This window comes from Sarcophilus harrisii, chromosome 3, assembly GCF_902635505.1.
Source record: "Sarcophilus harrisii chromosome 3, mSarHar1.11, whole genome shotgun sequence".
NCBI lineage: Eukaryota > Metazoa > Chordata > Mammalia > Dasyuromorphia > Dasyuridae > Sarcophilus > Sarcophilus harrisii.
The window spans coordinates 45569700-45641788 of NC_045428.1; positions in this window are offsets into that span (position 1 = coordinate 45569700).

Below are 72089 nucleotides of genomic sequence, written 5' to 3' on the forward strand. Positions count from 1 at the left end.
CACTAATGTGTTATGTTTACAAATTTACAAAATTTATGAGACAATTCCTGCAGTTTGGACTTGCCGTCTATTGTGACATATGGGACAATTAAGATATAAACAGAAGAAAATACAGAAAGAAGATTGATACCTTGTGATCGGTGCATGCAATTTGCATTCAGCTTCTCATATCTGTATTTTATTTAGCGGCACCTACTCCATATTCATGCGTACCTTCTTCCTGAAGTCAGAATGAATTGGGTGTAATTATCTGTGAGCTGCATCTGACTTTCTGTGCCTAGGCGTCGAGTTGCACGTCTGACCAGCACTCACTTATTAGGTAGATCGCACTCACACCAATTTTGAAGTGAACTTAATAGGAGCATAGAGGTCATGCTGCACTCATAGGGGATTAACTGGTCCAGAATGGGTTTTCCAAAGTGCTCATCAACGGCATATTCTCCTCATAATGATGCTAATAAGTTTTCTTTCTTTCATCTATTCAAGACTAACATCCTTATTGAATCCAAGCAATCCGCACTGCCCCTCACAATTTCCTTTCCTATTTTAGCTTCGGCTACCTCATTATGGTACAGTTAAGCCATTCAGACTGAATGCTTTAAAGGAATTTTAGATTTTTTCCCCCCTTCAAATCAAAACACCACATAGCTTTTGTGCTCTTCTGTGATGACTATAGCTAATAAAGGCCTACATAAAAATAACAAGAGCAAAGCATTCTGTTGCACAGTTCTGTGGCCCTGAAAAGGATATTACGTTATTTTAACAAAAGGCAAAGAAATGCTCATGAATATGAGCCACATAACAATATGAGATGTGCAAATGCAGTCGGATCTCAACTAGCCAGGCTAATAGAAGAGACCATTGTTAGGGACAATCCAGAATAGAGGGGGACTCAAAAACCATTTCTATTTGATTTGAGAATGAAGTTTAATACATTAAAACATAACTAATTCAGCATCACGGGAGGGGGGCAGTCTTGCATTTATCTTAAAATATTCTTTAATTCATTTTATTGCTTTCAAGTACATATAATAACTCAAACTAGGCCTAGTAGAGATTCTTAGAAGATATGCTTGCATGAACAGATAAGAATGAGCTGTGATCGGCATATGGATTGGATGTAAATGAGTGTTCTGCAAGTGCTCGAAAGTATTAGGAAAGCATTAGTTCTTTTAAAGAGTATAGTGTAATAATTCCCTTTATGATCTAGTTTACATTATTTATTTCTTTAGTGAATTTTTACTTAATAGGAAGTGCTGAGGTAAACTTTAATTTTACCCTTATCCTAATTACCATCAGTTCTGAAAGACTAATTTTTTTTCCCTTTTTTATTGAACTGGAAGGAACACTATATGTGATTTTATGAGTATAGAAAATCTTTAATGAGGAAATCTCTCTACCAATGGTACCTGCTCTGTGTTTTAGGATCACAAATTCAGAAGTGAAAAGAACCTCAGAATATAGCTACATTAGATGAGGATAATTTTTACAAATGAGGAAACTGAGGCTGACAGACCCAATTTTTATAGTCTTAAGAGCTGTCTAGTCATTTAAAGACTAGATTCATTCAGAAGTGAGAATTAAACCTAGATCTTCTTGGCTCTGAGACACTTGACCTCACCATATCTCCTTTATAAAGGAAAAAAAAATTAAATGAATCAAGAAGGTAGGATTTTAGAATATTTTCAAAGAATGAAGTTATACTAGGAAGTCTTGGCAACTTCCTCATTCCTATCTTCTCTTCTTGAATCATGAGGTCTCATATGGATAATACTACTTCTAGGACTGATATTCAAATGTTTAGCTACACTACCATCCTCCCCTTTTCCAACATTTCCTGGCTTATGTCATAAATAAAATTCCATCATGACTAGAAAAAGAAAATTAATGTTTTTGAGGAACCAAATTAATATTTGAGTCCTTCTAACTCTCCACTAATAGAATTCACCATTGCTTGAATGTTAAGTGGGTAGTACTCTGTTATAGTCATCCAAAGGATCGTTTACAACTGAAAGTACATATTTAAAAGTATCCTTTAAGAAATAACACTACTGATTGATATAAACTATGGAATTTATCAACTTCTGAGATCTTGGGAAACACACACAAATGGATTTCTCAACCTGGCAAAGGCCTCCATACTTTTCCCTTTTTCTTCCAATTCTTCACCAGGTTCTGGCATTACTTCAACTCTTGGTTGGCCCATTTGTTCTTGAATTTAGAGAATTCCCCGCAGACTAGGGTATAGAGGTACAGGGGAGAGGAATTTAGAGTCATTTAATGGTTGGAGTAGAGGTTGAATCAGTGCTCTGGAGTGAATTTTTTTTCTAGTTGCTAGGAGGCAGAAAATTTCTTTCATACTGTTTTGCTTTCATCTTATGACTCTAGTAATATTTGATCAACTGTAGAACGACCTCTAAAATGTCTTCTCAGATTTGTGAAAAGTTCCCAGGAATAAATTTTGAGAAGAGATTTCAGAGGGAGAAATTTTGTCTTTTTTTTTTTTTTTCAATTCCAAAGATTCGTATTTGGCTGATAGTTATCCTTATTAGCATGAGACAGGGAAGCATAGATTGACCTTTTGTCCATTCTAGTTATGAATCTAGAATTGAGGATCTTGAGTTTCAAGTTGAGTTTCTCCTCTTCTAAATGGGATCATGAATTTTGATTTTTTTACACTACACATTGAGGAAGGAACTATCTGGCAAAAAAAAAAATATTTGAAAAAACACGTATTTCATTTTCTTAGATGGTAGAAATGCATGTCAGTATCTAATTGTCACATAATAATGGTATGGCAGAAATTGTTACCTAAGTTTTACATAAATGTTTTCCAAATACTGTGCAGATGTCTTTACAAAATCTGGTTACTGTGTACACCTTGATACCCATCTGTAAACTAATTTTCAAAGACAAAATCACATCAGTCAAATTTTTGACCCAGGCAGGGTCTTCCAGATGTTTTGGTATGCCCTTTGGGATCTAACGCATTTCAAGGTCTATATACTAGAAACAAATTGTGCATTTACACAGCTAAAGACTAAGTTAATTCCCCTAAGTACATTCAAAGGTTTTTATGTTTGACCAAACTCTGTTCTGCTACTTTGGAAACAAGGTATTAACAATGACATATAATAGGAAAGGAGCCATACCTTTGCCATATGGGTTCTACAACTTAGAAATTTTTTCCTTTGGCCAAATTTAAAAAGCTCTATCTTAAGGAGATGCTAAATGAGATCAAGCTGAACTGGTCTTCCACCATATCATGGATTAAACCGTTTATTTCAGCTGGATTGGCATCTTATTTTGGAAGTGTGCTAAGAAGAAGCTATTTGGTTTATCTATCAATAGTGAACCTGAAATTCATGAAATCCTGCCAATGTACCAAACAGATTTTGATTTATAAACACCACAGAGGTTAGCATCACATTCTAAGGACAATAACAAGTATTTCTAGCATTTACTAAAACTTTCGCTGAAGGCTAACAATTGGAAATGGATCCATGATTGGAAATAATTTTTCTAAGATTTATATAATGGCTTTTCTTAAAGAACTCAAGGGGACCATGGGAGAACATTCAAACAAACAAAATCTTTCCCAATGTTCTTACCCTACAGGGAGGGGAAAGTGCTAAGAATTAGAAAGATAAACAGAAGAGAGGAAAGAAGTAGAAGGGGAAGAGGGTCAGAAAAATTTCATAATGACCACTGCATCCATCCTTTCTCAGAAAAGGATGAATGAAACATTTGTGGGGAGGAACGGTTGATTTCATTCAAAATGCTTACTTGGAAAATATTAACTGGTGGTCAGTTAGATTGAATTAGAACTTCTTTTAACAATTTTTTCATCTAGTTATTAAAGAAAACATAGTTTGTGTATATAGACACAGATTTTAACAATGTGTTCATTCTATTCCCCAAATAATTTAAAAGAAAGTCATAATTTTTCTAAGGTACCCCTCTTGCTAGGGGTGCATACAGTTTTACTGTAGTAAAGAGAAAAAGCCTTTCACTTATAATTGCCATTACTGCTTACTATGTTCTCAGATTTAGTGCTAGAAGGAATTTAGCAAATATCTCATTCAAAACATTTAAGTACCTACTAGGTTGTAGACACTATGGACATTGAGGACAGAAAGACAAAAAAACATTGACAGCATTGCTTCTTTTGAAGAACTTATTCTTTTGTAAAAGATATTATATATGCACATGCAAGTTTATAGAGAATAAATTTTGCAGAATAAACCCCTCAAAAAGGTACTTAAGAATAGAAGACACTAATAGTTGAGTGGGTGAGGGTGAGGGAGGCTGGGATGAGGAAAGGCTTTGTCTGTAAGGTGCTGCTTGAAATGAGTCTTGAAGAAAGTGAGAGATTCTGGGAGGTAGAATTAAGAACAGACTATATTTTAAACATGGGGGTGTTGCCTGAGCAAAAGTACAGAAACAGGATATGGAGTGGTATATGTGAGAGATGAAACAGAAGGTATCATCTCCACGCGCAGATATACACCCACAAACATACATATCTATGTATGTATAATGAGAAAGTATATTACTCACTATAAATTACTATTTCTAGCTAATCCCAAAACATCTTTAAATCATTTCCAGTCAACCATCAGAATACTAGAACACAGCCAGAACAGCTATCTTGTTACGACTTGTATCTTCCCCCTACCCATTTCTATTTGATATTCTCATTACTAATGAAAAAGATGATCTATTGCTCTCTGGCTCTATGCACAATTTCTCTGACTCTTCAGTCTGAAACTCCCTTCACTGGTCAACATTTTATTTTATATGTTGTGTCCTCCAGAAGAGTGTAAACTTCTTACTAATATGAACTGATTTACTTTGATATTTGTATCTCTGACACAGCATAATTTCTGGTACAAAGTACTTAAATACTTTCTGATTGATTAATTAAGATGGTAAGATAGTACTATCTTAGAGTCAAGAAAGTTTCATTTCATAGCCTGACTGATAAGTGCTCCAGGTAAGTTGCCATTATACCTCAGTAGAGGGTAGTTTTCACACCAAGAGTTCCTCACATTGAGGAAATTACAATAGACCTTCTCACTTCCAAATGATAAGCTTAGTTATTTAGCACATTAAGGTTTAGAAAGAACTTTCCTTATAATAAATCCTATAAAGTAGAATATGTAAACATTTTATAAAAAGTTTTAAGACTATGAGACTGGATTACATAATGGATAATGTCAGGTATTTAGAGTTATTAAGACCTGATTTCAAATCCTGTCTGATATTTGCTAGCTTTGTGGCCTCGGGTTCTTGAGTGAACTTTTATGAAATTCAACTATCTTTCTAAAGACATCTACCAAGTGATATGTAGGTGAAGCATATAATGTTGATGTTGATGGAGCTTTTTTTTTGATGGAAGTATTTCACCCAGTAAAGAAGTAAGAGATCCTTGATGGGGGAAACTGGCAATCTGAGAGGTGACATTGCTTATCCATATCATCCAGCTGATATATTTTAGAGCTAGTACCCAAACTCAGGTGCTCTGATTGCAACACATTGCTCTGTGATAACATTGCCTTTCACCCCACGAAACACATACTATACACATACCCATGTGTATGTACAGGTATATACGATCTGCTATAGTATATATAACATGATATTCATGAATATACATACATGTGTGTACATCTATATGAAGAAATATAGATATGTTTATGTATATATATATATGTGTGTATTTGTGATCATTCATGACTTATGAGGTCTTTTCTGATCATGAAATCTCAAAATCCTTTAATTCTATAGTACTGAATTTCCGAATATTTAAATGTAAAAAGTGTTTCTGTTGGGAGTGGAGTAGAAATATTTACTATTAATAATGCCCCACAGTTTGAACTCAAGTCTGAGATGAATTATAAATGAGGAGCCATAAATTACTCTAGCTAAACAATGTCAAATGGTTCTTGTTGTAGTAATCAAGCTTACCTTAAAGAGTCAGCTCTCAAAGCACCTTGAGAGATGATATTCAACAAACTATTCTTAAGTGTAAACTTTATCAGGAAAAGCTTCTTTGTGATGAATATAATAATTCAGTTCAATAGTAATTTACTAATAATGGTGTGACATTTTAATAATAACTCATAATGGCTTTGCAAATTGAAGAATCCATACTTATTTGACCTACTTCTTATTTTTCTCTTTTTCCCCATGCTGTTTGTACAATATACTCAGTATACAAATGTCTCCAACTAGAACATTTCCACAATTACCTGGTTGCTATTGTTTTGGGGTGTGAATTTTTCAGGTGATTGCTTCAACCTGTATGCCTACTCTGACTAGAGAACTCATGCATTAGACTCTCTAGTTTTGCATACAAATCTCCTAAACTATGTGGGAGGCTAACTATATAACCAAGACGGGTAATTCAAGGTCTCGAATCAAATTCTCTGTATGTAACAATAAACCTCCTTAAGGCTCAGACTCTATCTGAAAAAGTGAAGATGGTAGAATGATAGCCTATAAGAATGCTCAAGAATTGAGCTCACAGCAGTTAGTTAAATGGAGAGAAAGCCTACAATAGAAAGTTTCTTTGGCATTTCCCTATGTGGATAGAGGGAGAGGAGGGAAGGAAGGAAGAAAAAAGGAAGAAGAAAAGAAGGGAGAGAGGAAGAAAGGGAGGGAGGAATGGAGGGAGGAACAGAGAAAGGGAAAAGGAAGGAAGAGAGAAGGAAGGCAGGAAAGAAGGAAGAAAGGAAGGGAAGAAGGAAGAAAGGGAGGGAGAAAAGAAGGAAGGAAGAAAAAAGGAAAGAAGAGATGAAGGCAAAAAGGCAAGAATGAAAGGAAAAAGGAAGGAGGAAAGCAGTCAGGAAGGCAGGAAGGTAAGAAGGAAAGAAAGAAGGAAAGAAGAAAGAAAGGAAGAAAGATGTCCAACTAGAATTGCTCAGTTGGATCCCCACTGGGGCAGCTACTACTACTTATAGGTTGTCTTTCATTCTTGAAGAGAACCTTGACATCAGAAAAGAGATGTCATGACTTGCAAGTGAGTTGGATTTAAATGAGGGAGAGCTATACAAAGTCACCAGCTTCATTCTCTCTCCTCCTGAGTCATCTGTGTCCACTGACAAGATATAGATTAGGATGACTGGAGATGGTCCAGATGCAGTGGGAGGTCTTGGCTTTTTTGTGCTAACATTTTTCACAGGTTTCAGTTTTTCTGAAACAATGCCCATTTGGTGATTAAAGGTTAGATAAAAATAAATTAGAGTGATCTCTTTTACCTAATCAAAAAAAGAAAGAAAAAAAGACAGACAGACAGACAGAAAGAAAGAAAGAAAGAAAGAATGAGAAGGTAAAGAGTTCTTTGGATCATAAGCTGAGCCAATTTAATAAAATCAAACACTTCTTTGTTAAAGTCATTTGTAGAAATTGATGTTTTTGTATATCATCCTTTTAAGCACTTTGTTAAAGATAATCTTAAAGTGAAAGATCGCAGCTTGGGGGGTCACATACTTTCAATTTAAAGAGTCTATGAACTTAGATGAGAAAGGCCCCTCCCATTCAGTATATCTTTATTTTCTTATACCTCTAACCAAAATGTAACAGTTCCTTCAACTGTGAATGTAGGAAACATTTTTTTTCTGGAAAAGACTATTTTATTGTGAGCTCTTTGAGGACAGGGATAGTCTCTTTCTTGCCTTTCCTTGTATCCCCAGCAGTTATTACAATGCCTGGCACATAGCAGGTACTAATATGTGTTTATTGACTGAATGTCTGACTGGTTGGACTGAAGGTTGGACCTTCTCATCAAATGGTGAAAATGAATCTGTGGCTCTCAAAGGCAAATTACTTGTCTGGCTCATAAGGTCCTTATATATAGAAACATTTCAGAAGCTTAAGATATTCTGATATTGTTCTAAAATTATGTCAGAACAGAACTGGTTGGACTATAAAAGGGATTCATGATGCATGAAGGTTAAGAAGCCCTGCTTCAAAGGTTCAGCCCTCAAGATATGTAAAAATCAACAAAGATTAAGTACCAGTTATCCATAAAACACTGGTAATATTGGGGATACAAAGAAAACCATGGAATAGTCCATGCCCCCAAGATATTTTGAGGGTCAAATGTGTCTAAGATTTAATCTCACACAAAGTAAATAATACAAGGTTGCACAAGCGTAAATGAGTGATAGAAATATCTTCTATAGCAACCCCAAAGAAAGAGGAATTACTATGAGTTGAGGGGAAAAAACTCATAGAGAAGGTAGATGTGATAGACTTCGTAGAATATACAGAAATTGGGCATTAAAAAATCCTCACATATGGCTCTGTGACCTCAACTTATTTTATTTTTTTCTTTGAAAGTAAAAGGTAATAATTCATTACAAATCTTGCCAACAAGCACATTTTTAAGCACTTACTGTATGCCAGGCACTGTGCTAAGTCTTGAGAATACAAATACAAACATAAAAAAACCAAAGATAGTTAAGGTTTTATAGTCTAACATAGAAGTTAAAAAGGGAGTTGAAAAGTCCAAATGAGTGCTTCCCTTCTCCCAATACCCTCCAATGTGGCCTTGTACAAGTCATTTATCCCTGTTTTCCTCTGTTTTTCCATTTGTAAAATGATCTGGAGAAGGAAATGGCAAAACACACCAGTATCTTTGCCCAAAAAACCCCAAATGAAGTCACAAAGCATTAGACAAACTGAAAAATGCCTGAACAACAATAACAATAAGATCCATTCTAACTCTGAGGATCTTATTCTATGAAGAACCTGCTATTTTAAAAAATACTGCTATAGGGCAGTGGGCAGGTCAACATGATGGATTCTGTGCACAAAGACCTTATAAATGAGAATAATTTTTAATATAACATTTTTCTGTTTATAAAGGGTTTTCCTTACAATAGCCCAATGAGGTTGGTATGGTAAGTATTTAATAAATGCTATTTGATTGACTGACTGTTTGTGATGGTGCACTACTTTAAATAAAATAAATTATTTGACTTTTTTTTGTTCTTACTTCATTGTCATTTCCCCTTTTCCCAGCTCATATGAAGGAGTAAATGACTTTAACTAAGAACATATTTTAGAGCCAGAACTTGAAAATAGGTCTTCTGAGCCCACATTGAGCTTTCCCTTCTAACAAATAAAAAAAGAAACAATTAAGAAAACAATTAGCATATGGGTTGAGCTTCTGCATAAATCATTCAGCACATAAATTTTATCCTAGCTGTTTACTCTTCAAAGGAATATGTGCTTTACCATCACTCCTTGAGATTGAGATTGTCCATTCAATTACTTGGATGTCAACAAGAGTACAGGATGTACTCTTCCTGTCAATTATTAAATCACTGTAGTCATTTTTCTACTGGTTGTGCTAATTTTTTTTCCTCTACAAGTTTATAGAGAGACTGCATAGTACAATATAGAGAGCTATTTTAGAACCAGGAAGAACCAATTCAAATCTTTCCTCTGATATATAATGACTGCATGATCATATTTGAGTCACAAAACTCTCAGGTGCAAAAACCTACTCATGGAAATAGAAAGTTTCCTCAATCAGGAATTATCTATAGCAAAGAAATTATAGATCTAGTTTCTTTCTCAATAAATCCATACTAATGATAATGAAATCATTCATATTTTTTTGGATTTGTTGCATCTTATATCAAGATTGTATAGTACTATTTGTTTTAGCCATTCCTCAATTAATGGGTACACACTTTAATTGTAATTTATCTGCTACTGTAAAATTTGTTATAGAAAATATTTTGGTACACATGGGGCTTGCATTTCTGATTTTTATCACTTTTTATGACATATGCCCCAGGGAGTGGTTAACTGAGTGAAAGTGTATCAACAGTTTAGCTTGGTTTTCTTGCAGTGTCTTGATGAGGATAAGAATTATATTCAAGCCCTAGCCTTTAACTTACTTTGAGTCTTATTTAGTACTGAAAGTGGAAGTATTCTTATATAGTAATTGAATTTGGGTAGCCCTTAGTAATTATAATCTTGGGATTTTACCCAGAGGATAGAAAAACAGAAAGAATTCTAATACGGAGTGAAAAAAGAAACCCTCACTGAGCCTGGATAGTGTTTTTTAATATTATTTTTGGGTTTTTATTAGAAATAACTCTTGGCCCACACTGGGTATTTATTGGGAAATCATTTGATTAATGTCCATAGGTGCACCTGCTAAGCAAATTGTGCCTGAAGGAGAGGGTCTCATCTCATGTATCTGAGTGTACACAGTTGGAATAAGCAGTACAGAACCAGGCACTTGTCAATAGGATTGGTCACAAAGACAATTGTATAGAGCCACTGGCTGGATCTATGCAAACCAATGAACTGAAATGAGAGACAGATGGGTCCTATTTTAATACATACATATCTATATACACATGTATGTTAAAATTAATATATGGATATATAATATATGTAACAATAATATATGAATACATATGTGTATTAAAATTAATTCTTATGTTCTTCCTCATTTAAAGAATTATTTAACCTGTAAGTCTATCAGCAATTAATGCAAAAACTTGGGAGATAGATTTATCTTCAGATGAAGCAGCAATTTGGCAAAATAATTATTGTCAAATGTCAAAAACCATTGAATGAGCCCAATCTTCTGAACATGATAAAGAGTGCCATGCAGTGATTCATTCTAACACGTGCTTCCATCCATAATAAGATTAGAATCAATTAAGATTTTAAGGTTTAGCTCTTGAAATCCAAAGGTGCTATGGAATAATACTTTGAATTTTTAATATACAACCCATTTGAAGTCACTTCAGTACATAAATACTAATCAGGAAGAGAGAGCAAGTGAGTAAGAGATGTTCTCATTTTTTCTCCACCCATCTGTATTTCCCTTTTGGAAACTTGCTTGCATCCCAGGATTCTCCATGGTCCATTGATATTTCTTGATGGATCCTGCTACATTTGCCTCTCAAAAAGCTTAAAATGCTTCACAGATAATAATTATTCATCCCCATGACATTCCCTCTTCGATACATAAGACATGCATGTACCTTTGTGATGCATCATCACAATATGATGCGAAATGCTGTGTATATTCTAAATTATTATATAAACAGCACGTGTAGTATTTAACCTTTTTCAAGGATTTTGAAGGCATGCATAATGATTCTCACAACATTTCAAAAAGATGAGGTATATTTCCACATATTACCCTTTTAAAGGTATGACAATAAATTGATTAAAAAAAAACTAATAGAATTTTTATAACTTTCGAAATGATGATTTTAGGAGGATTAACATCTATTCTAGTAATATTGCCTTTGTTATCTTTCTATTAAAATATGACTTTAGAGCAAGCCATAGTATATGCCAAAAAATTCCATTTCAAAGCTTTTTTTCCCCCTCAAAGATTTTCTTATAAGTTATTTTCTTATAAGATTATTTTAAAAGGCTAGGTCCTTCAACACAATTAAACAATAGCTAGATCCTGATTAATGCAAAATGGATATATAAAGTGGTCCCATGTCTTCATATTTTTATTATTTAAAGTTATAATTATATAAAAATGGTAAATGGTTCTAGCCTAATGGAAATATTCAGTATGAATTTAAATAATAGTATCACTTCATGGATTTCATAGTCTGCACTAATTGGGATCTAGTGTCCATACTTTCCCTTTCTTCCAAAGAACTTCTCTGCAAAAGAAACTTACCTACTATCGAGGTGTTATATATTTTTGTGACTCCAAAAAAAAATTCAAATTTACAAGTGTTGTTTGAATTATCATATTATTTGTGCTTGAGGTCAGCTAGGTAGTTCAGTAGGAAAACCTGAGTTCACTTCTACACTAGGATGCTCACTAGCTGTGTGACCCTGAGCAACTCATTTAACATTGTGTACCTCAATTTCCTCATCTGTAAAAAAAATAACTGGAGAAGGAAATACAAACCACTCCAGTGTCTTTGCCAAGAGAATCTCAAAAGGGGTCTCAGAGTCAGACATGACTGGAAAATGACTAAACAACAAAGATATGGATTAAGGGGAAACATGACTATCTACTGTTGGGGGGTGGGCCAGTTGGAATTAGGAAGACATGGATGGAAATACTACCCTTAACAAATATTAGCTATGTGATCATGAGCAAATAGGTGTTCTTGATTGACAAACATATTTAGAAAAATAAAGATCTATGTATATATGTATTATAATCATTTGTGAAACACTTGAGTTGTATAATGAAGGAGAAAGGGGTCAAAGATTAATTTACTTTTCAAGTATCTAAGACATTTTAGACATTTAGACACTATTTTCCACTCCTCACTTTTTCTTACTTAACTCATTTCATTAAAATTTCTCATCTCTTTTCCCCAAACAGAGAAATAATAAGAAGAAAACCTCAACTGGTGTTTATTTCATGAGTCTCAGAGAAGCCACTTTTCTACTCGGCTGACAGCCAGCATATCTATTTTACTCATTTATTGAAGTAATATCATAGCATGGATTCTACACTGAAAATAAAAAAAAGCAAAAGAAAATGCAGAATAAACCCAAACCAGGCCAATTCAAAAAGAGAGAGAACTTATTAACAAATAATTAAAATCCTGTCTTTTTTTATTAACAATATTCAGCTGAATTTAGCATATTGAACCTATTTATCTTTCTCTAAGAATTTTTACTAAAAAATATCCCAGAGGCAGCAGAGAAAGACTTGGGAATGTTCAAATAAATTTAAGTAAGTTTGTTCTATTTTGTTAAGACCGAATTTATCTCATTGAAACAAACTCTAATCTGATAGTAAAAATACCGCCCCCCTGAACATATTCATGCCAACTTCCACGGCCTGACTATTTTGATATCAATACACATCAACAACAAAGCCCAGCTTTTATAAATGGAAATTTAAAGTGGAGGACTCAGTGTGGAAGGGAACAAAGGCTAAAGCTATATTAATAATGGGCCAATCCTATGGTGAGCCCGGGTGAGCAAACTGCTCTCTGGAAGTAGACTGTTCACTCATGTGAAGTGAATTAACTCTTCCTGGGCACCAGGGTACTATTAGGTGCATCGAAACAGCTTATTTCCTAATGGGTATCCTGGTGCCCTTGAACACCCTGCATCACCATATGAGCCGGCCTAATGAAATCATAAGATGCCAGGAAGATAGGTCTTGCAAATTTTAGCCAGTAACCAAATGAAGTGGTGGGGGCTCGTGGTAGTTAAACCAGCTGGGGGGCACTGTTCTGTCTGGAGCTGAGCTTCCATTCTCCATCTCAGTAAGGTGCTGAAACAGGAGCCAAGCTAATCATCGCAGTTGACAAGTCAACCAAGCCTTCCTTGTTACACATTATTATGTTATCTTGCCGACTAGCTTCTCAACTACAGAAAAAAAAAGTCTCGATTGTTTCTGTTCCCAAAGCAAAGAAGCCGCTCTGGAGGTTCTGTTAGCAACGGAGTCAGCTCAGGAATAGTGTTCATCATGTTTGCCAACTTATTTCAAGAGCATCTTGGGTGACAAGATCGGTAGAATCCACGTGTTTTGTCATAGAAGGGGTTAAAGGTGAACTGATGCAGTACTAAGCATAAAGCTTCAAGAAAGCTCCACCCCAGACACTCAAAATTACCTGCAATATGCTTTCCTTAGCCAAGCCAAATGAAGGAGAGAGTGAATGTAGATGTCTCTCTGCATTTTTATGTAGGGCTCACTTAGCAAAAGAGTAGAATAATTATTAAGGACTGAGATGAGAAGATAGATATTAAAGCTTTCTTTTATTTTTTAATGAGTATCAACTTTAATCAGGGAAGGATTCTTTTTTTTTTGATTCTGGTTTCTGGTAGTTTACATCAAAGTTTCTTAAATTGTGAGTTGTGATACCATATAGGGTTGGGTAACTGAATGTGGGTATTGCAAAATTATGATTTATTAATAATAAATGTTTGATTTGTATATCGATTTTACACACACACACACACACACACACACACACACACACACACAGGGTTATATACAAATTTCTCAGGTGAAAAGGAGTCACAAGTAGAAAAAGTTTAAGGAGCCCTGGTTTACATTACATCTCCTCGGCTATCCAATTCAACTCAGAATCCAAGCCTGTCATGGACACTGACCATAGAGACGGATCTCTTTTTCCAATTTAGAATGCAACTTCAAGGGAAGAAGAACACTTCAGTCTTGTCCCAAGCAGAAGTGTGGCCACAAAGGCAATAAATAATCGATACAATGATGGATTTAGAATAAAGTTAAAGTTTCAACTCTGTTAATTAATACCTGGGTGACACTTCTCTCATCCTCAGTTTCCTTATTTTTAAAATGAGGGGGCTGGGGGGCTGGGGTAACCCTTAAGTCAGGAGGACCTGAGTTCAAATCTGACCTCAGACACTTAACATTTCCTGGCTGTGTGATCCTGGGCAAGTCACTTGACCCCAGTTGCCTCAGGGAAAAAATGAGGAGGCCATTAATTTTTTTTCCAGTTCTAAATCTATACTCTTATGCCAAAATTGTTCAGCTTGAGTTTGTATCATTAAAACAGTTTTTCATCATTCTACTTAACCCGATGGCTCATGTCTAGCACATACAATGCTTTAGAAACACAACTGTCACCGATGTCAGGCTTATATCCCAAACCAAAAGAGTAACAAAATCCACTTCATCCTCAAATTATTCCTCTTTGAAGTAGGAAAGCATATTCATTTATTCTACTCATCTCTGAAAAGAGTTTGAAGCCAAATTGTTATAAAATTATGTTGGCTGTAATGCAAAATGAACATGTCGGGTTCTTTAAAACTGGAAAGTGTTAAGAGCAATCATCTTGATTTTCTGCTAAGCGCTAGTCATGCTAATTCCTACCAACAACAAATTTGATTAAATTCAAAGAGGGTAAACATTTTTTTTCTAAGTTGCAACATTCTTACTATTTAGGAAACAGAATATTTTTCACTCTGAGAATGATTTTTCAAAGCTTGCCTTTGAATATCTGAAATTCAAAGTATAACACTCAGCCCCTCCTAAAACAAATAATCGACAACCCTTTTATTAGAGACCACTAATTTAGTTGCTCTGGTTTTCCTCTTCTTTATGGATTAAGCCAATTCAAGTTTGTCATTGTTTTTGTTGTAGTGTTTTTGTTTGTCCCTAAACTAGTGTAGTTTAAAACTCTACCAAACCTTTCTCATCCTTGCTCACCTAGCTCATTTTTAGACTACCATACAGTGTCCATATATGTGGCCAATGGAGTAAAAAATTCATTCAATATGGATGCTTGGAAAGTTCGAATGTATAGATGAAACATCCAGCTGATTAGTTTTTTTAACCAAATTGGCTGAATATTTTAACGTCCTGTAGCCATGGTTTCAATGTAGTTTAATTGTTACTTAAAATACAAAGAAAATAAAACACTAAAACTTTAATTTGGAAAATAATGTGCATGTATGTATCTTGGTTCAAATATATAGCACCTAGGTGACAAAAAGCATAGCACATTGGACCTGGAGTCAGGAAGGCCTACAGACAAATCCCATCTCTGATACTTTTCCTATCCCTTCCTTTTATGGTTGCTGTGAGGATAAAATGAGATACCATTTGTAGAGAACTTTGCAAACTAAAATGCTATATAGACACTAACTATTGTTATCCATTGCTATTCACTAAGATGTTCCCCAAGAAAAATTTACTTATATACAATTTTGGAGACTGGTTGAAGAAGATGGATTTTAAGACTTAACCTAATGTTTTAAGATCTCTCTGAAAAATCCTAGAATCAGAGAAAAGGAATTGCTTAGAGGAACCTTTCTAATTAGGAGAAGGACAAGACCTTCTTGCGTTCCATTCAAATTTATCAGTGACACAAATAACAACTGTCGACCTTACACTTGGCATAGATCAAAATGGACAAAAATTGTTTGTTAAACTCAGAGCAAAAGACAACAAAAATTACATTTTTAAATCCACCTAGGGAAATTAATATTGAGGTAATTTTCTAGCTAGGATTGAAAACAGAGTACTTTGTCATTTTAGAATCAACACCAAAAGCAGATGCCACAATCTCATAAAATAAACATGCAGTGAAAGGGTAACACACACATTAGCAGCAAACTGAGGCAGTAGCCAATACAGTATGATGAGAAAGAATACTCAGTATGGTGTGATGTGCACTAGAAGCCATTAGCCATATGGTGCAGTATGAAGAGGGCCTCTGTGACTGAGAAACAGTTGTATGTTATGTGGTTTATAAAATAATTATGCAATGGCAAGCAACACTTTTATAATTATTGGCTGTTTTAAAATATTTTTGTTAATTTAGCAGCATTTACTGAATTGAAGAATGTTGATTCAGTTATACCTCCATGTTTAGTTTTTGCTTTCTTATGTGAACTGGGCTGCCATATTGAAGATGTGAAATGCATTTCTGGTATGATGCTTTTTTAAAAAAAATGTATGTAGCATTTAGAAATCCAGGGGCATGTTCCTTTTAGACTTGTCTTCCCACCTGCCACCTGTCAAGACAGGCTCTGTATACAGAATAGGAAATATACCATTTTCAGGCTTTTTCCAAAGTATGAGATAGGGATACATTAAGAGTGTGTCTATGTATTGCCAAAATATCCAGATGAAAAGAAAAAAAATTCAGGTAATTATCCGGATGTTTTTCTTCACAATGCCAGACATCCTGATGTTTGGATACATTCTCTTCAAATTGGCAGGGCAGCCATATCGCAGATCCATTTGTGAGAAGGATTTATCCTTCCCTCCCTTCTTCTTTTCAGAACCTTTAGAATAATAAAGCACTTTTTCTAACATACTAATTATAACCATACTGAATAGTTCTGTCAAATGACTTAAAGATTATTAACTATATTGTTCTCATATATTCCAGATATCTGATTAAATACTCCAAGATCAGTTTTGCAATATGGGAGTACCCAATGACTGCAGTATCTCAGTTAAATCAGTGAAATGCCTGAGTTGTGATATGTTTGCCATGTGACTGCAGTACAGCCGAGCCTGCTGCTAAGAGATATGCAGAGGCACAATGAAATATGTTAGAGAAATAGTCTACCTTTGCTAGCATAATTTCTCTCTTCCCATTAATGGTGATGGGGCCTCTTTTTAAAATGGGTTGTGTTTTCATGCATGGTTTTTCTAAAGACATCTTAGATTGAATTTTTGAAAATTAATTTAGCGTTTATGAAAGGCATTGGGTTAATAGCACTGAAAAATGAAGTTATCACTTCATCTATGATATTGAACTGGCCTTGGAAATAATAGCCACGGTTCTCATACACAAGTATCCCTACAGATATATTCTTGTGTTTGAAACAGAATTATTCAAGCTAAATTGTCTTCTCTGTTAAAAGAATTATCTGTCCCTCCCTCCCTTCCTTCTTTTCCTTCCTTCCTTCCTTCCTTCCTTCCTTCCTTCCTTCCTTCCTTCCTTCCTTCCTTCTTTCCTTCCTTCCTTCCTTCCTTCTTTCCTTCCTTCCTTCCTTCCTTCTTTTCTTCCTCCCTTCCTTCCTTCCTTTCTTCCTTCCCCCTCCCTCCCTCCATCTTTCTTCTTCTTCCCTACCTCCATCTTTCTTCCTTCCTATTATTTAATAGATGATACTTCTTTATATTTAACAAAATTAGTAATGTAAGTCTGTCAAAACAGAGAAGTAGATGGATAGTACTTTTTTTCTGCTTTGTTCACAAATACTTTCCTTGTTCATCCCATTACTGATTAATGCACATTAGACTGGATTTTCTTTTTACCAGCATTCTTTTATCTATAATATATTGTTTGAAGAAGGAATAGCTAGCATTAGTATAGTGCTTTGTGGTTTGCAATGTGCTTTGTAAAGTATTTTGTTTGAACCTCCCAATAGTCCTTGGAGTAGGTGATATTATTATCTTCATTTTCCATGCTGGTGTTCTCTTTGTCCTTATTCTTTCCTCTGCCTCTAATACTGGCTATAACTTGAATGGAGATCTTTATTATCACATACACTGAGATCTCTAGAATTGGGTTCCAGCATGGAATACTTCAAATCTAGCTTTGTCACTTAATGTTGTCATGTTTAATATCAAGTAAATACTTGAAATATTCAATAATTCAGTCTAGAAGTTCTTAAGTGCCAACTATGTGCCCTGTACTAAGTGCTAGAGAAGGAGGAAAGGGCATTTTGAATTAAAAGTTCAAGCCTTACTGTGCCAATGAAGAATATTGCTTCTCTAGATCTTCTGGTAGGAGGGGAATGATACCACTCTGGCAGTATTATCTTTTTTGGCATACTCTCTAAGCTCATGCCAAGTCTTCTGAGTTTGTTTTTCCCATTTTTATCAGTTAGAATGGTATTTCAAATATTAATGTCTAACTATAGTATCTAATAAACTTTTAACACTATGTATTGAGAAGGAAACTCTGCAGCAAAAGCAGTTGTTAATAATAGTAGAAGTAAGGCTTTCATGGTTTCATATGTTCTACCACCCTACATTTTTTTGCTTTTAATATTATTTTGTTAAAGAACAAATTACTTTATTTCCCTTCAATATCTTTCCCCCACTGGAAAACAAAGAGGAAAAATTAAATACTTGCAACAAATATGCATGGTCAAGGAAAACAAATTTGCACATTATCCACTGCCAAAAAAATACATATTTCCTTTTTCTTCCCGAGTCTATCATCTCTTGTCAGTAGGTGGGTACCATGCTTCATCACTGGATGAACCTGTGCCTCTGACACATATGGAGTCATGATTTGTTATTGCATTAATCCAAGATCTTGTCTTTAAAGTTGTCTGTTTTTGCAATATTGTTTTTCTTGTTTGAATTATTATTCTGAATCTGCTCACTTCACTTAACATCAGTTCATCCAAGCATAGACTCCGTCATATAAGCATACATTTTGTATGCAAATTCCCACAGGTTTTCCTGAAACTATTCTTTTCATCATTTCTTATCACATAAGAGCATTCCATTCCATTTAGATACTGTAATTTGTTGAGCCATTCCAACTACTGGGAAACCCTCTTAGTTTCTATTTATTTGCCCTTGCAAAAGGAGCTACTATAAATAGTTTGGTGTATATAAGTGCTCTTTGGGTAATTGAACTGCCCGAAATTACAGACAGTGATAGAACCAGGAGGGTCCCTGAGCTTCCTTGAATCCCATTTCTTGCCCTCTCCTTTATTACATTTCTGATTTGTCATAGCCTAACCATATTCTGACTCTTCATGTTTATTTTTAAGTATTTGGAACAGGGATTTTTTACTTCTCTGAGGTCATGAACCCTTTTGTCAGTTCAGTGGAACCTATGAATCTCTTTTCAGAATAATGTTTTGATATGAAGCAACATGGATAGGTCTTGGCAAAGGTTAAAGTACTATACTAAACCTAAATGTGTGACAAAATACACAGGAATTACAAAGAAAACTAATTATATCGAATACAATCTTCAAAATAGTTTTAAAAAGTAAATTTATAGGCAGCAGGCTCTAATTTAGGACTTTGTTGTGTTGTCGCTTGCTCATTTCCCTGATGTATGCTTGTGTTTGGAAATGTGCAATACATTTTAATGCTATGTGTTACTAGCCATTTCTTGACTATTAATGGTTTTACTTCTTTGACATTTCTTTTTATTGTGATCTGGGTCATGCAAAATTCAAATCAATAGTGATTACGGATTAAAAAAGAAACATTATCTCCTACCTTCATCTTATTCTAAGTATTAAAAAAAGCTCACTAAAATATAATAGTTTAATATTTATTTTTATGGAAGTATATAAATAAAAATGAATGGGTAGGATAGTGATAAGGCATGAAATGTAATCAGATACATAGTTAGACCTGTGGTTCCTTCTCTATAGAGAACTCCCAGTGTCAAAACTCCTTCCACCAATGCAGATTTGTAACTTTCCTCTTATGATCTTACAGAGTTGCCTAGGGGTTACTGGAAGATTAAGTGACTTAGCAGCTGATAAATAGCTAATATGTGTCACAGGCACAGGTTCCTCCTGGAGCCAAGACAGGCTTTCTATTCTCTATGCTGAGTTGCATCCTGCTAGGTACCTTAGGGCAATACAATAAGAAGACATTACATCATTGCATTTATTTTTCTAAAGATCTTATCTGTGCTTTCTTGAAGTAAAGGATTGCAAATAGTCAGCATGGCAGATAAGTCAAGAACTATTTCACCATTACATATATCTATGAGAATCAGCATCACTAAATACAACTTCAACTGAAGAATAATTACAAGAGAAGGTCCAAAGAAACTCCATGATAGAGAGGATATTTATGCTTTAAGCGCTGCCTTCTCTAGCCTGATTTCCATCCCTGGTAGCAGCTGGCACAGGCTGCTGAAGCAGGGATTTTCTTTTCTTTTTTTTCTTTTTCCAGCATAGGAACAGAGATAGCACTTTCAATGCTTCAGTATTTGTAGTGTAAATGAGGAGCAACCTATTGTAAAATAATACCGAGAAGATCAAAGACAGCAGCAATGAGTGGGCCAGGATGCTTTTATTTTTTAATACTTAATGATATAATCAGGCAATGGCCAGCTCCTTCTTGGACTTCTTGCCGGTCAGATGCTCACATTATACTGGGCAGGTATTTTATCTGTTCAGCAGTGAAAAGACAAAAAAAAAGTTGTTGTCCCAGGATAAAAAATTAGAGACCAATGACCATATTTCAACTCGCTACCTTGTTTGAATAAGAGACCTGAGACAAAATAATGTTACAGCTAAGAACTGTTTTTTGAGAGGGAAAGACTGGAATGGGGGTCTGTGGGAAAGGATCCAAAAGGACATTTTTAGCATCTTTGATTTCATTCTTTAAAGACCAATTACTCTTCTATCCCCTGTGAGAAGGGGAGGGGGAAAACATTCTTCTTAATAGCAGATTCATTCTAAGACTTCTTTGATTCATTTTATATTTAGCAGATTACAGTTTTAGAGTCATCAGTAGGAGAGAACCCAGCAAACTGACAGACCTGAAATCATGTCCTTTGATTGTAATTGACAGGAAAAGCATTTAAGGTAAAGAAAAAAAATATTTTATTCATCTTTGATTACACTGTGATGTGATTTGGTGACATAATACAGCTGTGAACTGAGGCAAGAAAGGCAATAATTCCTACTTGAAGCTTTGACATGATGTAGCCTTTTAGTCGTCTTCATACCAACGCCTCCAGCTACAATAGTCCCCTTGATGGGGTCTAGACAAATAGATATACAGAGCGTTAGAATTTAAAAGGCAAACAGCTTTAAAATAACATTTCTCAAGGCCATGTATTTCAATGCTAAATGCCTGACAGCTACACATTTGACTGGACCTAAAATTAAATCTATTCAATTTAAAAATTTTATGGAGCAAAAACACCCCCAATTTAAGCAATACTTTCTTAAAATAATGGAAAATAAATGGTTTGCACACAATAGTCCTCAGAGCCCTCTAAAGAGATGCATGTCAATTTTTTTGGACACCAATAAACAGAAGGATAGATTTCAATCCATCCACATACAATGAAGTTTTTATTTCCACATTTTTTAATTGTTCTTCCCATATTATTTAGGTTCCTGAATGGCAGGGCTTCCTTCATGCTCTGGACATTTTCACAAAAGAAGAAAATGTAAACTTGTCAGCAAGGTAGTATCAGGTAGTTGGAATAGGAACTGCATCTATGCTCATGCTAGGGGTATGGGATAAGAAGGGAATAAATGCTTTTTAAAAAGAAACAAATACACATTTTGAAAAAATGACCATCAGTATTAATAATGTCAAATATTTGCTTTCCACTGTATATACTTTTATGTTCTAGTCTGCTTAATGTTAATACTCATGTTTTGTAAATTCCACCACCTAATCTAATAAAAATAATGACATTTCCTATTTTAGGAAAAAAAATCTACAGAACAAATTATCCATTGCTCTAAAAAAATCATCTTTGAATGAAACTACAGATTCAAAGATTTTATGGTTATTTTATAAATTATCATAAAAGGATGCATTTCCCCACCCCTTGTTCCACATATTCTTGCAATTAAGGGAAAAGGAATGCCAGTTATAATGTGCATACCACTCTTCCATAAGAAGAATTAAATGCAAATTTACTAAATTTAGATAAGAATGTATAGGGAATCATAGAAATGAAATGTTCATGAGTATACATGTATACATGTATTTATATGCATATATGTATATGTATATGTGTACATATATATAATATATATGCACACAAAGTAATCACATATATATATATTTTATATATATATATATAGACACAGAGAGAGAGAGAAAGTTAACTTTTTCCATATACAATAATTTTTTGGCTTATATAATATATATGCACACAAAGTAATCACATATATATATATATTTTATATATATATATATATATATATATATAGACACACAGAGAGAGAGAAAGTTAACTTTTTCCACATACAATAATTTTTTGGCTTATATTATTATTGTTTGTATACACATTTCTTTGCTACTATATTATAATTAAGTTCAAGTTATCAAAAGGCTTTCATCACATATACATAATGTGGAAGATATAGTAAGAGAGAAGATACAGATTTCTGGGGATGCAATAACAAAAATGGAGCATCTCAAGGGGAAGTGACTGCATGTAACTCAATTCTTTATTTGAAAGATGAGAAAAGTGGGAAGTTTAATAGTAAACTTTTCTCAAGTCACAAAATTCCAAAATGGGACCTTGAATTCCTGTCATATGGCCTTGCCATCCTATAAATGCACCAGGATAATACATCACTAAGTCTTTAGAAATATTCACAAATATCATACATTTGTGAATTATGAACTCTTATCTGTCTAATGCCAATGGACCAATGGAAAATTAAAAATTGCTTTTAACTGAATGTTGTATTATGTGATACTCAAAACTGAATTTTGAAATAATCAATTAATTAGTTTCCCTCCACTATTTTATTTGAGCTAACCTAATATTTAAATCTTGCCTAGGTAATCCCTTAGTTGGATGGTAACAGGATAGTCAACTTCAGTAGTTCAGTTTCCATGGAGAGACCTTGCAACATTCTTTCATTCCATATTTAATGGGACATATATTTATTGACAAATAAAAACTAAACCTGTATTAAACACCCATCATGCTCAGAGTATTGCATTGTGTGCCAGGACAGATACTAAGGTCAGATAAGAAAGACACTTTCACCAAGAAGTTTACAATTTTGTGGCAGAATAATCCAATGTCATAGATAGCTGCACATCATAATATTACAGCATGAATGATTTAGTTATAAACCAAAGTTTACTTTGAGATTTGAAAGAGAAGATGATAACCAATAAAGGCAATCAGGAAAGGCTTCCTAAAGCCTTTATTACGTGGACAAAACTTGAGAGACTCGCCTCCTTAGGATAACGTAAGTTCTCTAATGGCTGGGACTAGAACATTTGCTTTGCAGTCTCAAGACCTAACATAATGTTTTGTGCAAATTTATTGAGCTGAATAGATGAAGAAAAGAGGATAAAGTCATTCCAAATACATCTATGGTGGTGTGAAAGTTCAGTACAACTTTGGGGAGAAACTAAAGCTTTTGAGTAGAGATTTGACATGACTGTCTTTCAGGTGTATATGCAATGTGTGTATATATACATGTGTGAATATAAATGAGGCATTCATTTTTCCTTAATTGTAAAAATACACAGGTTACATTTTGGGAATAGGGTTTTGGGTTTTCTCTCACCCTGTCTTCTCATTCTGTCTCCATATCTACATTGAGCTCTCAAATGTCCAACTTTTCCACACTGAAAACATCGACGAGTTTCTCTAGAATTCCTTTGCCAAGAAGGACCCTGTCTTTCCATGTTAATCATAGTTTGTGCGTAATAAGCATTTGTGCCCAGTGTGGCACAGCATCTTATGATCTCCTCTGAAGGAACATCTTTGTCTAGTCCCCATATAATTCTTTTGCAAATCTCATTGGCATTTTCCTTAGCCAGATGTCTCGTCATTATTTCTGTAGCAGCATTATCTCCAATGGTTCTGATTACAGCTGTTTGCAAACGTCCCACAAAATCTGCAAAAGGTTCATTGGGACCTTGCTCTATTTTTATGAAAGCTTCCTTCCTCTCGATCTTTTTGTCCTGGGAGGGAACACCAAGCTTTTATTGCAGCCTTAGAAATCTGCTCATACACTGTTATAGGATAATAAATCTGTTCTGAATTCTCTGCATACTGACCTTCACCAGCTAGTTGGTCAAAAGTGATTTGTCCAATAGTTCCTGTTTGCCTATTGTGTTGGGCTTGAATCCTACATAATTCATGATACTCTGAAAGCCACAACAAATTTTGTCCCGGTTCTAAGCATGTTTTCGCTATGGATTTCCAATCATTCGGGGTTAAGATTTCATAAGACAAATTATCTAGCAACATCTTCACATAAGATGATGTAGCCCCATAAAGAGTGCAACCCTTTGTCAAATCTTTAAGTTTTTCCAAATTAAAAGGAGTGTATTGTCTTTCTTTTTGACCTGAAGAGTCAATCTTTTCCAACACAGGATATACATTTATAAAATCAGATATATCTTCTCCTTTATTTTTTGCTTTAATTAATGCTTCTTCTAATCTTATCATATTCTGCTTCACAGGAGAAGACATATGTACATACATATGTGCATATACATATACACTTATTCACAGCCATATGTATGTCTGTGTATGCATACACACACATATATATGAATATAGTCATATATACATTATGTGGAAACTTACGGAGACACATAGGTGATTCTGTGAATACAAAACTAAGCTTAGAATCAGGAAAACCTGAGGTGAAATCCAGCCTCAGGCACTTATTACCTGTGTGATTCTGGACAAGTTACTTGACCTCTCTTTGGTTTAATCCTCTGGAAAGGAAATGGCGAACTACTGTAATATCTTTGACAAGAAAACCCTATGGACAATATCGGTATGTTTTAGTCCATGGGGTCATTCCATAATTGAATTATAAAATAACTAAAGAACAACAAGAGCACATACATTTATTTTATACGATAAGAGCTTGGCTGCATATCCAAATGGATATGAATCTGAAAGTCTTTATGTTCCAAGATCATTCAATACAATTGGACGAATATGAAAAATTCTAACCAATGATTACATTAACAATTCCTTTTTTTTCCCCCTGGTAGTCCTTATAGTTCATTTACAATGAGACTATACAATTAATATGGCCCTCAGAAGTGACTTTATATCTCTTTTTTTTATTCTTGATTCATTTCCAAATGGGATCCTAAATTATTTCCAAGATTTTAGTGAAATGCTTCTATTTTTGAGAGTGTCTGAATTTCAAGGGATATTGATACATAGTAAAAAAAATAAGAAATTCTAATAGTTGGAATGAGTATTCTTTTATTAACATGCTATGGCACAGTGGATAGAGCATCAACTCTAGAGTCAGGAGGACTTGTGTTCAAATCCAACCTCAGACACTTGTCACCAGCCTTGTGACTAGACAAATCAGTTAACCCCAATTGCCTCAACACCACCACCCATACCCTCATACAAAAAGATGATGTCAAAACTTTTGAGTCTTTTTTAGAGGTATATTAAAATGAAATGACACATTTACACAAAGTTAAATTTTGATTTTGTAAGATTTCCCCAAAAAGCCCTTAGAAAATAAGAAAATGTGAAGAAAATATACCTAAACACAATATTTCAAAGGTTACTACCATGGGCAATTTAATTTTGGAAAATCAAATGAGGTTGAACCACTGAGGCATTCTCAATATGTAGAATTATCTTTTATAAATTATTTCATTTGCCCACAAAATTTTTTCTTTATATTCAGTTATATAGATAGGCATGAAAAAAAATTTGGACCAGGACCAGTTTAATTCAGTAGTTTTAGGTAGATATAGTTGAAGGATATGTCCATTTGAGGCAAATTTTTGAAACCAAACTTTATTTTCTGAAATAATTCTGCATATTGTATTTAACAAAACAGTGATAAAATGTATATCTAGTCTTTTGTTAATATCAGCATTAGAACCTTTATTTAAAAATTTTAAAATTTGAGGTGAGAGATGAAAAAATCGTTAATCCTAATACTTAATATTTTTATTATTTTAAATTGACAGCAAGAGTATTAGTTAGAAGAGCAAAGTTTTGGTCAGGAAAAGTCGATCCTGCCCCTCATCTCCCCCCTCTTGCCCCCCAATAAAAGAAAAACAAATAAGATAGAGAACATCCATTTGAAACAAGCATTTTGATGAAATGTATGGCATGACAGAGCCAGTTGCGACATTCAGAAATGAATGCTCATGCCCATAGGGACCAGTTAACTCCTTCCCAAGATGCATGATCATTTATAAGATAGATAGTTTTCTAAACATCTCATTTTGGAGTTTAGTCTTGGTTGTTAACATTGTATCTTGGGAACCAACAATTGAATTTAGGAATGGGAAAACTATTTTTAGCTACAAATTGGAAACATTCATGGTGTTTATTTATATTTATGACCTACAACTTTAGTGTATCACATTTCTGAGTGAATTTCTTTTTTTCAGAATTATTATTTTCTTTAAAAGTGATAATTCAGAATTGGGTTAATTTGAATCTTTAGAATTCTTACATTCAGAATTTTCTCACATTGAATTCAGATTCTATATCACAGGGCATAGCAAGGAATCCCAAGAATTGCCAATTTCTATTTAATCTGAAGTTTTTCTCAGCACATCATGATAGATCATGAACATTTTTTCCACTATCCAGAGGAACTTTGAATTGAGAATTGAGAAACTATCACAAGATCTTAGAGTTAGTGTAAATCTCAGAATTCATATAGTATAACCTATATCTGAGAAAGCATCTCCATGGCAATAGAATTAACAGGAATCTTCTAGAGTTTGCAATGTATTTTACTCTCTTGGGCTCTCCCACCAAAACTCACCTGCTTTTTCACCTTGGAACTTTCCCTCAGTGCCTGGGAATTTCTCACCATAGGGGATCTCAATTTTGCAAACAAGGAAAGGTAGGTCATGTTTTCTTTCTAGCTGCGCTTCTGATTATAGACTTTACTACTATGTCCCAGTTGGATATTTTCTGTCTCCCACTCAGTTTGCATTATTTTATGTAAATATTATGCCCCAATTAGAATATAGGCTCATTGAGGGCAGGACTTATCTTTCTTTTCTCTTTGATGTGTATCCCCAGTGCTTAGCACAATGCTTGGCATATAATAATTACTCAGCTAATGCTAACTCATTGACTGAATACCTTTTTTCTTCTGCAAAAGACTTCAGGTGAGGGGGATATCATTACCTCATGAAGCATAGTGTTCCTTTTTTAAATATTTAATTGTTAGGAAGGTTTTCCTTACATGGAATATTAATTTAATGTTTCAGTCTCCACCTATTGTATTTAAGTCTGTTCTCTGGACTCAAATGGACCAAATCATCTCTTTTCTACTGACAAATTTTGACAAGCTTTCAGATATTAAAGACAATAGCCAATTCTAATAAATCGTGGCCTCAAGACTCTTTACATGTTGGTTTCCTGCCTCTTGATACTCTCTAGCTTTTGGCGTTCCCAAGATATAATGCTCATAACTGACTTTATCACCCCATATATGATCTGATTGGAGCAGAGGTATATCAGGAATCTTACCTCCCTTGTTGTGGACACAAAGCTTTCCTCTTAGTAGCCTGAGCTTGTTTTCACGTATTTGTTTTTTGTATTACACTCTTAACTTGTGCTTGTGGACCATTAAAAGCCCTATATACATTTTTTGGGGGAATAAGCCATTGCTTATACATACCTCCCTGTAAAGACCATATCTTATTATGTCATGAACCTGTATTTTAGAGTTTGTACTGCTTGTAGTCTCTCTTCCTTTTTTAAAAAAAGCTTTCTCTAATTCTGCAAAACATTTTTTCTTCACAAACTTTCTTTTATTTAAATATTGACTTTTACATGATTTTTTAAAATTTTAAATTAATTTTTAAATTAAATTTAATTAAATATTGACTTTTACATAATTTTGAACTTAATACCAAATAAAACATGGCAGAAAAATACAAAAATACGTATTATATATTTTTTGTCAATGAATTGTCAAAGGCCACTGAAACTAGCTTTGGAACTCATCCCCCAGATCTTTCTGTACCTTGGAATGTTGTTCATATGAACTTGTTAACTTTAATTTATCAAAGACAGTTTGGTGCTATATTACCATTTCACTTTTTAATTTGATTATCAATTTATTAGTTCTTTTGTTTTGTTTATATAGGATACTGGTGTTATTCTTTTTGCTAGAAAAAGTAGAAGCAGAAAGAGAGGGGATATGAATGTTTGGGGAGGAAATGGAGCAAGATAAAAGGATAAGAGAGGGAAGAAGAGAAGAGAGGAAGGATGAAAGAAAGAAGAGTAGAGGGGAAGGGAAAGAAGGAAGAAGATAAAGAGGGTGAAGGAGAAATTAAACAGCTCTTTCTTCTCTCTGTTCATTAATATAATTTCAGATACTCCAAGCAGTGGTCCTGCCTGTTCGTTGATCCATCTCTTTTCCTTATATACTATAAAATGTCATTAAAGACCTGAAAGATCATATTGTCCAACTGTCTGATTTTTTTCTGAACAAAGAAATTGCAATATACAAATTAGTATTTCAAAAGAACTAGAATTTCTATGGTTGATATTGTTCTTTGTGTGTTTTTCTATCCTGAACAAGTAAATAAAGGCAAACACTGTCATCATAATTAGATTCTGGAATAAAAATGAAATAGAAAATGCAAATATACCAAACTCATGCAACCTCATGATCTGAATTGAAGACATTTTCTAACAGGTATGCTTCTGCATATAATATTAAATATTTATTAGGATTTTGAAAATTATAGAGTGTGTGCATGGAAAATATTCAAATAAATCACATATCAATTTGAGATCATGTGTTTAACAGGAAAAATATAGTATGTTGGGACAGCTAGGTGATGCAGTGGATAGAGTGGATAGATCAGGAGGAGCTGAGTTCAAATCTGGTCTCAGACACTTAACACTTCCTAGCTATGTGATTCTGGAAAAGTCATTTAACTCCAATTGCCTCAGGGAAAAAAATTAGCATGTTTATCTTTTCCAGATTTCATTCAAATTGATATTACTTTCTGTATTTTCATGCTTTTAATACTTCCTTTAATATCAAACCTAAGGTTAAATGATATTTTGACACAAACTTGACTTGTCTGAATTCTAGAGGGTTATATTATTCTACTCTCTAAATCTCTAGATTTAGTTATTTGTGGAGTGTTGTATATATAATATCTCATCTAATAACTCTAGTTAACAGTTATTTATTAGGCACCTACTGTGTGCCAAGGACAGTGCTAGGTGATGAACATAAAAAGGTTAAAAAAAAGAAATATGAACTAACATTTGGCTTTAAGGCATTTACATTTTACCAAGAGAAACAACTGTTAATATATGATAATCAAATGATGTTAAATAGCAAAAAAGCACACTATTTTCCTTTGAGCTTTCTATTCAAACAACCTGTCTAAGCACTTTAAGAAAAGTTATTTTTAAAGTAAGTTATAGAAGATTCAAAAGTAAGTTATGGCTACAGAAATGAATTCTTAGAATTATCATTTGAATGATAAGCAATTTGGGGAGTAATTATAGTTCACACTCTACATTCAATGCATTCTGATATATGGATAATTACTCCTGGTAATATGCTTTAGTTCGGTTTTATAACAACAATAACAATTTATTGCAAAGTTAATTCCTTGGCACAATTTAACATTTAGTGATGTGAAGTCCAAATGAATTGATTTTACATCAGACCACTTGTGCTGTTCTTTTTCCCCCACAGCCAATCCTGAGCTAATTAGTTATTAAAGGTCACTTTCATATTTGGTTGAAAAAATAAATTAAATTGGTAGCTAGGTGCATTTAGTTTAAAAAAAAAGGCATGATATTTTCAGCTCATGTGGTTTTATTTAAATAAAAAATGGTAAAGTAATGCAATCATCTTTGGTTATAAAAGTGATGGATGAATTGAAAACAGTTTTGAATCAGGTCAATGGTACTGATGATTAGTACATTGTTAATCAAGTTCCTCAGATTGCTATCAAAAGCTTTCACTCTTTCACTCAGACTGGTGAGAGCATCATGAATATTAAAGAGATTCAAATGGCTCTGCCCTCATGTAATATGGAGCACCACAAATGAAAAGGCGAAATGAGCACAGACTGTGACTTTATATACTGATCTTTCTGTTAACTAAAGAGAAATGCCTAATCAATGGCTGCGCTCAGTGGGGCTGGATGCCAGGCAAAGAAAGGAAAAGGAAAGTTGGCATAGTGCAAGTGCTGGTCCATATTTATAAATGCTATAAACGAAAGTAGCTTAAAAAAGGTTGTCAATAAGGTTGGACCTGTGATACAAGTGATAAAAATAAGAAGAATAAAAGGTATCACAGGGCAGAAAACACCTGCCTCTGATAAATTTTAAGTATATGATATTGGGTAAGATCCTTAACGTTTGATGTTGCCAAATGATTAATAATATTAATATCAAACATTTACATAGCGCTTTAAAATGTGCAAAACCCTTTACAAATATTGTCTTATTATATCCTGTCACAGCCCTAGGTATTAAGTGCTATTACAATTACCATTTCACATATGAGGAAACTGAGGCAAATGGAGTTATTTTCTTAGGACCACATAATAAATGTCTAAGGTAAAATTTGAATTTAGCTCTTCCTGATTTTAGGTCCAACAGTCTATTCACTGCACCACACTTCAGTGGAAGGTATTTTTATATTAAAAGGTTCCCACACTTAGGGAATGACAAGTGTAGAGCAAGATTTAGGGAATGACAAGTGTAAAGCAAGATATAATAGTAGTAGTAGCAACAGCAGCAGCAGTAGCAGCAGTAGCAGTAGTAGTAGTAGTTATTGTATTATTATTATTATTAGTAGTAATAGTAGTAGTAGTAGTAACATTATTATTATTATTAGTAGTAGTAGTAGTAGTAGCAGGAGCAGCAGTAATAGTAGTAATAGTATCAGTAATAGGAGTAATATTATTATTATTAGTAGTAGTAATATTATATTATTATAAGTAGCAACAGCAGCAGCAGTAGCAGCAGTAGCAATAGTAGTAGTAGTTATTGTATTATTATTATTAGTAGTAGTAATAGTAGTAGTAGTAACATTATTATTATTATTAGTAGTAGTAGTAGTAGTAGTAGCAGCAGCAGTAATAGGAGTAATAGTAGCAGTAATAGGAGTAATATTATTATTAGTAGTAGTAATATTATATTATTATTAGTAGCAGCAGCAGTAATAGTAGTAGTAGTAGTAATAGTAGCAGTAGTAGGAGTAATATTATCAGTAGTAGAAGCAGCAGCAGTGATAGTGTAGAAGTAGTGGTAGCAGGAGTAGGAGTAGGAGTAATATTATTATTATTATCAGTAGTAGTACTAGAAGCAGCAGCAGCAATAGTGATAGTAGTGGTGGTGGTGGTGGTGTAGCACCAGCAGCCAGTGTAGTGCAGTAATATTTTGGTCTGGACCTTTGATTTCAACAGTATAGAGAGTTTTTCTGTACTACTGTCAAGAAATGGAAGCAACTCCCTTTGCCTATGCAAGTCAGCAACTATTGTGATATTTATAGTCTTAAAGAGTTTTTTTTAGAGCAGTGAGAAATTAAAAGTGACTTACCTAGGATCATGTGACCAGTATATACCTTTGACAAAGTATTTCAGGAGAGAGCTAGATACCTCAAAGATGATGTAATGGATACAGTGCTGAACTAAGAGTTAGGAAGAATGGGATTCAAATCCTGCCTCAGATATTTGCTAAGTATATGTTGCCAGGAAAGCCAAACTTTCTAAGTCTTGGTTTCCTTTGTCCTGTGAAATGGGGACAATACTAACCTCTACTTCATAAAGCTCATGTGAGATTCAGATGAGATATTATATATACAACACTCCACAAATATTAAAGTACTTTATAAATATTTTCCAAAAATGTGGCACTAATGAAATATAGGCAGATAGAGACAGATAGATTTATACATAATATAATATGTAGGTATATAATAGACCTTCTCTCTATCACTATTTCATTAATATTACTTTTGAGAATAAAATTTATAAAGCACCTGACATTTGCAAAATATATATCTCTGATATATTTGCATATATGTATACATATACTTACATATGCATATCAAAAAGAGATCTATTATATATGTGCATCTCAGAGAAATATATTATCTAGTTAAATATTTATGTAATATATATAATACACATATGTGTGAAATAGAGCTCTTAGACACTTGTGTATAATAGAGAATATATATATATATATATATTTAATATCTCTATTGTGGACACACATTATGTATGTATATAATAGATTTACCTTGCTTTCCTCTGTCTTTCTCTACCTCTATGTCTCTGTTTCTGTCTCTTTCAGACACATGACTTGTAAGTTAAAAAAAAAAAAAACTTATTGCTCCTTTGTCTCTGAGATATTCCTGCTTTTTTTTTTTTTTTGTACAAAAGTCCCAAGAAAATCTTTAAATCCCAATTCCTATGAGACTCAGGCTCAGGTATGTCCCATCACAAATAATCAAGATGTCAGATATAGCCCTTTTTTATTTCTTGAAAAAGAAGATAAATGCAGTGCTGAAAAATCTCTCTCCTAGAATGATTAAAACACAATAGTCTTTTGCTCATTCTGCTTTGATGTTCTATACTTTCATAGAAATAATTCTACGTTATAAAACTTTTATTGATCATATAATTAAAAAAACCTAGATTTTTAGGAAAACTAAAATAAAAAAGAATTTTCATGTTTAAAATTATATAAAATAGATGCACATATGTAAGAATATTTGTGTTTATGTATAATGGCACATGATTTCTGAATTATTTTGCAATATAACTTTCTTTTCTTAAAAAATATGCTAAATATAAGAGCAAAGGTTTCTTGTAACAATAAGTATAATATACAGGTAGGGCTTAGATTAACATGCTTTTTTAGGGTTAAAATTCAATATAGATGAAAGAAAACATTTAGCCTGCTTTTGGCTTCCTACTGGTTGACTTGAATGGCCCCATAATTTGGAGTGGTTGCTCATTAAACATTTTTCAGTGACTTCACTGGGATCTTGTTAAAATACTATTTGTGACAGAGCCAAATCCTGGATTAAGCTAAGTCAGTGATATTTTGGAGTGCCTCCTGTGGACGAGGTGCTATGTGGTTGGGTCCCTTGCTTTTGCCCATGTATCGAGGAGCATACATTCAATCTACAGATTTATTGGAAGCTTCACACCTGCCTTTTCCCTATATGTGTTGGCCTTGAGGCTTTAACTAAGCTTGAAATGCATTCTTACAAGTATAGCACCCATTTCAACCATTCAATAGTCCTTTAGAATGATACATTTTGTCTCCACATAGGAATAGAGAGATGGGTAAGGATAAAAACTAGATTTTTGTTATCGTTCTTATAGAGAACTTCCATAGAAGGAAACTCCATTCATGTTGTGTGCGATTTTTAGCCTTAGAGAGTTGCTGAGATCCTTGAGAGAGTAGATGATTTCCTCAAAATCAAAAAGCCATTACTTGCCAGAAGTAAGATTTAACCTTGGCTTTGCTTGGCTCTAATGCAATTGTCTAGCCACTATACATCCTTTTTTCTTTGTTTCTTCAGTGAAGATGAACTGTCATTTATAGGCAAATTTCTGATTGTCATTAGAAAGGATTTACACATTGGGAGTTCTCTGTATTAATGAAGCATCAGGTCTGAATTTATTTTTTAATGTGAAGCATTTTATTAGGTGCAGTTGGATTTTACAAGAATAAATAAAACAAGGATCATGAATTCAAGACTCATAAAATGTTGAGACAAGTCATGTACACAAATAAATGTATTAAAAAAACAAAATATAAATTCATAAGATAAATGTATAGTGCTTTTTATAAGAGAAAAGACTGTTTTTGACTGGGATTCAAGAAAGGCTTATGAAGAATTATTATTTTAGTTAAATTTGGAGAATTGATAGCATTTCTCTTTAAGAATATTTACTTTATTCTGGACTTAAGAAATAAACCAATCATTTCCATAACAAAGTAGAACACAAAAAGATGATTGGACATTTGCAAGATTTCAATAGTAGTGTATTTATGTGTACAGGAGGGCATGAATGAAGACATGGAATTTGGAAAATAAAAGATTCACTTGGGACAGTAGGAGAGAACAGCAAATTGTCTGATATGACACACTATATGTGCGGGAGGGAAAGTCCTCTAAGAAAAGACTTGGAATATAGTTTTGGGAATCATTTGATGATAGGCCTTGAATGCCAGCCAAATGCGTTTGAATTTTATTTCTAGGTGATATGGGGCAAGTGAAGAGATTTTTTTAAATGTAAATTTTGTTTTTTCAATGATTAGACATTTATTATTTTTACTTCCGCTTCTTTCAGTTGAAAAAAGACAATAAACACCCAAAGTCTTATAACACATATAGTTAAGTAAAACAAAATCCCCTATAATCAATAAAGGTTTTTATGAAAAGCAAGTAATATGATCAGGGTTGTGAATTAGGAAAATCAATATAACAGTGTTGTATAGGATGGATTGAAGACTACAGGTCAGAACTGCAACAAAGGGGAACCATCAGAACTTTGTATTAGGGCATTGACAGCTAGAGGGTGTACTTCAATGCTTTCTCTTGACTTTCGTCCTTTTATTTTTCAGTTCTCTGCCATTTTGATTCATGAAGTATGACCCTTGTTCCTTCCCCAGGGGTATTCCTAACAGTGTCTATACTTTTTTTTTTCAGTATAGCCCTGTTTTCTTGATTGGCTTCATATCCAAGTGTTTTTTGTTTGTTTTTATCATTTATCTTTTAACGCTAGAGCCTTTCTTCCCTGTACCTCATGGAAGCATGAACTGTTCTTTCAGGATTGGGAATAAACCCAAATCTCCTACAACTGTAATTGGAGCATTTGCCTGCCACTTCAGTCCATTCTTCCTATCCCACCAAGTAAATTTGTCTATTTCAGCCACACTCCTTTCCAGGAGTTTTTTCACTTATTCTTTGTAACAAAGAATTGTCCTATCTATAGCATGTCAAAGTATTCCTAGTTGAAGATTTAAAACTTTGAGTAGAGGAATTTTCCCTTGTTAATCAGAGGAAAGGAGGGGAGAATTGGTGGAGAAACCAAGGGGGGAAAAAGAGAAGGCAAATTAAGAGGTGAGGCATCTGCCAAGCAAGAAGGTGAAGAGTAGATAATGGTTGGCACAGTCATTGTGGGGAATATTATAAGGATTCAGTACAAGTTAGTATTGCTGATATTGTAACTGAAGTGTGATAGAATAGAGTAGAGATAGTAATTTCCCATCATGCACACAAATTAATCAATTTTACTTGACTGTTAAACTTGGGGAAAGTTTATGATGTGGAAGTAATTGAATGTAAAAGAGCAATATTATGATATGGGGATTGTTAGAACATGGATTTTGGTCTCAAACTGACCAGATCAAATGAGTTAATATTTTTAAGTTCTTGGCATGGAATCTGGCACACAGTAGGTAAATAATACATCCTTACTTCCTGTCTTCCATAGTAAAAATATGCTGCCCCAGGAAAATATAAAGCCACAGATTATCCAAGAGTGTTTTATTATAAATTATAACATTTATAAATAAGAGGAGGATGTTGAAAAAAGAGATGGGTAAACAATGACATGGGAAAGCATCAAAAATAAAATTGTTTTTATATCTCACACTTTTCTATAGGGTCAGTTTGAGAATTATTGTAGAAAGGCACAGGATTTCTAAGTTACTAGCAAGGCAACTCATGATTTCCAACTTTCTTTTTCAGTGTAGGCAATTTTCATTATGGAAATTCTCCAATCCTATACAAATCAGGACTTCATCTGTATCTTATGGTTTCCTGGGGAACTGAGAGCCCAGATGAATTTCTTATGTTCATGCAGCTAATGTGTGTCAAGGATTGGTTTTGAATTTGGGCCTTTCTGACATTATTTAGATCCCCCAAAATTACTAGGACTATGACAAGAGATATAATATACCTGGAATTCAGAAAAGCTTTGGAGAGACTATTGAGTGCTATTTATTTGTGAACGAAATGGAAAAACATGAGCTTAGTCTTGGTATAATCAATGTGAAACTGGTTGGATGAATAAACATAAAAAGCATAAAAAGTGAACTCTGGAGATTTTTTCTTGGTCTTGTGCAATCAGGTTTGTTTTTTGATGACAGATACATTTAATAAATTATGAAATTTATGTATGACATGTAGATAGGGGAAGCAGATAATGCAGAATGACAAAATCAAGAGTATATGAGATTCTGAGAGACTATGAGTTTCATGGGAATCCAAATGATGAGATCTAATAGAGACAAATATAAAATCCTAGACTTGAGTTAACAAAATCAACTGTGTAAGTGTCAAATAGGGGTGGTCTAACAGATCATATGAAAAAAGCAAGTGACTTAATAGACTAAAAACTCAGTAACTTTCAATAGTGTGACTTGTCAGTACATCCCCAACTGAGAGGATTGCAAAACCGAGATTGCAAAAAGAAAGATATAGTGATCAGGACAAAATAGATTATAGGACCACTCACTTTCCTCTACTTTAGTTAGAGCACATGTGGAGTGCTAGGTTCAGATCTGAACACTGCATTTTAAAGATATGGGCCAATGCCTGAAGAGAAAGACTGGGATGGTGAGGGGACTCAAAGACATGTCATAAAGGTTTCAGTTGAAGCAGAAGTGTTCAGTGTAAAAGGGGAACATGATAGCTGAAATATTTGATGAATTATCATCTGAACGACAGTTTGGATTTGTTCCTCTTTACTCCAGAGGATAAATGAAGGAAAGTTGGCTGAAAAATGTAAAGATTTCAGATTAATGTAAGAAACAATATATTAACAATTAAAACTTTCTAAAGTAGAATGAGCTACATTGGGAGATAATGATATTACCCTCCCCTAAAATCCTCAATAATATGATTGAAAATTATCAGGGAATCATAGATTTAGAGGTAGGAGGGACTTTAGAGAACATCAAGTTTAAAACCTTCATTTTACAAAGGAAGAAACCCATGCTGAGCAGATAAGTAATTTGTGTAAGAGCTCATTGCTTCATGAATGTCTGAAGTAGCATTTGAACTGAGGTTTTCCTGAAGCTAATGTATAAGACTTTATAAGCTATGTATAAGACTGCCCACATCATTTAAAATTACACAAAAATATTATTTCACTTGATCATTTTGATGAATAATTACGGTTGGTGCTGCATGTATTGTTTATATATATATATATATATATATATATATATATATATATATTATTCCCATCTTTACCAATGAGGAACTCAGGGATCAAAGAAGTTAAATAATTTATCCATAGTTTCATGACTAGCATGGGGCAGAGGTAGATTAGAACCCAGGTTGCTTTTGACTCAGTTCAATTCAATTCACAAATATTTTTAAAGTGCCTACTGTGTTCCAGATACTTTGATAAGTGTTGGGGCTACAAGAAAGCAAAAAACAGTTCCTACCTCCAATGATTTTTTACAATCTAATGAGAGAGATAACATGCAAACAAATATATTCAAAGTAAGCTATATGTAGGATAACTAGGAAATAATTTAAAGAGGGATAGGATTAGTATTAAGAGTGTTTGGGATGATTTTCTTTAGAAGGTGTAATTTTAATTAGGATTTAAGGAGGTTAGTAGTCAGAGCAGGGGAAGGATAACATTCCAGGAATGAGGGACACTCAGAGAAAATGGAGTGTCTTGAGTCCAGTCTCAGTGGATCAAAGAAAAGTCTTTTTGGGGGTAGAAAGAAAACATATTGGGTAGTAAAGTATAAGAATACTGGAAAGGTATGAAGGAAGGACTTTAAATACCAGAGGATTTTGCATTTGCTCCTGGAAGCAGTAGGGAGCTACCAGAGTTTATAGTGGGGATAGAAGGAGCATGATCAGATTTGTGTTTTAGGAAAATCACTTTTGTAGTTGAATGGAGAGTGAATTTTGAGGCAGGCACACTCCAGCAAGCTACATAATCAAGACATGAGGTGATGAAGGCCAGAAGTAATGGGGTGGCAATCAGAGTAGAGAAGGGGGCAAATCTGAGAAATGGTACAAAAGTGAAATCAACAGACTTTGGCAACAGCTTGGAAAGGAGAAGGGCTGAAAAATAGCAAAGAATCCAGGGTGGCTAAATTAAGACTAAATTAAGACTAAAATTAAAGGCTTTAGTAATTGGAAGGACAGGAGGTTTCTTGCAGAAAGTAGCATTTGATCTGAGACATGGAATATATAAAGGATTCCAAAAGGCAGAGGAAAGGAGAGAAAATGCTCTGCACATTGTGGTCAACCAGTAAAAAAAAAAAAAGAGAGAGGCGGGGGTTTAGGGGGAAAAAAGGAGAAGAAAAGAGGGAGAGGGGGAGAAGAGGAGAGAGAGATATTAGAGAAGAAGTATCATGTAGAAGGAAATAGAAGGTAGGGCTGTATAAAGCACTTAGTCATTCACAATAATTGTTAGCCAGGATTATAAGCTGAAATATCTAGTTGATATTTATACTTTTCACACTATTGACAAGAAACAGAAGAAAGGAACAGAGATAGTTTCCAGAAAATGGAAGGTGATAGTTGTAATCTGTCTTGGACTGATGACATTTGGGAGTATCATGTTCACATTCAACTACATTTGAAGAAGGAAATTAACAACATTGGAGGTCTTGCAGTTTGATGAGAGGGGTGGACAGACCATTCCATATTAAAAGAATTTTTAAAAAATTCTTTTAAATGAATCTTTATTAAAAAAATTGTGTATGTCTCACTTATAAAAATGGAAGGTTTAGTGGGGACATGATAGTTTTTAGTACTTGAGAAGCTGTCTTGTGTCTGGGAATTTTGTTTTATTTTACTTGGGTACAAAGTACAGAACTGGGAGGATTGAGTGAAAGTTGCAAGAAAGTGAATTTGGGCTTGAGATAAGGTGGGGAAATTAATATAATGTCACAACCATTAGACTTATCCTAGCCTGGAAAAGACTGTCTTGAGAGATTGTGGTTTTCTCTTCCCTAGAGGTTTTAAAGAAAAGACTAAATGATATCTTTACTTGCTTTATTGTAGAGGAATTCTATTGAGTTATGAATTTTACTAGAAGACTTTTAGAATCCTTTTCAAATTTGAGAATCTGTGATTCTGGCATGGAAACTAATATAGGTGAGGAGTATACTAGAGTAAAAAACTACAGATAGTTTTCCTCATTGCAGAAGCATCTCTTTCTCAATGGGTATAGGAAGAAAGACAAATGGATGAGCAAACTGTATCCACTCACTCTCAGTAGTGCACTTTCAAAGTAAACCACATGGCGGCTCTGTGAGGACAAGCTGCTTCAGCTTCCTGACTTCCTTCAGTTCATTTTGAGCATACAAGACAGAGCCCAGTCTCTGTCTCTTTACAGATGGCAGGAGTCCTTTTATATTTTCCTGTGACTTTCAGAACAAGTTTCTTGTTTATCTCACTACTCTTGCAAGAACAGATATGGGTTCCTGAGCTCTTAGATTTCCTAATATAGGTTTAAAAACAAATACTATTTTTTTTTTTTTTGGTTAGTTCCATGACTAAACATTTAGAAATTACCCCACGATATTTCATAACTTTATTAAAATGATTCATACATCCATTCCTATTAAGATTCTTAACGTTTCAGCTTAGCAATACTTAAATGGATACCTAGTAACTTTATGGAATGATATAAAAAAGATACAATATTAAAACCCCAAAGTAGCAACACTAGTTTAGGATATGTCTGATATCCCAGTTTCACCTTCTTGCAAGGATACATTCACTTCCTGTAGTTGTTTATAGGAATTCTTTTGGGCATTCCTAAAGGTACTATGCCATCTGGTGAGGAGCTACTCCATTCTGACCTGTGTAGACTTGAATTATTCCTATCCATCATCTGAAGATCCATCTGATGTCTTCAGAAGAATATGAGTGCCTCCACGAACCTAGGTCTTCCAAGAACGGCAGGCCAGTCCCTCTGCCCATGCTCTATCTCAGCCTATCTTTTCATTATAACCTACATTTCTTGGCATAATTCCCATTTCCATTCCTTTGGTGTCCTAACAAAAATGAAGGCAAAAAACTTGCTTGCTAGAACAAGACATTACATTCAGGAAATATTTGGAAGGGAGTGCAGATTAGGGATATATCAGAGGTGTATTGGATCCAACTCAAATGGGCTTTCTGGTGTGTTAAATTGTTAAATTTTGTTAAAATTTTATGTTAAAATTTTCAGCTGAATACTTACAATTTGGAAATTGGCAAACAATTCACATTAGGACTTGGGTTGTTGTTTTGTGACTGTCAAGAAATAAGAAAATGATGGAGAAAAGGTTAATACAACTTAAGCACAAAAATGTGTCCTCATATTTGTCATTTTTCCTGAAGAGTTAAGTTATTAAACTTTGCCAGGATACATATGTATCAGACATTTCTAGAGATTTTTAAGGTTTCCAAAATATTTTCCATATGTTATATTATGTGATTCTCAAAATAACCAAGGGAAATATAGGGACTATTATTATGAAATATTATAAATGAAACAAATGAAGCCTATATAGATTAAGTGATTTATCCAGGTCACTCAGATCTTTTTGACTCCAACTTCAAACTCCATGTACTTTGCTAGCTAACCTACAGAATGGGAATAGGTCTCAGTTGGAATTTCTTCTGCAAAGTTTGAAGTGTGTGGGAATCAAAGTACTGGGGCTGTTTGACAAGACCATCATTGGAAGGTGGCAGCCTTGGTTCCTTTCGATCAAACTATTTTTTAATTTAAATTCAACAAACATTATTGAATAAAATATAAAATGTTCTAGAAGATAGGGATACAAAGACCAAAAAACTTTGATCTAAATTATGTTCTTATCAATGTGCCTTGTAACTAAATATAAGGATTGAGAAAGACATAGAGAACTGAGAATCTAATGCTTTAAATTATAATACATTTATTAGGTACAGGTTATGCTTTTCTTCATTGGAAATACAATACACTGGTGAATTTATTAATGAAGATTAGAAGGAGCAGCTATGTGATTCAGGGAACAGACTGCTGGGTCTGTAGTCAGGAAAACAACTCCCTGAGTTCAAATTTGGCTGGAGACACTTTACTAGTTATATTACTCAGGCCAAGACACTAAGGCCTGTTTACCTCCTGAAGCTGAGAAAAGTGAAATAGCTTTGCTCAGTATCACATCAGGATTTTTACTTAGTCCTTCTTCACTTCCTCTGTCTTTCTATCCAGTGTATTATACTGTTTCTCATAAAGTAAAGGGGAAAAAATTTCTATCCTAACATTTGATTAAACTCACTGAAAAGTTTAGTTAATATCTTCCAGTTCCATCCTTCAACAGGGCATGACTAAAAGTAAATGATTTACAATCCTTGATTTGAACTCCATTATTACCACAGTAAAATGCAACCCAATGTTTATTTTGAAAGCTGTAATTCACTTTTAATATTATCATTTGAAACCTAGGATGGTTTCAGCTGTCACGATTGGCTTTGAGCTACAAAGGGAGCATTACTGAGCACATTACTTCTTAATAACAGCAATGAGGGCAATACCAAGTAAAAAACAAACAAAAAAACAAAAAACCCAAAGGCTTAAAGCATTCAAGGCAATGGCACCTCTCGACAGAAACCAGAATAATTCATCATTGAAAACTCCATAGACTTCATGGCAAAACAGCATAGGGGAAAAAAAAAAAGATTTCAATGACATAATAAAGAAATTACTAGTTTTAAATTGTTGCAACTTACATGTACTTCCAATGAGTCTGGTGGGGCCGGGGTGGGGGGGAAAGGAAAAAAAATTGGGCAGAGTAGAGAAAAAAATTCTGTACTCAAAGCCTTTGGTTATTTCTCATTAAATTGTTCTGGCACTTTGAACTGAGTGGCCCATGTATGCTTAGAAGTTAGGAAGAATGGTGTTTACCCTAGGGGTTCCCAGAAACAAAGATTCTGAGAGTATTAGCATTGTTCATGCCTTGTTTTAATAACACAAGCCCCAAATAGTATTAAAGATTATATGGGAATAAGGAGATTTATGTCTCATTTCTCTTAGCCTCCACATTTTGATTTTTGTTGGATGATTTTTACTGTGGAAGGCTTCAGGGATTGCCTCAGTATTATTACAGGTGATGGTGAACTGGCACTGAATACATAATAGGAGATAAGTCCCACTTATATTTCATTTCTAGGGGGAGACGGTTGGATTTGGACCACATACAATTAACATACTCTACTTTGCTGGAAGGACACTTTTGTCAAAGACATTTTCATAGAATTTCTCTGGCAACAAAGGATTTATTACTTTTGCCTAATTAAAATGTGGGAAGCAAACAGGAGGAATGGAATTAGCATGACAGCATTATATGATACAGCCTTAGAAATCTGGTTATTTTTAGGGATCTAGTGAAATTGAGCTATTTTCTGGATCTCACTGCTAGTGGGAGGTTCAATAAGGACCACCAACAGTGTGTAGTATGGAGATATCCATTCGATCATGTAGTAGATACAGTCAGTCTATCTAAACAACCAATTCAGCCCAGGTGAGAGAGGTGCATATTTTATATAATAATTATGTGGACTGATGAAAAAGTTTGCAGAATAGTTAGATCAGCATCTGTCAATAAAAAAAATTTTTTATCTAGAGTTTTAAGATTTATAATGAGCCTCAGAATGAAAATAAGCATTTATGCTGGGCTCTGGGAATGCAAGTTAAAAAAAAAAAAGGAAACAATTAGTATTCTCAAGCAGTTTACATTCTAATAGGATTGAAAACAAGGAGTGTGTATAAAAATAGATTCAACATAAATATAAATTAATATTAATAACTACAAATATTTGCAAAGGAATGAAGCATAAGATAGTTTTGGAAAGGAATACTGGAAAATGGGTATGGGTGGGAGGCAGGATTAGGAAAAGATCAGTATAGAAAATGGTGTTTGCATATGTGTTGCATATTCAAGAAAGAGATGAATTTTACAAGGTGGAGAAAAATAGAAAGTGCTTGAGAAGCGAAGTTGGCTAGTGTGAAAGCAAAGATCAAATTACTTATCCAAAGTCACACAAGTGATACTTCTAAGAGGTAGAATTCAACTGCAGGTCTTCTAATTTCAGAACAAGAGAATTGATGACATAGATCTATGGCTTTGCAAATTATTTAAAAATAGTCTGTATTCAGTAAGGGGAAGATAATTATAATATGTAAATGATCCCCAAATCAGTGGAACAAGAGAATTCTGGTTCTTCTCCTCGTGGCCTTGAACAGGACAACTAGCTCCTTCAGATTTTAATGTCCTCATCTGGAAAATGAGAGGGTGAGACATGATGACCTCTCAAGTTTCTGCCAGCTATGACTTTATGAGCCTATGATGCTAAAGGATACACCCTGCTTTCCTGCAACAATTCATTCATATACTATATGGATTTTTATTTATTTAGGTTGGATGGTAGATCCTTTATTCAATTGAATTATAAACAAAATTATGTGCAAAGCACTGTTCTGGGTGCTATAGATTTGGAGACAAGCAGTACAATCCACAAAGAGCTGTCTGCTAGGGGGATGGAATTCATAACTAAGTAAGTATAATACATTTTATTCTATAATAGGACAAAAGAAAATGGGCAGATAAAATACTTCAGCAAATTGGAAGAGAAAGACTTCCCATCAGCAAGTATTAAGTGACTACATACCAAGAACTGTCCTATACCCTATGGGTATATATACATTTTCTTATTCAGTGTTATAAAGAAGTCATGTAAATTATTGTTAGGGTGACATTAGAGACTGGATAAATGAAATGTCTACTACAGCCTGACATTTGAAGCATGGAAAGGATTCAGACTTGATTTACAAAGACCTTTCATAGCTTATCTTTCAGGTAATTTTAACTCATAAAACCAGTTTCTGGAGATGGCGGCTTCTTATCCCTGATTCAATCCTCCAAACTAAAGCTGGCTGTTTAAATTGCTTTCTTCTCATTCCAAGGCATTATGTGAATTTTCTGTGCTCAAACATGGATGAGTTTGGGGTGATTCAGAGTCATGTGATGTTATCAGTCCTCTTCTATCCCCTCCTCTTTTCCTCTGAAGCTGTGAAAGAATGTTAAATGATACATTGCTTACATCTGCTGTCCATGCCTTCCAAACACATCTCCCAATCTATGCAACGTTTTTCCTTTGTTCTTAATTCATGGCTATCAGATTCTGCAGCATTGTTTTTCACACATCTTTTCATTTCTCATCTTTCATATTGATATTTTCAAGTTCAAAGTCATTCATTTGTATCATGGATAATCCTAATCAGAACCTTTTTTTCTTAAGTAGCACTGGGTTATTTCATGTTGAGCTTCATGCAAATTATTAAATATGATACTGTGATAAGATGAGACTGTGTGCTCCATGCATTTCTCAATAGATAGATAGCATTTCATAGAATCATTCAGAGTCGAAAAGGGTTTCATTGTCCAACCAGTGGAACCTATGTGACAAAATGCATCTCTAGGACAGCAAATGCAAGTTTTTCTTCCAGTCTTTGCTTGAAGGCCTTCAGTGAGGTCTTCTGAAGCACTGGACTAGACTTTGAAATAATGCAGATTCTTTTTTAAATGACATTTTATTTTTACAATTGCATATAAAAACCATTTTAAACATTTTTGAGTTCCAAATTCTTTCCCTTCTTTCCTACCATTCTCTTCCCTAAGGTGGCAAATAATTTAATATAGATTATCCATATACATTCATGCAAAACATATTTTCATATTGGTTATGTCAATGAAAACAGAGACTAAAAACATCACTAAAAAAAGAAAATAAAAAAATAGTGTGCATGAATCTGTATTCAGACTCCATCAGTTCTTTCTCTGGAGGTGGATAGTATTTTTTATCATAAATCCTTCAGAATTGTCTTTGACTATTTTATTGCTGTTATTCACAGTTGATCATCATATAGTACGGCTGTTGCTGTATATAATGTTCTCCTGGTTCAGCTCACTTCATTCAGCATTAGTTCCTTTAAGTGTTTTCAGATTTTTTCTGAAATCATTCTACTCATCATTTCTCATGGCACAATTGCATTCCATTATATTTATATACCACAGCATGTTCAGCCATTTCCCAATTGCCATCAATTTCATCAATACCCCCTTAAATTCCAACTTTTTTTTTGCCACTGTCAAAAGAGCTTCTATAAATACTTTTTGTACATATGGGACCTTTCCCTTTGGTCTCTTTGGGATCCACACCTAATAGTGATATTACTGGATCAAAGAAAGGGTATGCACAGTTAAACAGTCCTTTGGGCTTCGTTCCAAATTGTTCTCCAGAATGGTTAGATTATTTCACAATTCCACAAACAATGCTAAATGTTTCAATTTTCCCACATCCTCTCCAACATTTATTATTTTTCAATAATGTTGATTCTTAAAAAAATCTTTCTTTAAATCAGAATTATTTTTTCTTTGCAACTTCTATCCTCTCCTAATTTTTTCAAAAACCCTAATCTCTCTTCCTCCCTCCCTCCCTTTCCTTTCTCTCTTTCTTCACTTCTCTCATTCTTTCTTTCTCCCTCTCTATCTCTTTCTTTCCCTCCTTCCCCCTTTCACTTTCTCTCAACAATCCTGTTTCCTCTAATCAACAGGATTAGACTAATCAATCTCAGTTCCTTCAACATTGCCTTATATATCAAGAACTTCATGCCATTGAGAAAAAGTGGGAACTTGGAAAGTGTGCTGATTCTGTATTCAAAAGGCCTGAGTTGAGATATTACCTCTAATGTTTACTAATATCATCATGTGCCAGTCCCAACCTCCCTGAGTCTTAGTTTTGTCACCTAAATGAAAAGTAATAGGTAATTTTATAAAATTAATAGATTGGACTACATGCCTTCTGAAGTCCATTCTAATTCTCAGGCTATGATGCTGTGAGCCTCTGATCACTTTCATCCTGTATGGACATCTTTCCAAAATGTGATTGCCAGAGCTAAATGAAATATTCTGAATATGATTTGACCAAATCAGGACTATGCTAGTAGTATTCTTTTCCTAGTCCTGAGCACTATGGCTTTCTTAAATATTAGAGACCTATTATCTTTCTTGGTTAATTTCACATTGTTCTTTATAATGAGCCTGCATTTCACTAAAACACAAAGGGTTTTTTTTTAATATGAATTACTCCCTGTTATTTCCATTAGTATAATGATAATTAGATATTCAGTGTAGCCCTATAAATCTTTGTTTTTTGTTAAGAATTTCTTTTTAATCACACTTAGCACATAGAATAACCTATTGCCCAGGGTGTGAGTACCACAATATATAGGTGTTCATTCTTCAAACACTGACTTTCTACACCACCATATATACCATATGAAGCATATTAAAATGAAGATTTTCCAAATAAACAAGATAATTCAGGCATAGTTGACTTATGAATGAACAGTATACATGCTTTTTATGTCTGATGGATAATTATCAGTCTCTTCATTTTATTCTGTAGACGACACCAAATTAGGGAACTTGTCATTTTCCTTCTACAAAACTCTTCTGCATGATTGACTCTTATTGTCTTTGCTAGTAAGGAAATCACTATCTGATTTTACTTTCCTCCTAAAGCCTTAGAGATTTCAGTATGGTGCCTATGTGCTAGTAGAAGGATTCATTGATTGCGTAATAAGAGGAGACAATAATTTCTTTCTTACAGAGTCATCCCAATTTATTGAAATTTAGATGGTTCCTCTACAGAAGAAAGCTGTTCTATGGGAAACTAAGCTGACAACTCATCATCAATTTCTAATAAGTCCTTATATTAAGCATCTACAAGACATAGTGGATAGCATGCTGGCCTTCAAGTCAGTTCAAATCCTGTCTCAGATATTTACTAGTAGTGAGACTCTGCTAGTAAATTTATATTAAAGATTCTTGGTTAATTTCATATTGTTCCTTTATACTGAGCCAGCATTTCACTAAAATGCAGAGATCTTTTTTAGTATGAATTATTTCCTGTTATTTCCATTGGTATAGTGATAATTCAATATTCAGTGTAGGCCCTATAAAATCTTTGTTTTTTGTTAAGAATTTCTTTTCAATCACACAGCACATATAGTATAATCTATTGCCCAGGGTGTAAGTGTCACAATACATAGGTGCTCATTCTTCAGACACTGACTTTCTTTTTTTTTTAATTATAGCTTTTTATTTGCAGAACATATGCATAGGTAATTTTTCAACACTGACCCTTGCGAACACTTCTGTTCAAACCTTTCCCCTCCTTCCCTCCACCCTCTCCCCTAGATGGTAGGCAGTCTCATACAAAACACTGACTTTCTATACCACCATATATGATTCTCTTTTTAACTCTTTTTCTTTTTCTAAAATTTTTATTAAAGCTTTTTATTTTCAAAACAGATGCATAGAGAATTTTCAGAATCCACCATTGCCAAACCTTGTGTTCCAAAAATTTTCCCTTCCTTCCCCATACTTCTTCCCTTAGACAGCAAGAAATCCAATATATGTTAAATATGTGCAATTCTTCTATAAATATTTCCACAATTATGCTGCACAAGAAAAATCAGATCAAAAAAGAAAAAAAAATTAGAAAGAAAACAAAATTCAAGCAAACAACAATAAATATGGTGAAAATACTCTGTTGTAATCCAAACTCAGTCCCCACAGTCTTCTCTCTGGCTGCAGATGAGTCTTTTCATCACAAGACCATTAGAACTGGTCTGAATCATTTCATTGCTGAAAAGAGTCACATACATCAGAACTGATCATTCTATAATCTTGCTGTTGCTGTGTACAATGATCTCCTGGTTCTACTCACTTTATTTAACATCAGTTCATGTAAGTCTCTCCAGGCCTCTCTGAAATCATCCTGCTGATCTTTTTTTATAGAACAATAATATTCCAAAACATTCATATACCATAACTTATTCAGCCATTCTCCAACTGATGGGTATCCACTCAGTTTCAAGTTTCTTGCCAGTACAAAAAGGGCTGTTGCAAACCTTTTTGCACACATAGGCCCTTTTCCTTTTTTTTTTTTATTATATTTTGGGATCCAGATCCAATAGAAATACTGGATTAAAGGGTATGCATGGTTTGATAGCCCTTTGGGCATAGTTCTAAATTGCTCTCCAAAATTGTTGGATCAGTTCACAACTCCACCAACAATGTATTAGTGTCCCAGTTTTCTCACATTCCCTCCAACATTCATCAATATCTTTTCCTGTCATCTTAGCCAATCTGAGAGGTGCCTAATGGTACCTTAGAACTATCTTTATTTGCATTTCTTTGATAATTTTTTCATATGTTTTCATATGATCAAATTATCATTTGATAATATTTTTCATATGATTATAAATAGTTTTAATTTCATCTGAAAATTGTTCATATCCTTTGACTATTAGTCAATTGGAGAATGACTTGAATTCTTATAAATTTGAATGAATTCTCTACATATTTTAGAAATGAGGCTTTTATCATAATCGTTGAATGTAAAATTTTTCCCAGTTTATTGACACCCTTCTGATCTTGTCTGCATTAGTTTTGTTTATACAAAAACTTTTTAACTTAATGTACTCAAAATTATCTATTTTGCATTCCCTAATGTTCTCAAAGTTCTTCTTTGGTCACAAGTTCCTTCCTTCTCCATAGATCTGAGAGGGAGATTATTTTTTGTTTTAATTTCCTTATAGTATCACTATTTATGTCTAAATTATAAACTTTATCTTGGTATAGAATATTAGATGTGGATCAATGCCTAGTTTCTGCCATACTAATTTCTAATTTTCTTAGCAATTTTTGTCAAATAGTGAGTTCTTATCCCAGAAGCTGGGGTCTTTGGGTTTATCAAACACTAGATTACTATAGTCATTGACTATTGTGTCTTGTGAACCTAACCTATTTCATGGATTGACTACTCTATTTCTTAGCCAGTACCAAATGGTTTTGATGACTGTTGCTTTATAATATAGTTTTAAGTCTAGTACAGCTAGTCCATCTTCATTTGTACTTTTTTCATTAATTCCTATTAAATAAAACTCGTATTAAAGCCTATCCATGAGTATTTGATATTTTTCCAATTGATTAGATCTGACTTTATTTGTGTAGAAAGTATTCTATAATTGTGTTCATATAGTTCCTGACTTTGCCTTGGCAGGTAGGCTCCCAAATATTTTATAGTATCTACAGTTATTTTATATGGAATTTCTCTTCGTATATCTTGCTGCTGGATTTTTTTGGTAACATAAAAATGTTAATGATTCATATGGATTTATTTTGTATCCTGAAACTTTGCTAAAGTTGTGAATTATTTTTAGTAGTTTTTTCATTGACTTTCTAGGATTCTCTAAATATACTATCATATCATCTATAAAGAGTGATAATTTGGTTTTTCTCATTACCTACTCAAATTCTTTTAATTTATTTTTCTTCTTTTATTGCTAAAGCTAACATTTCTAATACAATATTGAATAGCAATGGTAATAATGGGCAACCTTATTTAACCCCTGATCTTATTGGGAATAGTTCTAGTTTGTCCCCATTACATATGATGCTTGCTGATGGTTTTAAATTGATGCTACTAATCATTTTAAAGAAACCTCTATTTTTATGCTCTCTAGTCTTTTTAGTAGGAATGGGTGTTGGATTTTGTAAAATGCTTTTCCTGCATCTATTGAAATAATCATATAATTTTTGTTAGTTTAGTTATTGATATGGTCAACTATGCAAATAGTTTTCCTAATATTGAACCAGCCCTGCAGTCTTGGTATAAATTCTTGGTCATCATGTATTATTCTGGGTTTAACTTGCTGTAATCTCTTTGCTAATATTTTATTTAAGATTTTGGTATCAATATTCTTTAGAAAAATTGGTCTATAATTTGCCTTCTCTCTTTTGACCCTACCTGGTTTAGGTATCATCACTATATCTGTGTCAGAAAAGGAATTTGGTAGGACTCCTTCTTTGCTTATTTTTAAAAACAGCTTGCATAATATACCCTACATTGTGTATATATGTTTAGTATTGATATTACTTCATTATCTATGGTACCCTTTAGCAAAATGTGGTTTCATTTCTCTTTTAATGAGATTTATTTTTGCTTTTGCTTGATCTGAGATCAGAATCACTACTTCTGTTTTTTTTTTTTTTTTTTTTTTTTTTTTTTTTTACTTTAGCTGAAGCATAATAAATTTTGTTCCAGTCTTTTACCTTTACTCTGTATGTACCATTCTGTTTTAAATGTGTTTCTTGAAAACAACACATTGTAGGATTCTGGCTTTTAATCCTGTCTGCTATCCACTTCTGCTTTATGGGAGAATTCATCTCATTCACCTATTTCTGTACACCTAGTGTACAGAATACACTAATTCTGTATTTCCTGCCATCTTATTTTTCCCGTTATACTTTTCTTTTCTCTTTCCTTTCCCCTTTTCATTCCTCCCCAGTGTTTTGCTTCTTACCACCATCTTCCTCAAAAGCCCTCCCCTTTCACAGCCCCTCCCCCTTTCTTATCTCTTTCCATATTTCTGTTCTCACTTCTATTAGCCTCCTTCTTTCCTTTCCTGGTCCTCTCCTAATTCCCTATAGGGTGAGACAAGCTTCTTTGTCAGCTAAATGTGCTTGATATTCTCTCTCTGAGCCAAATTTGATGAGAATAAGGTTCACACAATGCTCATCCCTTTTCCTTTTTCTGTCAATTGTAATAGTTTTATTTAACCTCTTCATGAGATATGATTTACCTCATTTTACCTCCCCTTTCTTCTTCTTCCAGTACAATCCCCTTTCCACTTCTAGTTTCTTTTTTATATCATCACAATAAAAGCAAATTATACCTCCACCCTCTAAGTATACTTATAATAAAGATATAGTTCTCAAGAGTTAAATATATCATATCCCCATATAAGGATATACATTTTTTTAACTTTTAAAAGAAAGGTTTTTTTTTTCCTTTCCTTTTTACCTTTTTATGCTTCCTTTGAGTTCTGTATTGAAGATCAGATTTTCTGTTCATCTCTGGTGGTTTCATCCGAAATAAATGAAATTCACCTGTTTCATTGAATGTCCATCTTTTCCCCTAAAGGCTAATGCTTAATTTTGCTGGATAGTTGATTCTTGGCTCCAATCCAAGTTCCTTTGCCCATTCAGAATATTTCAAGCTTCTCAATCCTTTAAAGTAGAAGCTGCTATGTCCTGGGCAATCCTGATTGTGGCTCCTTGATATCTGAATTGTTTCTTTCTGCCTATTTGCAATATTTTCTTGATAATTCTGAAATTTAGCTACAGTATTCTTTAAAGTTTCTGTTTTGGGGTCTCTTCCAGAAGGTGATCAGTGAATTCCTTCAATGGCGATTTCACCCTTTGTACACCAGGGCAGTTTTCCTTGATGATTTTTTGAATGATGTTGTCTAGGTTCATTTTTCACCATGTGTAACATTCTTCTCTAAAATGTAATGTTCTCTGGGAACTGGTTTCTTGAGGGGCTTCTGGGGGTAGTCTTCCTTTCAGTTCAGTAATCACCACAAATGCAGCCAGGTGTTAAAGTCCAAATCTTTATTGTCTCTTTCCAAGTTGTGTCTCCTTTCCTGGGGCCAGGTTAGCTTTCTTACCTGTTTCCCAGAGTTTAAGCTCCTGCCCCCAGTCCTTTGTCTTCTCTGGCTTCTGAATCTTGCTTATATGCCCCACACTGAGTATACACCAATCATTATATCACCAGGAAACCATTATTTGTTGTAAGATTAAATCAATCCTAAACTAGATTTAACCATTGTCTCCTCAATTCCACTTAGTACCTTGTTCCAAGTTCTGGCCCATAACATCTCCTTGTAGGATTAAATCAATCATACTGAACCATGCTAAATTAGATAACTATTGCTCTATCAATTCCACTGATTTAGCACCTTGTTTCAAGTTCTGGCCTATAACAACCATGGTTTTACCAATAATTCTTAGATTGCTTCTCCTGGATCTATTTTACAGATCATTCTTTTCCAATGAGGTGTTTTATGTTTTCTTCTATTTTGGGTGGGTTTTTTACTTATTGATTCTTGATGTCTCATTGAGTCACTCACTTCCATTTGTTCAATTTTAATTTTTGTTAGCTTTTTATCTCCTCTTGCATTTGACCAATTGAACTTTTAACTGACTTGTTTTGTTTTGTGTTTTTTTTTTTCCATGTCACAAATTCTGTTTTTTAATGAGTTGGTTTCTTTTCCCATTTAATCAAATCTGTTTTGTAAGAAGTTGTATGCCCTTTCTCTTTCTCCAAATCTATTTTTAAGGAGTTTTCTTTAGATGATTTCTGTGTTTCCTTTTCCAAACTCTCCTGCAATGTTTGTTACACTTCAAATATAATTAACTACAAAACCATTCCAGAGGCTTGATCTGTTGTTGATCTGAGGAAAGGCAGGAAAAGCCAGTCTACCTTCTGCTGTCTTGGCTCTGCCCCCCAACATTTTAACTTTCATATTCAGTTTCCTTATTTCAAAAATGAAACAATAATAGCTCCTATCTTATAAGGATCAAATGAAATAATAAATATAAAGTCTTTTTCAAACTTTAAAACACAATATGAATACTAGTTATTGTTATTTATTAAAAAAATTGCAAGGATGCTGATGTTCCATATTGTGAAACTATTTTTATTTTGATTATCCTGGACTGAGTCTTATGTTTAAAGTTAAATCCAAAATGGATATAAAATGTGAAGCTTTCCAGGATGACACCAAACAGTCTGATTTGAAACTTATCAGCTTTTTGGGGGAAAGTTTGACCTCTGGACACCTTTATTGGTTAATGTTTTCCACACCATATATCTGTCTATATAATGGCAACAAGATTGACCACACCACATACCTGTCTATGTGATGGCATTGTTCATATGATGGTAGACCTAGATTCAATTCAATTCAGTTCAGCAATCATTTATTAAGCGGCTATTATATGGCAAGTAATATGAGTCAGGACAATATAAGTTTAAATATGGCCTCAGACAGTTACTATCTATGTCATTTTAGTTAGTCACTTAACTTTTATATACCTCAGTTTCCTTATAAGTAAAATGGGCATAGTAGTAGCACATATTCACCTCTCTGAGTTGTTATGAAGATCAAATAAGAAAATAATGGTTTGTGCTTAACACAATTAATAGGTGCTATATAAATATTAGCTTTTATTATTGTTATTATTATTAAATTTTAACTAGGAAGATAGTCTGTAGCTATACATATATGGCACTAGATAGTAAATAGTGGTGATCTCAGTAAAAAAGATTGGGTCTAAGTCTTGGCTTTAACTTATATTGTCTGTATGATATAGTAAAACTAATTTCATTTCCTAGTGTTACATATAATACTTGGTATCTTTATCCTTGTAAAGACTCCCCAAATGTCCCCCAAAAAAGGGAGGAAGAGCTGCAAAGTATCATTACACATATCATTACGGATTTTCATTATGTTTAGCAAGCAGTTCTTATTTTGGGCCTGGGTCTCAGGACTTGTGCATCATGTACAAGCATTAGGTATGTGGGTAGATACCTAAGATTATGAGGTGGACACAGTAAAGGATGTGTTCTTGTTGCTGTTTCCTTGTTTTATCTTGTTATAGTTTGTATCTGGTTACTATCTCCTTTTTATGGTTTTCATCCCAATAGGGAACTCACAAAGCCATGTGCTGGTCAGTTTGAGTAAGTTCATATTCGAGGCACAGTATCCTTGTAATAGCTTTTTCTCTTCTCTTAGAACAGCTTTCACCCCAATAATATGGCATTTATTCCAATAATGTAGCTTTCACCAATTGGGATCCCACATAGGTGAAAGCAATATTGGGAGCAATGCATACTAGAAGAACTGAGGCATGCCCACTAGAAGGAATTAGTTAATAGTGGAAAACTTAAATCACTGTTAAGTTGAGTCTATTCAATGCTGGAATTTTTTTTAAAAATCTGCTTTTTTTCTATTTCCATGACTCTTAGGAAGCCATATACAAGCAACTGCTTAGCTTTTCTTTTACATTATTCTAAAAATAGAATTATAAGTTCCATAAAGTAGGAGAAATTTAGTTGACAATAAATTAGGTTCAATACAGTAGTATAAATTAAATTGGTTGATTTAATGCAAATGTCCATTTTCAATATTTATTTGTATACATACTCTTGGATTTTTCTTTTCACTATTTTTATGAGAAAAGGTTCATCATAGTTAAATAGCAGTTAACCTGGCAGGTTTAGTGGACTGAAAACTCAATACAAGTGAATAATGTGATAGAGCATCTAAAAGATTAATGTGCTCTAAGACTGCAGTTTAGGGAATCTCAAGGTCTACAAATAGAGAAATGTAGTTCTGAGGCATACTGCCTTGATTCGACCCTAGTTAGAGTATTGAGTGAGTTCAGTTTGGGAAGCCATATTTTAAGAAAGATTTTGGTGTGTTGGAAGTCATTCAGAGAAGAGAATCCAAAATGCAACAGGACCTTGCAATTATATCTCATGATAATGATAATAAAAGACATAAAAATATTTCTCATTGAGAAAAAATAGATGTGTGATGACAGATATGGTAGGTATCTTCAAGTATTTGAAGAGCTGTAACATGGAAATGAGGTTAGATTTTTCTGTCATTTTAAGGAGGTAGAACCTTAGAAGTCTTCAAAAAGAAAATAAATAATCACTTGGTACATTAGGTAGTAGTAATATTCTAGTTCAAATATGGTTGGACTACTGACTTCTGTACTTTCAACTCTGAAGATCTACAAGCCTATAATTGTTTTACTCATGTTGATCAAGCTACATAGAATTTAGAATTCAAAAGCACTTTGAACAAAACCTAGTCAAATACTTTCAATTTATAGGTAAGAAAATTGAGGGTTAGAGAGGACACTGCATTACTGGTGATCACAGTGATATTAAATGGCAGAGCCAGGATTCGGATTCTAAATATAATATTGTTGGATTTTTTTTTAATACGCTATATTGTCTCTCAAAGAAGTTGGAGCTGCAAATGAGGATTGGACCCAGTTTGATGGTGTACTGGAATAGAAGTCAGGAAATCTCTGAGCTTGAATCCTGATTTGGACACTTATTAGTTCTGTGATCCTGGCCAAGTCATTTAAGCTCTATCTGCCTCAGTCTCCTTTTATGTCAAATGGGGATAATAATAGCATCTACCTCCAAGGTACAAGTAAAAGTATACTTTGTCAAATATAAAGTGATAGCTATCGATCTATCTATCTATCTAGTATATTGTTGTTTTTATTATAACAGTGATACTAGGATCAGGTGATTGAGGAGTATAAAGAAATGTTACATACTTTTTCTGGTGAGAGGAACAGGAAAAGGAAAACAAAAAGGCAGGATGAGAAAGCAATTGATAAAATATTGTCTTTTCTTATATCCAAAAGATGAGGAAAATGGAGAATGAGGATGTTATATGCTATTAAAAAGTGAATTTTTCGATACTTCAAATTTCTTTTCTTTTACAGGACAGTTTTCATGATCATGGAAATGGAGAGTATAACATGTCTGATGGAACAGAAGAAAATTTAAAGGAGGTTGGGAAGGGCATACTTGAAGCCTGATTAATAAAAAGGGGATATGAGCCAATCCAAAGACCTGACAACATATTTCACAGACCACTTTACCAATTGTCAGAGGTTTTTGTGAAGCCATTATAAATCCTCTAAGACATTATAAGCATTCTTTTAAAAAGGTCAAAAATCAATAAGGCAAAATAAGAGCCTTACTGTCAAAATCAATAAGACAAAAATCAAAGCTTTGAATTGAGAACTGGATGAAACTGTGCTTGCACTCTGACCTTTTTTTTTTTTAAAGGAAAAAGATTACAAAGATACTTTCTAATTACTGCTTCATGTTGCTGTGCAGACATCTGGATGGTGTATCATTTTAAGATTACCTGTTTGATTGGGAAGATTGTGCCCATTTCTATGCATTCACAGTGAAGGCTACTCATAAGTCTTATATAATTTCCCTCATTATTATTAACTGAGGTCAGGGTTAAGGAGATCAGATGGAACTACTTTCTTTTCCAACTCATAGCTTGACTTGAAATTCTGTACTTTGTCCTCAAGTATAGGTAAATCTGAGAGACACAAAAAAGATAGAGGACATTAATTATTGAAATCTCTCTAAACAATGGAAGTCTTTTGCAAATAATCAAGACTGATGTTGAGACTTATCAATGCCAAATATATTTGAGGAGAGAAATACCTAGAAAGAGTGTGATCTATAAAGAGGGTATAACAAGTCAAGCAGGAGGTATAATGGACTGGATGAAATTAATCACCTCACTGTCAATTGGATCTACAGTAAGTTCATGCCATTTAACCCACAACTTCTTGAACTTATTCCCCTGATGACCCCAATAAGCTTCCAGTCTACTACAGCTCAGCAGATGACATTGACTTATATTTTACCAAGAAAATTGAAAGCATCTGTCTTGGGATTGCTTATTTTTACTACCCTATATACCTATGTTATTCTCCTTTGCTCCAGGATTAGAGAATATATTACTGTTCTTACTAAGATTATTCTTTTTTCAAATACATTTTATGTTATTCCCTACTGACATACCATCTCTCATCTTAATTTTCTCTATATTTATTAGTGAAAGAGTGAAATTTCTTACTTTGTACGCATAGAATCCTAGACAGTTCAACTGAGTCCATCAATTGATTTAAGGTCAAATAGGTATGTAAACAAGTTTTTAATCAACTGAAAAATATTAAAGGGTTTTGAATACTGGATAAAGGAAGATGAGATTCCATAGGAATCATCCTCTCATTGCCAAAATAGATTAAGTAACACTTCTTTGGCTATTTATATAAAAAATGTTTATTTTTCCAATGGTAAGCTCAGTTCAATAAAGGACCTATCAAATAATGGAGAGTGCTAGTATCTGAAAATATCTCAAGGAGCAGCACTTTTTTCTCTCTTCCAGAAGATAAAAAAGTACTGGTGAGAAAGTTCAGAAGGAATCTACCCTTCACTTCTATTCTTCTCTTCAACTTCCTCTTTTCCATCGTCTGTGATATAGGAATGAATAGACTAATAAAAGACAATACATAGAACCAAAATCACAGAGATACAATCACAGACAAATATAGAAGGGGGAAGATGGTTGCAGGGGTCCTCAAACTTTTTAAATAGGGGGCCAGTTCACTGTCCCTCTGACTGTTGGAGGGCTGGACTATAGTAAAAACAAAAACTTTGTTTTGTGGGCCTTTAAATAAAGAAACTTCATAGCCTTGGGTGAGGGGGATAATTGTCCTCAGCTGCCGCATCTGGCCCAAGTGCCGTAGTTTGAGGATCCCTGGTAGGGTATATGATCCTTGTAACAGAGAAAATATAGATTGTAGACTCTAGAAAGAACTTGATTTCCTGAGTCTACATGAGAGCAATGCTTGAGGAGATCATCAGGAGGACTCCCTAAAGTGAAAAATGTTTTAGTCTACTGTTTCCTTGACATTTTGTTATGGAAGTATAGACTGTTGCATTTCAACCTGATAAAATGGGACTGTGGAATGAAAGAGATATAAGGGACCTTTAAGGTCATCTAGTCCAGCCTAGTCTCTTTATAGAGAAGGACATTAAAACCCAGAGAGGCTAATAGCCTTGCTTTAGTTTCATGGGTGAGTATGGAGAAGGGTCAGGATTTGAACCCAGTTCTCCAAAGCTAATAATATTCTCTTTATTAAGTCATAGAAATCTCTCACTTTTTGAAAAAAAAAGCAGCACATATTCTTTCTTCAGGCTGATCAATTCATTTATTGTGTAACAAAAGCCATTACCAATCCAAAACCTTCCCAAACAGGTATTGAGTAGGACACAACAACAGGTTCTGTGGTTGCTATTTCAAAGGCAAATAGAATTTTTGAATTCTTTGTTTTTTACATCTTAATAATATTTGATTAACATTTTCAAGACTGAAAGGAATGGAAATGCTAGAACAACCACTTTCTCTTTAATTGTTTGGTATTTTTAGCTTTCTTCGGAGAAGTTGGTTCATATATTTTGATACCATGGTGCTAAATGGTTAAAAAAAATCATTGAAATTTTATACAACTGCACTGGGCAAATTTCCTTTTCTATTGATGTGTTAATTTCTATGGATTCACATTTTCCATTAATGTGTGAGATTAGTATGAATTGAATTTACTTGAGTAAATCTTTTGGGCAGGACACTCACACATTTCTATAGGGCTCAAGTCTTATCTTCAAATAGTCTGTGGAAACATTAAGCAGTTATATGGACTAACAACACAAGAAAATGGACATTTTGGAGAGAGAGAGACAAAATTAGAGTGATTAGGTTTATTCCCAGGGTGTTGAAATTTAGAGAATGAAATGAAATCTCTTAGTGCCTTCTACAGGACAGAAATATTTGAGGTTAACACCTAGTTAAGTAAGGGTAATTGGGTGAAATCAGAACCTATCAAATGGTAATACTTTATAGGCTACTGTGTCCATAATCCAGGTAACTCTTGTATGTCTAACTTGTCATGTTACTCTGCTACCATCCCTGGAAGTAGCTCCCACAGCAGCAGAATTTCATGTCCCAGCATCCTTCCTTTGCTACACGCAACTAGAGTGGGCTGTGAGCCACCATTTCTTATAACAGTTTACTCTTAGAGAATAGAGGAGGGGGTAGATATAATCAAAAGGTAGCACTGTTATATTCAAGTCTGATAATAAATTAAAGATTGTTTTAACTAATTCATTTTAATAAATAAATTAATAAGAAAATGCCAACATTAGTACTGCAAGGCTTCTTGCAGGTGAGATTTTAGCTGGGAATTAAGCGGAATGTAGACTGGAATGGTGGGAGATGAGGCAGGAGGACCAATTAAGAAGCTTTTGCTGTAGTGCAATTGTCAGCTGATACTGGTCTGCCGAAAGGTAGTGAAGATGTCAGAGAGAAGAAGGATGAATATACAAAAAAAAATTCCTGAAATAGAATCTAAAGGACTTCCCAACAAATTGGATATAGTAGTTTAAGGGATAGTGATGAACTGAGTATGACACTCAATATTCAAGTCCTTGCCATCCTTGTTAGTAACAGGGAAATTGTAAATAAGGAGTGGTTTATACTTGTTCATTTTTAAATTTATTTTTCAAAATAAAAATTTGAATTCCAATTTCTTCTCTCCTTTCTTCTCTTCCCTCACCCTAAGACAGTTTGAAGAAAAATTGCACTTTGCAAAAGAAAAACAAATATATACACACAAATAAAGTCAAATTGATATATTTTGATCTTCATTCAGACACCATCAGTTCTTTCTCTAAATGGGTAGCATTTTTCATCGTGAATCTTTTGTGATTGTCTTGGATCATTATATTGCTGAGAAAAGCTAAGTCTATCATAGAAGATGATTGTACAATGTTGCTTTTACTGTATACAATGTTGTCCTGGTTCTGATTCCTTCACTTTGAATCAGTTTGTATTAGTATAAGGGAGAGGTTTGGGTATAAAAAGGAATTCAGTTTGGGAAATGTTGAATTTAAGATGTCTATGGAGCATAAAATTCAAGATATCCAATCAGCAGTTGGAGATTCGAGTCTGAAGGTTAAGAGACAAATTAGGGCTGGTTAAATCTGAGATTCATCTGTTGAGAGATTATAATTTCATCCACGAGAGCTGATGAAATCACCAGATAGCATAGCACAAAAGGAAATGAAAAGAAAACCCAAACAGAACTTTGGTAGATACCAAAGAAGATGAGATTGTGTGTGAGAGGAACAAATGAGGCAGTCCGGATAAATCTTAGAATATATGAAGAGGGGTAATGTGTAAGAAGACTGGAAAGGTAAGAATGGCATAGTTTGTTAGGAGTTTTAAAAGCCAAACAGGAGACATTACAACTGATCTTGAAAGGATTGGCAGAATAGAAAAAAACAATTTAACTTGAAATCCAGTACAAAATTGCTTCTTGATTCAGCTGTGTTTGGAACCAGACCAGAAAAAGCATATGCTAACCAAAACATGTGATAATTCCAGTCCTTTGACAGAAAGGATGTTTTAAAGGGCTCATCCTGTATATTGGTTATAATCCATCTATTTTACAAGAAAGAACTGTATTGTATTATCCAGAGGTTATTATCTACTTCATAGTCATTTTTGTTCTTTACAATATATTTTTAATATCTGGCTTCTCAACTCAAAGAAGTTTTATCTGCACACAGTACATCATGTGGTACCCTGGCCTTTTGACATTTCTCTTAGGGTCAGCAATTCAGGAATTCTGAAATGAGCATCTTTCTTTTTGTAAAGTCCTTACTTAATTTCTTTCCTTTCCAGAGAATAGTATTTGGGAATATTAACATCTGTTGGATGCTTTGTTGTATATGGAGTTTCTAAATCTTCATGAGCTTTTATGAGTTTTATCAGAGAATCCTCAAATGCTAGAATTAGAAAGGATCTTTTGACCATTGTCTAAACTTTCTATTGAGAACTGAAAGTCAGAGAGGTAACAACAACACAACAATGTAGAATTGTAAGTTGTTTTTGTTTAATGGAGAGAAAAAAAATCTCCTTATTTTCTGACAATAGTATAATAATAACTAGAATTTAAGTCATGCTTTAAGTTTTGCAAAGTACTTTATATATCTTTTATAATTTTATCCAGAGCAATAGTATATATTATTGTGATCATATAAAAGTTATCTGCTTCTAGCATATGCATAACCCATGCACACATACTCCAATCATCTCCACCCACATCCATATTCTGTTTTCCTCCTTTCTTCCTTCCTTCTTTCCTTACTTCTCTCCCTCCTCCCCTCCCTCCCTCTCTCTCTTTCCTCTCTCTCCTGTTTTTCTTTATCTCTATTCTTATCTATCTATCTATCTTTTTGCCCACCCATCTACATATACATGTTTTTCCTAATTCTTATAGTCTGTGAATTTTCATCCAACTTCAATTGTTCACTTGGTTTTATGTAGAGCTATCAATCTTGAAAGGAAATTAAAAGTTTATTTGAGAAAGAACAGAGAAGACTTTGTATATATTATCCCACTTTGCTGAAATCTTTTCCAGGTCCATCACAGTGTTCCCACAACCTAGTCATAAAAAAAATTCTCTTCTGTTGACTCTTGAAGGTTATTTCCTGCCCTTAAATTAAGGATTGTTTCTTCATCCATCGATATGATTGGAGTCACTATTAATGTTAGCTCTGTTGTCACCAATTTTCATTTTGATAGAAAGGTAACAAACAAAGAATTCCAGAAACTTAATAGCTTTATCAATTGAACCTATTCTAAACTTAAAACTGAAAATCTCTTTGGGACTAAAAACACATGGTAGGTATAAAAGGAAGGACATTTTTAGAGATGCATTAAGAAATCTTTAAAATAGTTCTTTAAAGTAGATCATGAAGGCTGTTTCTCCCCTTCTCTCCTTTCACTCTTCTCACCCCAGGGAGGACTGAAGAGGAAGAGAAAATGCTAAAATGCTTGCACATCAATCTGTTAAAAAGAAAGGATCATAGGAGTTTCAAGGCCATTGAAATAAGTTCAGATTTGCTGAGACAAAACAAAACAAGGAAAAAGTACCTACAGAGACACATAGTGAGGTTTGTTGAATGCAAGGCCTTAGAGAAATACATAAAGCTTTTCTTGAACTCATCTCTCACCATGATGACTGGGAAGTATCATTTGCTTCCATCCAATGATGAGCTTCATTATTATTATTCAACATTCATTGAGCACCAACAGTGCAGTCACCACTATACCAACCGAGTCCTGAGGATACTGCCAGCACTTGGTGCGATGCTCTTTGAAATCCTGCTGGAAGTTTAAAACAACTTGAAAAATGTTTTTCCTTGTTTCAAGCATTTCTGTAATGAAAAAAAATCATTCCATAAAAATAAATCTGCAGGAGGGCAGGACACTGAGACATTTTCTATATGGTTTCAATAAAAAAGAACAAAAAACCCCAAAACAAAACAAAAGAAACAACCCATAGAAATATTTTGCATTATGTACTTGCTACTAGTAGTTTTTTTTTTAAAAACAAGACAAATCAAATCATTATAAAAGAACATACTGATAAATAATAGATGAATAAAATGATAATAGGGATTTTTAAAAGAAGGTTGTCAATACTTCCTACTTTCCAAAAATTCCCTCAATATACAATAGAAGCCACACAGCTAGTCTAAATGCTGAATACATATGCAAATTATGTTGGAAATAAATATATCAACAAATGAAGAGACTTAAATAGCTGGATCTGTCTTTGTATGTATACAGAAATATTCTGGGTATCCCATTCAGAGTATTATTTCAGACATAATGTTGTAGCAGATTAATGATTAACCATCAAGCATTTTATAATACACTTCTCATATTTCTTGTGATATGAATACCTGCGCAAGCACCTTTAGAAATATGAATGCAAGATGAACTAGAGATGAGCATTTTTTCTGCTCTGAAATATTTATTAAGGGCAAAATAATAAGACAAAAAATCCACTCCAAACAAACTCAGAAATAAGGCTTGGAAGTGTACTTACATTTCTAGGATTTGCAATTTGTTTTCTTGATAGCTTCGGAGGCATTTTAAAAAGTCTTTTTAATCCACCCAGTCAATCAGCAGTCTCAGGAGTAGAGGTCTTTGCTTTAGGGCTAGGTTGATGCTTGGCAAAGTCTTAAAGCTTCATGGTTTTGATGCTTCACAGACACCAAAGCTTTGATGCCTAAGAATGCTGACTACATAAAGCAATTAATGTCTTTGAATGGTTTTGCTTCCTATTTTTAATCGAATTTCCTATTCAAATAAAAATACCATAAAAAGACATTAGTTCTATAACCAGAAATTATACTTAATACAGTTAAGTCTCACATCAAATGCTTCCAGATTGTTCCCACTGAATAGTTACCCCTTTATTATAATATTTAGCCTTTATGTCCATGAAAAATCAAAATAGTTGCTTGACATTGGGGATTTTTCTTTTCAAATCTTTGAATGAGAGACAGAATGGCATAGAAGCTAGAGAGCTTGTCTTGGAGTCAAAATTGCATTAAAATCCTGCCTCCCACCCGTACTGGCTATGTGTCTTTAAGCAAGTCATTTAAACTCTGTTTGCTTCAGTTTCCCCAACCACTCAGTACTCAAAAGTCACTTCTACAAGTTTGTAAATTGTAGAGATTGCATTGATCTATATTGCTGAAGAACTCTCAACATTGATGAAATTATAAACCTGCTAAAAAAAATCTGAAAAAGCAAGAATGGAAAAGGAGAGAAAGGGAAAATGCAAAGTAATGTATTATTTATATATTTACCTCATATATATTATGGGAAGAAGTCTTTTTTAGGCACTGAGGTAATATTCAAAGAAATATAAGACATAGTCCCTGCTCCTAGGAACTTCCATTATATTTGGAGATGTAAAATATGAACATAAAAAAAGGTAAAAGTTAGTGACTAAGGGAAATTAAATGCCAATTAAGATGGTGCTTGAGAGTTAGTAGAAGGGAGAAATCATACCCTAAATCAGAGGAAAACCAGGATTAAGTGGGGCTTCAAAGTCAATATGGTGCAGTGGGAAAAAGTCTGGCTCCATGGTCAAAGAATCTGGATTTGGATCCTACCACAGATGTGGTAAATTTGTTCAATCACAATCTCCTTGTGCCCCAGTTTCTTCATATAAAATGAGGGGGTTAGAGATTCCTCTCAGTTTTAGATCTATGATGCTATAGTCAGCAAGAATTCCAGCAGGGAAATAAATATCAGGAAGACTACAGAGGGGAAGACATGTGTAAAGTCTTATGCAAGGAGTGTTTTTGAGAGACAGTGAAAAGCTATTTTGTCTAGAGTTGAGGGTTTTATGGGAGAAAGGTCTGGAAAGGTTTTGAAAAGATACATTAATATTCCTAACTTTCTTTATTCAATCCAACATGTATTTATTAAGTTCTGGCAGTTCACTGGGCACTAGCCATTGTGGATTCAGATGTTTTAAACACATATACACGTATGTCTGTATATGCATATATGTATATACACATGAATACTATATATGATAAAGTTATGTTTATCAGAAGTTTTATATATATATAGTACACATATAATAAAGTTTTCTTTCTTTCCTTCTTTCTTTCTTTCCTTCTTTCTTTCTTTGTCTTTCCTTCTTTCTTTCTTTCCTTCCTTCTTTCTTCTTTCTTCTTTCTTTCTTCCTTCTTCCTTTCTTTTCTTCCTATCTATCTATCATCTATCTATCTATCTATCTATCTATCTATCTTATCTATATCCCTGCACTCAAAGAACTTAAATTCTATTGGGGGAAAGCAACATGTTCAGCGGAGGAAACATGTAAAATAAAAAATGCAGTAATTTGGTGGTTGTGGTGCTATTAGGGTGGAGTGAGTTTAACAACTGTGAACTGAGAAAGATCTCTTCTAGGACATAACACTTAATCTGATTCTTGAAGGAATATAGGATTTCCAGGAGGTAGAGAGGAAGAGGCAGAATATTCTTGGCACATGGAATATTCTGTACCAAAAGATGATGACAGGAGATGGACTGTCATATCCTAAGAACAAACAGATGTGAGTTAGCTTGGGTGGTGTGGAATGGGTGAGTAGGAGTAATGCATAATCAGCCTCCAAAGATGAATTGGAGCAGTTATATTTATGTAAGCTTGTAAAGATATTCTTGATGAATTATAATGAGAAGGGAATTCAAGCATAATTATATTCTTGGAACAGGACTTTCCATAGTTATCCAGTCCTTGCCTCTGCTGTGCAGAACTCAGAATCACCTCATAAAGTTAGCCAGTGATTTACTCTCACTGGAATCCACAGAGAACACTCCTCAACCTTCCCTGTTAATATATTCTAGTTTGTCAGTGTTCTGATAGTTATTAAGTTCTAGTCATTATCCAGGAATATAACTAGCATGGGGCAAATGAAGCTTCTCTCCAGGGCATTGACAACTAGTGGGGTGTGCTTCTTCCCTGGGGGACAAAGTTCTTCTCCGGGATAGCACATTTACAAACTCTCTTCTTAGCAACACACACATAGACTTACTTCGGACCACCCCTAGACCACTGACCTTCAACTGACATTGCTTTAGGTACAATTTCATACAATATCTAACTCTTATGTCTTGTGGTGAAATTTAAAGCTGAGACATAAAATATGACATTAAATTTCTCTTTTTTGCATTTAGAAATCATAACAAAAATGAATGCAAAAGACAATAGTACCATATAATTTTTAAAGTTGTATTTAGTACATGACAATACTGTTTAGTATTGATTTTATATTTACATATATATTCATGTATGAATTTATATTTATAAGCACAGGGGCACATAGCTGGTCAGCTTGAGCCATCTCTGGTGGGTCAGTGTGGTGATTAAAAAGATTTCTGGGTAATAGCATCACTTTATTAAATGATTAAGTCAGCATGTTATTAATAAAAGGGTGGCAATGGGCTCAGAGCTTTTTTTTCTTTTTTTTTTTTTTTTTGGAATGGGAGTAGCAATCAACTCAGAATGATTAACACAAAAGAAGGTGAGTTATATTAAAATGAAGGGCTGAGAGTAGCCTCATGTCACCCTTGGACAGAGAAACTATCTCTATGCTCAGACTATCCCCAACTTTCGATCATCTAGATAAAATAATTATTTCCATCTAAACTTTATTGAATAGAATTCATCTAAGACTAGAGATTCATTGTAGAGTTGGTTGGAGTCAGATAAAGCAGAAGTTTAACTCAATCTTCAGAGACTGAGGTCTTGAAAATAGAAAAGAAAGGGGAAATTTTGAATCTCCCCAGACTATTAGTTAGTAAAATAATTTCTTTTATTGGTGAGTGATTGAAGTTGATTCTTAATTTAATTTTTTATTTAGTTCATGTGCACTCATTATAGGACTATATCCATGAAAATGATGCTGAAATTAAGAGATTGTTTAATTTGGCTCGACTTTTTCCATGGCTTTTCTCCATCATTTAGTAATACTGACAAGTACTATTATAAGGTGTTTTTATGTTCTCATATGTATCCCTGATTTCTTCTGTTTGAAAATTTAAGCAGGGAATTTATAGGATTTAAGGCAAAGTACCCTGTAGGGAGTCCTAACATTCTTCATAGTGTGATAGGAACATATTGAAACTGTATTTTGTCTGTTTGAAGGTGATCTTGGGATTCTACTGTTTTGTAAATTATAGAAGGGGAGGATACCATAAATTTCTCCTCAAATTCTATGACAGTAATAGTGGTTGCTAGATTAAAACAACTTTATAAAAAAGAATACAGATTGTTGTCTTTAAATATAAATTTTGAAGTGTACATTTTTTCCTGTGATCAAAGAGCATTGGTTATATTGTAAAGTCACATTCACCTTTTTAACAATCCAAATTTCATGAAAATCAGACTTTACCTTTTACTTGAAAGAACAGAACATTCCTGTTTAAGACACAATTCTTTTGCATGTTATTGATGAGACAGGCCAGCGAAAAGTTAGTCATCATGAGCTTCTGCAGTTGTGCTTTTCCTGATATAATCCCCATGTGGACTTGGGGGAATGTGCAAGCACTCTTTCAGGTCTGCTTACCACATGAAGAAGGGGAACTTTTCAATTGGCTGCCAAACCAGAGCTGAGTATGTTCCCAAAAGGTACTAACCAGATGATTCAAATTCTTCTTCCTGCTTGCCAGGGTCCAAAGAGGAAGATAATCAGTAAGTCTTTTGGTGGGAAGTAATGCCTCTGACCTTAATCTCCCCATAGGGATTGACATGTGGCTTATAAATAAGGATCTGTGTTCTTTTGTCTCTTTTCATTTGTTCTTTCCTTCTCTTTAGTGAAAGAGTTTCAGGCTCAGCTAAGACCATGAGAATTTTAAATAATCAAGAAAGCAAGCTACCAGAAGTCTGGAAGTTCATGTCTTTTTTCTAGGCAGCTGAACTTGGTGAGGAGAGAAATATATCCACATGACTTACCATAGCCGGGGATCAAAATCAATCACTTATCCATCAATTATACTATATTCAGAAATGACTTGATGGGATGAATGTTCACAGAAATTACTTTTAAGAATAAGTCCATTCTCCCCACCTCAGAGAGTTGTTTTGGGAATCAAATCATATAATGTCTGGAAAAAGCTTGGAATAATCCCTGATACATACATAATACTTGATAAATGTTTATTCCCTCCCTCTCCCCTTAATATATAAGGAAATATATATCCCCAGGAGTGGGAGAGGGGGTGAGCATTTTATACTTCTATTCTTGCCATATATTACTATTAAATATCCTTTTGTACACGTTAATTGATGTCAATTAGTTAAATTAAATTGAAGTGCTAACTATTGAAAGGTACAGGGAGATATTAACTGTAAATGAAAATTGATACTAGGAAGAACAAAGCAATGGAAGCTCATCAATAGCATTAGAGAAGAAACATTCTGATCCCCCAAGTGACTCCTAGAACTTTGAAGGAGAAATGTAGCTAGCTGAGAGACTGACTCATTGGTATAAATGGGAGTTGGGATAACAATACTGAGAAATTAAAAAGCCTACCTTGATAATACTATATCTGTAATACATATATTCTATAGAGAATGGATCCTTTAAGGTCTCACATCTTTTGAGGAATTTCTCCAGATGCTATTTCCAAATTAAAATATTTTTTGTTTTGACTGAGATTATTTTATGAGGACCTTAAAACAAGGATTATAAGAACATAGATTTAACACTAGAAATAATTCAGAGTTTGCCCAGTTCAACTCCTTCATTTTAAAGCTAAGGGACTGAAACTGAAACTGAGAATGGCAAAGTGAATTGACTGAATTCTCAAATTTTTCAGGGTCTAGATTCACTCCTTAGAATTCTAACCCCAAATCCAACACACTTTCTATGGTATTTCCATGGCTATTATATACTTAATGTTAAAAATAAGGGACAATAAATAGTATTTGGGGGCCAGATGGATAAGATTTCCAAGGATTCTCTTCTCTGGAAATATGCTTTTTTAAAATGTTATGAGCAATCATGATTTGATATCTTATTTCTGGGTACGTGATCTGGTTTTTTTCCACTTTCTGATATATGGCCTTATAAAAGATATTTAGCTACTACTCACTAATGGCAATGAAACCATTTTCAGATTCTTGCACTTTATTGAAGATTTAATTGTATTCCAAATGTTTTGAGTAACAGTTGAAGGGATCACCGGTTTCTTATTAAGTTTTTTCGTTTCTTCAGTTTTGATAGTTCTCTGGAAAGAAAAATTTAATTTTAGTTCTTTCCTTCAGGGTTAACTTTTGGTGAGTGTTAATTTCCCTCTGCACGATTACTCTTTTCTGCCCTCTAATGGTAACATGAGGGAATGCCTTCCAGACATAGAAAAATCGAATTATAAGGATAGACAAAATTGACCTCGATGAAAAAATATGATCGGAACAACTTTTGCATTTTGTGAAATTTTGAACAGTAAGTGTTACACATTTTTCTGACATAATTTTACCAAGTTTCTAGCTTTTAATCGACCTTTAAATATCTACCTCCAAATTTTATAGTATTCTATTATTTTTATACATCTCAGACACTCCCTTATTTTTTTTTTTAGCTTTTCTTCTTATCCTTTTTTACATATATATTTTTAAATGAATATTTTAAAAACAGTCACAGTACCCTAAATACATTGTAATTCCATGGGATAAACCTTAAGGATATCATAGTTTTATTTATTGTTAGCTAAGCTATGTGAAATGGAAAGGAGGAAATTAAACATACTGCCTTTGAACCTCTTTGGTTCTCGTATAAACCCTGCAGAATGAATCTGTGGGAAAGAGATGAAAGGAGAAAACCATTGCTCACTGCTAAGTTTCTGAGGTAGTTAGTGAAGGAGACAGCACCTCAAACACCATGGTGCCTTCTCCCCAATCCCCTCTTCCCACCCCATCCCTTACCTAAGAAGCATTGGCAACCCTCCAAAAAATGAAAATTGGTTAAATTCCAAAGGAGAAATGTCATCCCATCCTAAAAATGAGTATGCATCAGTTCCTTCTGCTTAGGAATAATGAACAGGTAGGTGCTATTTATTTCCCGTTTTGCCCTTCACTCCTCTGGTTTGCTTCATCTGGCATACTTCCCTCTGCTCCAGACTCCTGACTTGGAGCCAGTTGCAGTTGATTTGCTTCAATTGCCATCTCAGAAAATGTGGCTTTTGTTCTTGATGATGGCAGGAAACAGAATGAAGGCATCTGCCTGCTCATTGAAAAAGAACATTTTTTTTTCCTTTTAAAAATATGTCTTGGGGGGGGGGGTGACCCAGTGTTGTTTGCCCTGAAAAAATTAAATTGCCTTGTCAGTATGCAGTCTGAATTTTCTCTTGCTTATCTGGGATTGGCCTGCAAAGAAAAAGAAAAGCTCAAATAGTGATATAACTCAGTATAATTGCTTATGGTATCATTAAATACATTTGCTCCTATAAACTATTTTCATTTAAACATCCTCAAGAATTTTAGAGGCAATGAATGGGGCAAAGAATCTTGGGGAGCATGGGATATCTCCACAGTGCTCTCTTTATACAGGTTTGAATGGATGGGAGGACTAAGAGTTCAAATTTTGACTCTCCCTAATATGTCATGACTTTTTTCAATGTCTTTGTTAGTCATCCAAAAAAATTTATTAAGCACTTACTATGTTCCATGCTGAGGAAACAAAGAAAGGCAAAAGATAGCTTTTATTCCCATTATCTAATGTTAGAAACAACATGCAAATGCATATTAACAAATACACAAGCACACATATTATAATTTTTTTTTATTTAATAGCCTTTTATTTACAGGATATATACATGGGTAACTTTACAGCATTAACAATTGTCAAACCTCTTGTTCCAATTTTTCACCTCTTACCCACCCACCCCCTCCCCTAGATGGCAGGATGACCAGTAGATGTTAAATATATTAAAATATAAATTAGATACACAATAAGTATACATGACCAAAACGTTATTTTGCTGTACAAAAAGAATCAGACTCTGAAATATTGTACAATTAGCTTGTGAAGGAAATCAAAAATGCAGGTGTGCATAAATATCACATATTATAAATTATAGACAATAAACAGAAGAAAGGTCTTAGGATTAAGGGAGGGTAGAAAAGGATTCTTGAAGGATATTGTTCTTTAGGTGAAATTTGGAGGAAACCAGGGAAGCCAGAAGGTAGATATAAGGAAGGAGAAAGTTTCAGGTATGGCTTTGAACAAAGCGAGATGCTCAGAATTGGGAGATGGAGTATTTAGAGGGAGGAACAGCAAGGAAGGCAATGACACTAGATCAAGGAGTATATAGTGGTATTTGAGCTATAAGAAAGGGAAAAGGAGAAATGGGCTGGGTTATGGAGAACTTTAAAGTCAAACAGATGATGTTATCCTGTCCTGGAGGCAAAAAAGGAGCCACTGGTGTTTACTGAATAGGGTGGAAGGTGACTTGTTGAGTTCTGTGGTTTAATGGAAGATCAATTTGACAGGTGAGTGGAAAGTTGACTAGAATTGGGGAAGATCTGAGGCAAGAGGGCTAACAGCAGCCAACTATCATAGTCTGGGAATGAGTTGATAAAGACCAGCCCGAGGCTGCTGGCAATGGCAGAACCTCTTTGTAAACCAGATATTGTAGAGTCCTTTACCCTTGGACCATTGCATAGTTATAGTATCAGGTTTAATGAGTAAACTCTGTAACAATATATGGTGGTTGGGGGGTTGGTTGTTGTCCCTCATTCTGGAAGAGGACCAAAAGTGTTTTCAACTGTGGATGATCAGACCAGTATAAACTTGGAATGCTCTGCCACGAGTCAGACACAAATAGTCCCTGTGAACATTGGGGGCGACTGCTCTAACCCTGTGCATCTCTTGTTTCTTCCGAGTAACTCAATTCTGCTTTGCTCCTAGGGCACAGCCCCTTCTCAGATGAGGGTGGCCCAAGCTGGGAGGTCCCATGCAGTGTCTTCCATGTCATACAATTCGAATAGGCTGACCTTACACCTTGAAAAAGGTCATCTACCTAAGAGCCAGTGTGGCTTCTCAAGGGAACAAGGAACAGTTGATAAGGTGTTGACTGCCTGACCACTCCAGGAGAAATGCCAGGAGAACATCTGTATACAACATTTGGAGATCTGACCAAGGCTTTTAAAACTATCAGTCATGAAGGCTTATGGAAATTTTTGCCAAAATTTGGTTGCCCAGAGAAGTTCATCTATATAATACACCAATTTCATGATGCTATGCTTGCCCAGGTTCTGGATAATGGACAATGCTCTCGAACTTAACAATATATGAAATGAATTGTAAGAGATGTACATGTCAACATAAACAAATTGAAATATTTTATAATAAGGATATATAACTTGCTTTCTTTCATGGACACCTTTGTCAATCTGGAGAAATCTATGGACTCTTTTTAAAATAATTTGTAATAAATTTGTAAAATAAAATAGGATTAGAAAAAGAAACAATTTCATGGAAATACAATTATAAGACAAAAAAAAAAAACATTGTGTGGATTCCAAGTTAAGAATTTCTGAGGCTTATAGGACTATATAATATATATTTTACTACAGGCTCTTGAGAAATCTAAGTGCAAGGATCAACAATGGCATAGAGAAAGATTTTTATTCCCATTTTCCTTTTGGGGAATCCAAGACCCAAAGGAAAATGTATTTCCTTGATCATACAACAGATCTTGAGCTAAAAGGGACCTCAGGGATCATTTGATCCAACTCCATCATAACAGATATAGAAAGTGGAGTGCAATGCCCAGATTCACATAGTAAGTACCAAAAATTATTCCTCGACATTCACACCTTCATTTTTACCTTCAGTATGAGAGTGGGGGCAACTAGATAGCATAATGGCTATATCACCCATCCTGGAGTCAGGAGGATCTGAATTCAAATCTGTGTTCAGATACTTACTAGTTGTATAAATTACATAACCCTGATCCCCACATAAAGAGATAAACAAATAAAAATGAGAATAGCTACCAT